This window comes from Telopea speciosissima, chromosome 3 (assembly GCF_018873765.1).
Source record: "Telopea speciosissima isolate NSW1024214 ecotype Mountain lineage chromosome 3, Tspe_v1, whole genome shotgun sequence".
NCBI classification, from domain to species: Eukaryota; Viridiplantae; Streptophyta; class Magnoliopsida; order Proteales; family Proteaceae; genus Telopea; species Telopea speciosissima.
The window spans coordinates 351,567-410,355 of NC_057918.1; the positions used below are offsets into that span (position 1 = coordinate 351,567).

General features: G+C 40.3%; 2 protein-coding genes across 3 annotated transcripts; one reads left to right on the forward strand and one right to left on the reverse strand.

Annotated features, from left to right (window-relative positions):
• Nucleotides 1–378: 378 nt before the first annotated feature.
• LOC122656656 (uncharacterized monothiol glutaredoxin ycf64-like) lies at nucleotides 379–18,833 on the reverse strand. Its single transcript, XM_043851264.1, has 3 exons — nucleotides 18,564–18,833; nucleotides 6,703–6,972; nucleotides 379–450 (listed from the first exon to the last, which is right to left on the reverse strand). Exons 1-3 carry the CDS (start codon nucleotides 18,763–18,765, stop codon nucleotides 395–397), a joined length of 528 nt encoding a protein of 175 aa, XP_043707199.1. The 5' UTR covers nucleotides 18,766–18,833; the 3' UTR covers nucleotides 379–394.
• A 5,154-nt stretch (nucleotides 18,834–23,987) lies between these two features.
• Nucleotides 23,988–56,986, forward strand: LOC122653931 (WASH complex subunit 3-like). 2 transcript variants are annotated; one of them, XM_043847895.1, is made up of 4 exons: nucleotides 23,988–24,165; nucleotides 24,238–24,323; nucleotides 30,103–30,195; nucleotides 56,953–56,986. In XM_043847895.1, exons 1-4 carry the CDS (start codon nucleotides 24,025–24,027, stop codon nucleotides 56,966–56,968), a joined length of 336 nt encoding a protein of 111 aa, XP_043703830.1. In that variant the 5' UTR covers nucleotides 23,988–24,024; the 3' UTR covers nucleotides 56,969–56,986. The 2 variants fall into 2 exon arrangements, with proteins under 2 accessions (XP_043703830.1, XP_043703831.1); XM_043847896.1 differs by having other exon boundaries at nucleotides 30,103–30,192; nucleotides 56,782–56,975.
• Nucleotides 56,987–58,789: the final 1,803 nt, after the last annotated feature.

Genomic DNA, 58,789 nt, shown 5'->3' on the forward strand with positions numbered 1-58,789 from the left:
AAGCAGATGCTGAGCTTTGAATGACGGTTTCAATTAAGGGGGAAGAAGGACGTATGAGTGGAAACCGCGTTAAAAATAGTTAAAGAAAATGAAGAAAATTCAGATGTTATTGATGTCATCAGATTTCCTCTACAAATCTTATTGATGCTTGGAATATTAATAGCTATATAAGCACCGTTTGTATAGATTACTATTTCCCAATTCAGTATGCTCAGCATACGATTCAAATTTTAACAATGCGAACTTAAGTCTTAAAACCCCAAATGAAGAACGAGCATATAACAGGCTCATACAATAGAAATTCTAAATTAACACTGATAAATGGTATCTCCTAGTAAAGTATAATTTCACTACACTGGAAAAAGATAAAGCATTTTGGTTAAATTCATGTTAATCAGGAGCATATTGCCTTCTCCAATAATTCCTGCAACTGTCCGTTCTTATAAGCCTCTGTCGCAGAATAAAAGCAATAATTTAGACAGTTGAAATATTTGTAACAAATCAAAATATAGCTCCAAGAAATACATACACAATTGCATCGTGTTGATAATTCAAAGACTCGATAAACTTAAGAAGCAACAACTACAGAATAGCAAAATAACAGTCATAGACACTGCTTGGAAGCAGGAACGAAGATTTAAAATGATAGTGAAAACACTGATCATGCAGGTAATGAATGTGTTTTTACCAGGGGCAACAATATCAAGTTCGTATGTATCAAAATATCCCTTCATTTTTCTATTGATCACTATGATCATCGATCATAAGGGGCTCGAACCAAACATGAACCTTTCAATTCATTTGGTTCTCACGCTCAGTTTCTTATGGGAGAATAAGTAGCTGCAACAAAGACATAAAACAGGAACTAAGAAGGAAAAACAAGACAACAGAAGTAGCTACAAAGAAAACCATCTCTAAAGAGGGCCTGTGGATCCACATAGCAGTAGCAAAAAGCTTTGAAAAAATAACCAAAAAAAAAAAACACTATGCTGATGCTAAAACTCAAGCTTGGATACAAGCCTCTATATGGTGACTAACTGTAGTCAAGGTAATAAACTGGGGCTGGCTCTTGAGGCATGCTGTTATCAACCCTAGCCCTGTCTAGGCTGTTTTTGGGCTATGGTATCCCGATCCAGCCTAACTTTCTCTGATTTTCAAATTTGTGCAGGCAGTGTTGGATCAGATTGGTTTAATTTACAAGCTATTATATTTCACAACTAGATGCTTTATTTTTTTACACAATGCTTTCATCCTACTACAATAAGCCATAATCAATAATATTTTACAAATGAAACCAAACCAACAACTGATATGATATATCTGCATTAAATTCATAAATGCATTTAACATTTGAACATTATACACGCTATCATACTGGATATACCTATGTATTACATATATGTACAGCATATCAGGACATAAATAGATTTGTTTTTCCTGTAGAGAAAGTTAAACTGTATATTTCATTCAAGGATGTACAATTACAAAAAGGGATAAGATACTAGGATACATAGAACTAAGACAAGAAAAGACAGAATCTCAGTTCAATCCAATGGACCACCAATATACATGAATTAGTATCAGACGTCCTAAAACTCTAGGGACTTAAAGAGAATCAGAACCAGCCTATCCATTGGCATTATGCAGGCAGTGTTGGATCGGATTGGTTTAATTTACAAGCTATTATATTTCACAATCAAATGCTTTATTTTTTGACGCATAATGCTTTCATCCTACTACAATAAGCCATAATCAATAATATTTTACAAATGAAACCAAACAAACAACTGACATGATATATCTGCATTAAATTCATAAATGCATATAACATTTGAACATAATACACGCTATAATACTGGATATACCTACGTATTACATATATGTACAGTATATCAGAACATAAATAGATTTGTTTTCCCTGTAGAGAAAGTTAAACTGTATATTTCATTCAAGGATATACAATTACAAAAAGGGATAAGATACTAGGATACATAGAACTAAGACGAGAAAAGATTCAGAATCTCAGTTCAATCCAATCGACCACCAATATACATGAATTAGTATCAGGCATCCTAAAACTCTAGGGTCATAAAGAGAATCAGAACCAGACTATCCATTGGCATCTTTTGTTTCTCAAAGATCCCAGAATTCCTTTCTTTCCATTAATTCCAGCAGACCACTGCGGGGACAAATTCCAGAGTACCTCTTTTGTTTAGACCAAAGTGCCATCCCACCATTATGCTATCAGATTAGGCTCTTTTCCTTTCTCTCTCTTTTTTTTTTTTTTTTTTTTTTTTGGGAGAGGGGGGGATGCCCAACATTAATTGATTTTTTTGTACAAAGGACCACAAATGAACAAAGTGTCAGGACAGGAAAGAAAATATGAGTTACTGAAACAGAATCATTCTCACAAAAATTGCACCTGTGTTTTATCAGCCACCCTCAGGTTCTAAGATGATCCACAGAGAGAACTTTTCATTTCTAGGTATTTCCATCTTCTAAATGTTTATAACCATTGAGGCTTATCCAGAGGGGCCATTGTTTAGAGCAATGGTAAAAGGTTTGGGCTGCCAGGACATAAACCTGGGTTCGAGTCTTGATGGCAGCCACTTTAAAAAAGGACGTACACAGAGCACGAGGCTACCGTCACTGCGGGGTCTGGGGAGGGTCATAATGTACACAGCCTTACCCCTACTTTCACAGCTGTTTCCAGACTCGAACCTGTGACCTCTTGGTCACAATGGAGCAACCTTACCGTTGTACCAAGGCCCACCCTCTATGATGGCAGCCACTTTGCGCACCAAACAAAAAAAAAAACCAAAGGTTAGGACCGACTCCAAACTCACCCCTCCCAACCCCCGCAATCCACATAGACAGGACCAGCACTGAGTAATGGCCCTTTGTTGAGGCTTATCCGTCCCCTCCACATTTTGAATAAGGAGAGTGATGCAGAATCCAGATTTAAGCTCAAGTATTCCAGGAAAAAGAAGGGCCTGTAGCAGCATGAAAAAGCTGGTCCTTCCTAGGATCTGCAGGTCTTGTTTTGGAGCAGTGTTCTGATTCAATTCTGGCCTTGTGGTTTTAGGTTTCTGGTTCTCCTTAATTTTGGGATTCCATCTATTTTGATGTCATCAGCAAAGTTCCTAGGACCAACTCCACTAGTTGTATTGCCTCCCCAAGGAACAAGCATGCTGTTGTCTCCTGGGGGCTTCCCTCTTCTCTTCTCTCCCCTCCCCGTTGAGGGGTGCTTCCTTTGTATGTAGCATTATTTTTTCCCTTCTGCCCCCTTGAAGGTCTCCCTGTTTTCTCTTTTCCTTTTAGTAATGAATATATTATTCACCCAAAAAAAAAAAAAATAACAAAGATGGACTCCTAGACACACGCCTAGAGGGAAAAGATGTTCTATGATGTTTCTCCAATTCAAGACGTATCTATGAGTTATCTCAGGAGTTTTACAGAGCTGACCTAAAGGGCCACCTGTTGACCCAGTACTTTGCTGATTTTAAGAGGATGTATGAGAAGCTGAATTCCCTACTTCCTATCACATCTGATGTGCAACAAATGCAGAACCAGCAAGAGCAACTCGCAGTCATGGGATTTCTGGGCGGTCTTGGGAAGGAGTTTGATTCTATTCATTCCCAGATACTTGGTGGTGATAAGGTAGCTACACTTTCAAAAACTTTTTCACGAGTTCTACGAGTATCTCGTGAGACTTCTCATGATTCCACTACTGTGGATAGTTCGGCCTTGGCTTCTTACACACCATCCCGTAGTGGGACAAGAATTGGTGGTAGTCATGGCCTTGGGGATGGTTCTAGCAAAGCCCCTTTATCTGGGAAAGCTCCTACTTCAGGTTCAGATTCTTCAGGTATGGGGAAGACCTGTCACCATTGTGGTCTCACTGGACATATTCAACGCTTCTGCTGGAAACTTCATGGCAAACCACCACAGCAACAGTTTGCCAATTTTGTTGCCATTACTGAATCTACTGTTCCATCACTTTCTCCTTCTGAGGGTAAGACTGTGACGATGTCTAATGAAGATTATTCCTGCTTTACGCAGTTCTAGATCTCTCAGTCTTCCCAGCCTTCTACTGCTACCTTTTGTCAAACAAGTAATGCCACTACATGTCTTTTGACTACTCCTCGCCCTTGGATCATTGATTTAGGAGCCTCGGACCACATGACTAGGGTCTCTGGTATATTTCCTTCCTTTCATACATCATCCTCTAATATTACCTTAGCTGATGGTTCTTTGGCTAAAGTAACTGGTACAGACACTGTTCAGGCCACTTCTTCTTTATCCTTATCCTTTGTTCTCTATTTACCTGAGTTCCCTTTTAACCTCATGTCTGTTACTAAGCTTACTAAAACTTATAATTGTTCTGTAACTTTTCTCTCTGATTCTTGTATCTTTCAGGACCTTACGACAAAGAAGACGATTGGTAGAGGTCGTGAGTCAGGGGGTTGTACACTTGTACCTACTTGAAGACACCTTGTCTATGGCATGTTCGAGTTTGACATCTCCGCACCAAGTACATTGACGCTTGGGTCATCCATCATTACAGAGTTTACGGATTTTAGATCCTCACTTTCAGTCTCTTTCTGGTCTAAATTGTGAGTCTTGTCAGTTTGGGAAGTTACATCATGTAAGCTATCCCCCTAGAGTCAGTCCAAGGTCTAATCAACCTTTTGCTTTAGTTTATTCAGATGTATGGGGTCCTTGTCCCATTGTTTCTAAATTGGGATTTCGTTATTTTATTACTTTTGCTGATGACTACTCCAAAGTTACTTGGCTTTACTTAATGAAGAATCGTTCTAAGTTATTTTCTATTTTTTGTGCATTTGTGAATGAAGTTAACACTCAATTTAGTACTCCTTTGTGTGTTTTTTGTAGTGATAATGCTAAGGAATATCTTTCTGCTCCTTTCACTGATTTTATGACTCACCGTGGCATTATACATCAATCTTCCTGTGCCGACACCCCGCAACAAAATGGTGGCGCAGAAAAGAAAAGCAGACATTTGATGGAGGTCACACGGTTTCTTTTATATGAGATGAGGGTGTCCAAACCCTTTTGGGCTGATGCTGTTTTAACAGCCTATTATCTAATCAACCGCACGCCTTCCTCTGTCTTACATGGTGGGGGTACCTCATTTTCTATTGTTTCCTTCTGCTCCCTTATTTGCCTTATCACCACGTGTCTTTGGCAGTGTTTGTTTCATTGGTAATCAATGTCCAGGTATCTCTAAATTGGATCCCAAGGCTCTTAAATGCATTTTTGTGGGTTATTCTAGTACTCAAAAGAGTTATCGATGTTATTCCTTTAAGTTACAAAAGTATTTTTGTTACAACTGATGTTTCCTTCTTTGAGTCTACTCCTTATACGGCTTCTCCTGTTGTTGACTCTACATTGGACGATGATCTTCCTCTTTCTATTGTTCAGTATTCTACTCCACAGGTTTCTCCACCTCCACCACAGTCGCCATCTCCACCACCACCACCTGCTGTTGTGTACTAACGACATCATCGAAAGGTGTGCCCCCTCCCCCCACCTTCGGCTTCAACCTCATCTTCATCACCGACTGATCCTACCCCAGGTAATCCTTCTTTTTATTGGTGATCTCTAAGAGGAGGTGTATATGGAGCAACCTCCTGGGTTTGCTGCTCAGGGGGAGTATGGGATGATGTGTAAGCTAAAGAAATCCTTGTATGGGCTGAAATAGTCACCTAGAGCTTGGTTTGGTCGGTTCACTGAAGTGGTTTTGGAATTTGGACTGACACGTTGTAGTAGTGATCATTCTGTATTTTTCAGGCATTTTGTTGGAGTTAAGGTGAATCCTAATGGCTTGTTAACCCAATGCCATCCATATCTTTTCTCACCACATTTTTCTCCAAGTCATTTTCAATCTACCCCTTGTTTTTTTAGTTCCTCTCATATACACATATGATTGATATTTATTGCATATTTGTAACATATATTACATTCCTATACACAAGAGGCCAGCTTTGAGTGGGCTGGCTGAGCTGAATCCAATGGTACAACACTAACCGAGCCCAGCTCTACCCCAGTCTAGCATTTCCCAACCTTAACCCCATCTGGAGAAAAAATGGGACCGGCTTGATTTAGCCTGGCCCAAGTTACACCCTTTGGTATGACTCAAAATTGTACTTGCTAAAAACAACTGACTCAGCTCCTTCAAAACATTTGAGCCACTTCTAAAAGTAATAAGTTTGACACAATAGCTGCAACCAAAAGCCCATAAAACCCAAGTGCCAATGTCCCATACAGCCATAGTGCACTTACAACCAACCATGAGACTACCACCACAACACAACCAAATTTGATTGGAGATATATTCTGCACTATCTAATGTAGAAAAAACCTTTTGATCACATATTCTACTCATTAAACCTTACATGACAACATAAGCTCCAATCCTAAAGACTGAAATGACTGGCCCCCACAAGGGGGAAGGGAACTCAAATCTAGCCTGTTTCAACTCATCTTCTTATTCTTGCCTTCCTTTGCTCTTGGATCCCATGAATCAAGTTACTGAGTGGTTCTTGCTTGAATCACCCTATAGCCTAAAAAGCTCTAGCTACTGTGTCTTAATGTTCATGCATTGTAATGACTAGCAACACTCGCATTGGTTATCGATAAGCAGTGTTTGTATAACTTGACCTGATGTAAGAAGCTTACCGACAGTAATGTCACAACCGCCAAAGAACTCTCCATCAATGTAAAGTTGAGGAAAGGTAGGCCAGCTAGAGTATTCCTTCAATGCTTGACGCAGTACCTCATTCTCTAGTATATTCAGTGTTTCAAATGGCACATTCAGGGAATTCAGTATTTGTACTACTGTATTTGAAAACCCACATTGTGGAAAGTCCTTGGTTCCTTTCATAAAGAGAACTACTTTGTGTGATTTAACAACTTTATCCAACGTGCACTTCAGCTCAGGAGTCAATGCTGGAAGAGAGAACATACATATCAGTGATTCAAAAAATGACAAGCAAAGCAGTGATAATCAGACAAACATAGATAAAACATTGAGAACCAAAATATGCGTATAAACTTATTGCAGAAATACGAGGCTTCACTACTTAACTCTATTCAACTTATTGCACATATCTTTTAGGTCGACCAGAGCAATTCAGCAATCACTTTTAGTAATCTCTCCCATCATCACCGCCACCACCATCATCAGTATCATTTTTTTCATTACTCATAAGAAAAATATTATATTAGGTTAACAATGCAGGGAGAACCCCATGCACATAGACTTGCAGGGTCATATAGAATTGATACAATTAAAGAAGTATAAAAGATTGAACGAAACCATCTTCTTCTAAGCTCCCCAAAACTAACCCACTTCTGTTAATCCTCATTGCTATTTACAAGTTGTATGCATGGCCTCCATGATTCATTCGATATCTTCGGTTGGAACGTAGATAATTAATTGGCAACTGGTTTTCAACCTCCAATTTATAGGATATAAAGGCATTTTCAGCTTCATCCTTGGGCCTTAGGAGATATATCTTGGTATATCTCGAAAATTCATCTATAAAGGTAATGAAATATCTCTTACCTCCTCTTAATTCATGTGACTTGAAGTCACCTAAGTCACTATGCGCCAAATCTAGAAGTTTACTTTGTCTTTCTACCAACTTGTGAGGCTTCTTAGAGAACTTAACCTCCACACACACTTGACATTTGTCTCAAGTCGATTTAGGATTCCATTTTATGAGACCTAACTTAGAAAGCTTCTTAATGTAAGGTGCACTACAATGTCCTAATCTAGCATGTCATAAACCAAAAAACATAATTTTATAAATAGAAGATGTACTGGGCTTTTCATTCAAGATTTCAGAGATGCTAAGTACAAACAACCCATTTGACAAATACCCCTTCCCACCATACACATCATTTTTCAATACAATTACTTTTTCAGACTCTATTGACAGTTTCAGTCCCGCCTTGTTGAGGAACGATCCCAACACCAAATTCCAACTGATCTCTGGCACATGCAGCACATTCTTGAGCACAAGTGTCTTTCCCAAAGCTAACTTCAAAATGACTTGGCCCTTACCAATGACACATGAGGATTGAGAGCTACCCATGTAAACCATGTCATAGGAGTCAACTGTTGAATAGTTGTAAAATGAATTTCGATCCCCACATATGTGCTTGGTTGCACCCGTGTCAATGATCCACTCATTGGACTTTCGACCAAGTGGACTTCCGTTACTTCTGCTGCAAAGATTTTAGCCACCGTGAGATTCACTTTATCTTTGTTGTTACCTTTCTTTCTTAGTTGTCGGCAATCATGCTTAAAGTGATCCACACACGAAACAGTTTCCTTTCTTCTTGAACTTGTTATCCTTCTTAACATAAAGGTTCCTTTTAAACTGCTCGTTCTTCCCAGACTCAACAAGATTAGCCTTGGATTTTAATACTTTGACTCTCATTATCTTGTCCGTTTCCTGGTTCTCCTCCTTAATTTTCAATTGGATGATTATTTGGTCAAGAGTCCAGTCCTTTCTTTTATGCTTCATGTTTAACTTAAAGTCACTCTAGGACATCAGCAACTTCTCTAATAGAGAACCTATCAGAAAATCATCTAGAAGCACCATCCCTTCCTTTGCTAATTTAGCAACAAGGACTTGAAACATGTCAATTTGAGTGGAGACGTTTATATCATCCTTCATGACAAAATCTATAAAATTTGCCACAACATATTTCATACTACAAACATGTCAATTTGAGTGGAGACATTTATATCATCCTTCATGACAAAATCCATAAAATTTGCCACAACATGTTTCATACTACCATCGTCTTCCAATGCATACTTCTTCTCAAATGCAGCTTATATCATGCATGCATAATCATACGGAGCATACACATTCTGTAACTCATTTTTCAACGAGTTCATAATTTTGTTCTTACATTGGTAGTCTGCATTTAACCATGTAGTCTACCAATGTAAGAACAAAATTACGGGGCATACACATTCTATAACTCAAATGTTACCATTGTTCTCCATGGTAGGAACAATGGTAACATTTGAGCGTTTTGGGTAGCCATACTCTTAATATCTTAATGACTACAACTTAAGAAATCTAGTAAGTAATATAAAAATTGAGATATAAAGTTAACTGATGGATTCAATACTTCACTTGAAAAGACTAGGAACGGAATAAGAGTTTTGTCAGCAATCTTCGGTTCACGAATACTTGTACGCTTCTGTCACAACACTTCAACAATGTTAGACTGATGAAAGGGCTGAGGCATGCCACCAGTCATTCTCCTTAAGATCGCCGTTGCCCCCTATTGATACGAACCAGGTTCTTACAAATCAATCTCCAAGATACAACAACCCAAGTAGACTTACCAATAATTGTTGTACTTAACTATTGGCCACGTTGGGATACAGAGTTGTGCTCAATAGAACAAAAGAAAGCAAAAGGGTAAAGCAACCACGTGATCAAAAAAGAGAGAGCAACAACGTATTTCAAAAGTATTTTTGGGTGAATGGAAAATAAATTAACAGAAAAAGCAGAGTACAAAAACAAAGCCCATAGGCATGGCAATATTAGGACCCCTATAATGTAGTAGATTTGAGTTGCTCAAACTATAAACCAAAATAGAAACTACTTCAAAGGGTGACTCAATTTCGGGTTTAAAACCAGGGAAAAGGCTAATTTAGGTTTAGGGTTTTATGGAATTTAGGGTAGGGAGGTTAGGGTTAATGTTAGGTTATGATTCACCAACTTCGGTGATGTAATAAACTGAATTCAGCAAACCAATGAGGTGTAAAAACAGAATCCGCAGCAAGGTTTTGGAGAAAATAGGTTAGATTTAGGGTTAGGGTTTAAGAGGGGAAAATTGGGGTTGCTAGGGTTTGGCTGAGCAGAACCAGCCCAAACTTGGATCAAGTTTCCCAATAGGGCAGGAGAACACTCAATCAAAATTTGAAAGTTGTTTTTCTACAATTTTGAAAGGGTAAAGAAGAGCCCCACAAATCCCTTTTCATTATAAGGCCTAAAGGCCAGCTTTCCTAATCAGACTAGGAGTGGAAAATCCCCCTAGCCAACTTACTAACAAAAAACTTCCTCTCTAAAAACCATGGAGAGGAGTGAACCCAAATTTAAAAACATAAAAAAGACATAATAAAAATCTACTAAAATCACTTAAATTGAACCACTGGTTTAACCAGAATGGACCCGGTTCAATTTTAAAACACAAATACATCAAAATAAACCAAGTATGGTACTAAAAACAATAAACTAAAAGACTAAACAGCTACTGAGAATTCTTCTTCTTATTATTATTATTACGGATGTAAAAGTCTTCAGATCTGCATCACCCTAACAACTAATAAATTGATGATACATCAAAAACCAAGGGTAGGGAAAACAATGAATGAAAGGATGACCCATCAAAAGCCGGGGAAAGGGGAAACATCAATATAAGATGGTACATCAAAAAGCCGGGGTTGGGGGAGAAATAAAAGAGAGTTCCCAACTGATAACGAGATGCCTATTTCTCACTGTATCTGGGCTCGCAACCACACATATATGATATATTATATCATGTTTGAATCATATTTATGCAGGGTCCAGCCAGATACTATCTTTAGGACGATTCCAGAGAATAATTTTTTCTTTTAATTTAATAGAGGTGATACAACTTCCGAGAAAAAGCTTGAATGATAGATTGCCAACCATTTACCGGCGTAAGCAGTAGTTCCTCCAAGTAAAAAGTTTAATAAAATTTTTGTTGATATTTGAGAAATATCAATGCAATGAATTGTGACATTAATTAATTGCTTTTTTTGAATTGCCTCCCATCAGAATGAGATTCATTTGATTGATATATGTATTGTACCAATACGACATAAATTCAAAAAATTTCATTGAATCGTATGATTAAGAGATTCGATTCGCGCCTCAAACCGACAAATTCTTATCTTAGAGAAAATAGAAAAAAAATGGATTACTTTACTTGATCCAATCCCAGATTTACAAGTCCTACAAATATTATATCTTATCGTTTTTTTTTAATCGATCAAAAAAAAAAGGAAACCTCCTATCATTTATGAATTTCTTGGCTTAGCGTGAGATAAAGATAGGTATATCTTAATAATGAATTAAATGAGAGCTAAGAATGGGAAGAAGCATATTTCTAATCTCAAAAGAAATAGCTTTCCCGATCTATTCTATAGTACGTGACGTGGAGGTCCATCTTCTCTTATTCCTTTCCCACCAAATATGGTAAATTGCAACGTAAAAGGTAAGCTTACCAATAATGTCTGAGATTGACTTGCCACTGAAAAATTTTTTTAAATCCATCTCCATTCTCTCTGAAAAGGAAGGATAATTATTTGATGAGGCCAACACTTGCTAAGGATCCTTTTCCAAACAGATCTAGAAAAAGGATAGGAAAAGAATAGGTGTACAACTTTCTCTTGAGAATTCCAACAAAGACAACAATTAGGTATGAAAAGATTTCTCTTGAGAATAAACACCTGGATAAGAAGAGATTGGGTCAAAGTACGCCAAGCAGTAAAACTCTGTCTATGAATATTTGAACTGAACCAGACAATGTTGTGCCAAGGGACTTCCATATTTTGATCTAATCAAATACCAGGCAGAGGCAAAGGTGAATTTCTCTGAAGAATTTGCATGCCATAGGACTAAATCACCACTCCATCTTGGGCCTTAACAAGGTGTCCAAGAGGAAAAGTATTTCAAAAGTTGCCTCTAATAGCCAAATTAGTCCTTTATTTATAAAGGGAAGGTGTCCTCATACTTGTCCAAAACACCCCAAGAGAAATTGTTGGTCAAATGGAGTATGTTGTGATTGTTGGCAACGTATTTGGTCATATTAGTGTTGTGGCAGTAGCTATCGGTGGTTTGGTAGAGCTGGAATGGTCAAACGGGCTTCAACACAGTGTCAAGGGCAGTTTGGTCATTTGGCAGAGTTACAGCGGCATCCGAGCATGGACGATGACTATCGGCAGTATATTGGGTCCCTAAGAAGTGTTTGGCGAAGGCCCGAAGAAGCAGGTGAAGGTTTCATACATCAAAAGTTGTGATTTCATAGATCGCGCAGTGGGGTCCATTTTGAAGCTATTTTTGGAAGTTTTAATGGCAGAATTGGGTAAAACACTCTTCACAAGAAATGTAGCTCGTCGAATCTTGGTTACAACGCAATTTGTTTCACTTCTTTTCGATGTCAGACGAGGAAGTTATGGACCCTTGTCGTTGCACGAAAATGGAGCGAATCTAGAGAAGGATGTTTTCTCTTATACTAAGCCAAATTTTTGTCTTAAATTTAATGACCATTCTGTAGACAGTCGTTGTCCTTTAATGAGCACTGTTCCAGAATCTCCTCGAGCGTTGGATCAGCATCTTGCATCAAATTTGGTTCATTAAAAAAAAAGGAAAAATAAAAAGGAGGAAAGAAAGGAAATAACTGATTCCGAGTGGAGTGTGACGTCGGCATGACATCACCCCCATTTCTAACGAAGGTAGAGAATGTGAAAATCTCTGCCGCATGTCCCTGTTGCATATGGTTTTGTCACGAAGAATCCAGTTAATTACGACTCTGCCCCTGGTTACCAATTTTGGAGCATCCATCTTTGGAAGGGCGTATTTTGGCCATCTGAAGTCCAAATTGGACGAATTTTTTTTTAAAACTACGCGCTTTTTCAAGAGCTATCCATCGAAACCACTTTCAGAGGCAGAAAACGCAGAGAAAATGGTATTATGCACGAAATACAATAATTGATCGATCTGTGAAGCTGCAATGAACATTGAGATGTGTGCATCAACTCTCGAAGGGGTACTGCAGTAGATTGATTGCTGGAATACATAGGAGAGAGGTATTCTTTTATTCTACAAGTCCTATTTTTTTTAGGGTTTGCTTATGTGAAAAAAAAAACCCCAGTTTTGTTCATGTATTGGGAAAGGGCTTGTAATTGATTTTCAATTTAACATTGTAATACCAATCAAGTTGGGGCTTGACTGGCTTTGGGGATGTAGCCCTAGACTCTGTAGGAACATAGTCTGAAGGAGGTGTTGTTGCACCTGGATCATTGCAGCGATCATTATTTGAGTAATATATTGAGCAATATACGAAACCCTGGGTAGGGTTTTGCTCTGTGGACGTAGGCAGTTTGGTTGAACCACGTAATTTTGGTGTCTTGTCTGCTTTACTTTCCATTGCATATATTGGAGTGCGTTTGATCTGCAGAGTGGGGTGCATTGTCTGGTAGACCTGGCCACACACTGGTTGCGAGGTGGACGTGCATGTGTATTGTGGGATTGGTAATTACGGGATTGCCCCGGCCAATCAGGTTTGCTTGAAGTCTTCTCCATCGATGTCAACACAGGGTTGGAATTTATGGATTATTTTTAAAGAACACTCATTCACCCCCCTCTCAATGTCAACTTGGGATCTATAGTGGTATCAAAGCCACGTTTCCAAGGAGATAACAATTGTGGGTAAGACACTGAGAATTGACAGTAGTGGCAATTACCAGTGAGGGAAAAAGCATGTATGGGAAGATTCCGAGTTTTTACACCTCCAATTACAGCTTTTGGAAAATTCGGATGGAGGCATACTTGAAATCACAGGGATATCATGTGTGGAAGATTGTGCAAACAGATTACATCATTCCTACAGAGGATATTACAGATGTGGCCGAGTTGAAAAAGTATGAACAGGAGAATAAAGCCAGAAGTGCATTGTTGAGTGCATTGACAGACCAATAATTGGCAAGAATGTCTAGATATGAAACAGCTAAACAGGTCTGGGACAAACTGAAGGCATCCATGAGGGGAACTTAAAGAGGCTAAGCTCCAGCATTTCAGAAATCAATTTGAAAGTTTGAAGATGTTGCCAGAGGAGACTGTTAAAGCCTTCATGATTAGAGTTAATGAAATAATAAACTCAATTAGAGGATTGGGAGAACTCAAGGACTCAGTAGTGGTTAAGAAGATTTTAAGGTCCTTGCCAGAAATGTATAATCCAAAGGTTTCAGCCATTGAAGAATCTAAGGACCTACAATGAGTTTAGATGAACTACATGGAACCTTAACTGCATATGAGTTGAGAATGGTCAAACCCAAGACTAATGAAAAAGAAGCAGCCTTTAAAGCTTTCAAGAAGTTGAAGGTGAAAAAGGAGAGTGAGTCTGAGGACTAAGATGATGAGTTGATTGCCTATCTGGCAAGAAAGTTTAAAAATCAAAAGGGCAAATACAAGGGAAAACTCCCTCTCAAATGCTTCAACTGTGGAGGCATTGATCACTTTGCTTCAAAATGTCCTGAGAAAGGAAAGACAAATGATTCAGACGATGAGACTCAAAAGGAAAGCAAGTTCAAGAAGGGGAAGAAAAATTTCATCCCCAGAAAAAGCAACTTCAAGAAGAAGAGCTTGATTTCCAAAAGATGTGATACTTCTTCAGATGAATCATCAGAGGATGAAGATTCAGATGATGAATCATTTGAGACATTGTTTATGGTTTTAGCAAATAATAATCAGAACAAGACAGTTGAAAAAACTGATGAAGAGGAAGAGTCTGAGGGTGAATATGACCTTGAAGCTGAATTATACTTTGCATTAAAAGAACTTGAAGTGGAGAGAAAGAAGAGCAAGAAGTCTGAAAATCAGCTTGAAGAGCAAAATGAACTGATCAGTCAACTAAAGCTTACCATTGCGGAGACATAGAAGATAACTTATGATATTAATAGCACTATATCCTTGAAGATAGAAGCATGCACAAATTGGAGGAACAAATTGTTATGTTGAGGACAGAGATTGAGAAGCTATAGAAGAATGATGATTCAACTCCTACAACCCCATCGGTTACTATATTGAAGAGAAAAGGCAAGGAAGTGAGCACACAGGTGATTGAGACAGACAATCATCATCTGATAAAGGACAAAGTAATATACTTGATGAGATCCTTAGCTTTCAAAGGTAAGCATAGCTGAAGTTTGGTCTTGGTTTTGAAGGAAGTTCATTTGGAAGTGAGAGGACTAAAGGAAAGGACACTGCAGGGAATCCTGTGAGATTCGTCAGTGAGAAACTAAGGAACTCTAATGTTGAAAAGTCTACTAAGAAGAAAGTTGACAGAGATGGATTCACCACAGTCAGTCATCAGAAGGCCAAGAACTTTGGGAGATATTCTAGACAGGGACAGAGCTACTTTAATGGTTACTGCTATGGGTGTAATGTTTATGGGCACAGGTTGGCAGAATGCAGAAGACAAGTCAAGCCTACAGATTTCACAAGCAGGAACAAATATGCTCCACTTAAAAAGGAGAATGTGGAATGCTACAGGTGTTACACAGGTTGGGACACAAGGCAAGGAACTGCAAAACCATACTTTCCTCACAAAGGCAATCTAGAAGAACCCTCCAAAGAAGCAAGGTAAAAAACAGACAGTGGATGTTGAAGAGAAAAGAAGGAAACAAATCACAATGGCAGAGAAAGAAGTCTTGGTTAAGAAAAAGAAGAAAGGGGACAGTGACAATTCTCTTATTGTTCAAACAGCTTTCCAAGCACACAGTAAACCATCACCGTGGATTCTTGACAGTGGATGCTCTACTCATGTGACAGGTTATAAAGATAAATTTCTATATTTTGGAACATAGTGAAAAAAGCTCGGTTAGATTTGGAAATAATGATGGCATTAGAGTTGAAGGAAAAGGCACAATCAGATTATACAATGGACAAATTTGTTCCAATAATGCCTTGTATGTTAGTGAACTGAAACACAACATCTTAACTGTCAGTCAGATATGTGATAGTAGCAATGAAGTTCTATTTACCAAAGATGGGTGTGTGATCAAAAAGAAAAAGAATGGGAAGATTGTGGCACAAGGATCAAGGACAACTCGTAATCTCTATGCACTTTCTGAAGGTCTTGAAAAGGTGCATGATAAGCAAGCAAGAGGTACTTCCTGACGACAACGTTGAAGCAATCAAAGACAAACCTGAAGTTGTCACTCCACCAGCACAATAGATGATGGTACATGTGCAAGGGGTGTAGGGGGAGCGTCGGCACCCTTTGTACTTGTTGTCAAAGGGGAGAAAAGCGCATCACATAGTCAGAATGACTTTGTGAAGTAAGTTGTTGCCAACAATTCCAAAGGAAGAGATTGCTAGTCAAATGGAGTGTGTTGTGATTGTTGGCAAAGTATTTGGTCATATTGGTGTTGTGGCAGTAGCTATTGGTGGTTTGGTAGAGCTAGAAAGGTCAAACGGGCTTCTACACAGTGTCAAGGGCAATTTGGTCATTTGGCAGAGTTATAGCGAAATCCGAGCATGGACGATGACTATTGGCAGTATATTGGGTCCCTAAGAAATGTTTGGCAAAGGCCCGAAGCAGCAGGTGAAGGTTTCGTACATCAAAAGTTGTGATTTCATAGGATCGCACAGTGGGGTCCACTTTGAAGCTATTTTTGGAAGTCTTAATGGCAAAACTAGGTGAAGCAATCTTCACAACAAATGAAGCTCGTCAAATCTTGGTTACAACGCAATTTGTTTCACCACTTTTCGATATCAGACGAGGAAGTTATGGACCTGTGTCGTTGCACGAAAATGGAGCGAATCTAGAGAAGGACATTTTCTCTTATACTTAGCCAAATTTTTTTGCTTAAATTTAATGACCATTCTGCTGACGGTCGTTGTCCTTTAATGAGCATTGTTCCAAAAAATTTCCTCGAGCGTCGGATCAGCATCTTGCATCAGATTTGGTTCATTAAAAAAAAGGAAAAAGAAAAAGGAGGAGAGAAAGGAAATAAATGATTCCTAGTGGAGTATGACGTCAACATGACATCACCCCCATTTCTAACGAAGCCAGAGAATGTGAAAATCTCTGACGTGTGTCCCTATTGCATATGGTTTTGTCACGAAGAATCTAGTTAATTACGAATCTGCCCCTGATTACCAGTTTTGGAGCATCCATCTTTGGAAGGGCGTATCTTGGCCATCTAGAGTCCAAATTGGACGAATTTTTTTTTGAAACTGCGTGTTTTTCGAGAGCTATCCATTGGAGCCACTTTCAAAGGCAGAAAATACAGAGAAAACAATGTTATGCACGGAATACACTAATTGATCGATCTGTGAAGCTGCAACGAACATTGGGATGTGTGCATCGACTCTCGAAGGGGTACTACAGTAGATTGATCACTGGGATACATAGGAGAGAGGTATTCTTTTATTCTACAAGTCCTATTTTTTTTTAGGGTTTGCTTATGTGAAAAAAAAAACCCTAGTTTTGTTCATGTACTGGGGAAGGGCTTGTAATTGATTTTCAATTTAACATTGTAATACCAATCAAGTTGGGGCTTGATTAGCTTTGGGGTTGTAGCCCTAGATTCTGTAGGAACATAGTCAGAAGGAGGTGTTGTTGCACCTGGATCGCTGCAGCGATCATTATTTGAGTAATATATTCAGCAATATACGAAACCCTGGGTAGGATATTCCTCCGTGAACGTAGGCAGTTTGGCTGAACCACATAATTTTGGTGTCTTGTCTGCGTTACTTTCCATTGCATATATTGGAGTGTGTTTGATTTGCAAAATGGGGTGCATTGTCTGGCAGAACTGGCCACACAGTGGTTGCGAGGTAGACGTACATGTGTATTGTGGGATTGGTAATTACGGGATTGCCCCAGCCAATCAGGATTGCTTGAAGACTTCTCTATCGACGTCAACACAGGGTTGGAATTTATGGATTATTTTTTAAGAACACTGATTCACCCCCCTCTCAGTGTCAACCTGGGATCAACAGAGGTGACTATTGCCAATATTTTTTATAAACCGCCTAGGCAAGCCAGTCGACCAGCTCCTCCCAAAGGGCATATCAAATAGGAAACGTTGCTCTCCGGATAAGCCTAGGCAAGCCAGCTTTCCTTCTTGTGTTTGAATCCATGTAGCCGACCCCATTAAGTTGGGATAAGGCTGAGTTTGTTGTTGTTCTCCGGAAACATCGACCGGGAGACAGAACATATGCATGTTAAGGAAAACATGCAAGTAGACCATGTGGGGATTGAAATCAAAACCAAGCTGGAGCAGTTTTGAACCTTTAAATCCATTTTGAAAACCTTTAAAATACAACACTATCTAATAGAATCTCGTTATTTAAACCATGCATAGGATCTCACGGACTACAATTACTGTGTTTCTTCCACGACTCTGAATCTACCGAAGTGACATCAACCAAGAGGCGCCATCCAACTCTAGGCACTGTAGCTATTGTGGTGGTGATGGTGGAGACGGTGGCAGAAAATTTAAGCGGAAATATTTTACTATTGGCTCATCAAAAGAAAAAAATAACAATCGAAGGATTCCAGTCCAATACACATGAAAAACACAATACAGAACTAGAATCGTTTCCTATTGGCTCATCAAAAGAAAAAAATAACAATCGAAGGATTCCTATCCAATACACATGAAAAACACAATACAGAACTAGAATCGAAACACATAAGAGACATGAAAAAAGAAGACTGAAAATGAAAAGAAGATAACAAATACGCACCAGAGAAGCAGCGCACGGAGGCGGCGATTCGCTTGGGCCGGACTCCAATCTCGGAATATCTGTGGAGGGACGGGACGCGCATAGAGGAGTGAGGATGGTTGGTCCATGGCAAAGGGCGAGAGACAGTTGCCACTTTGCAACTCTGAAACACGAATGAGGATTTGAAAGGTGGAATCGCCTGGGAAAGCGCAGAAGCCCACATCTTACCCCCTCACACTGGACCTCGAGTCGTGCCTCTTTTGTCACTGATTCACGATGGCCTCAAATTTCTCTCTCAATTCTCTGCCCCCCTCTCTCTCTTCCCTTTCCCATCGTTCCGGTCCTCCCATTAAATGATATCCCATTGTAGCAAGCTGGCGGAGTAACGTGTTAGACATCTTTTTTTGTGAGAAAATTACTTGGACACCCCTGTACTATGGCCATTTTACTTACAATCACCAATATTTTAACCAATTACTTGACACCCCCTGAAACCTTGACGGTGTTAGTCTGTTGTTAGTGTTTAAATGAAAATATCCATTTTACCTTTATGAGTTATTCATCTGAAATTTATGAAGTTAAATGACCAACTTACCCTCCTTTTTTTATGAAATTTCTTCATCTCGTGAGAACACCAAATCTTTCAAGGATCCTTTTGTTGGAGGCTCAATCAATCTGAAATTCCAAGCAGAGCTGCGGTAACACTCTGGCCTTTCAAGATCATCCAATCGCAGACCCAGATTTCAGGGAACATGCTGATAAAGTTTGGCTGAAACAAGTTGGGCGAAAATCTGAGAACCAGATTTGAGTGGTTGTTGGGTTGATTGTCGTTGTGATCGTTGGCTTTCTTTCATGTTCTATCTTTTTCTCTTATAAAATCGAAGTTGAGGGTAAGGATGCTGTAATATCTCCGAAATCGCATCTGGAGGAGAGCAATTATGCAGAGAGGATTAGCGTTAAGAAATGGATGGACCAGACCTTGTCTTTTCCCCTGGTTCTACGCCTGCTGAAATGTTGAAACTTGAAACAGGAAACCCTTCTCTCACCTTGTTCCTCTTGAGAATTTGGACTTTGGAGTGAGGGTCGCCTTTGCTTGATCACCTGATCGATCGGCTTCTATTAATGGAGTTGGTCCTTTATTCCTACCCAAATTCTAATCCAACCAATGCGTCTAATCTTCCCTGGCAAGACATGTTTCGATCTGCTTCAGTTCATAAACCCGACCCTACCCCTTCTTCTCAGTCCATACCTAATTCCGACTCACAAGACAAGGCTGGATTTTTAGAACCCACATGCACTAGAAAAACCAGAAGATATTTAACAACCCTAAACAAAAGAAAATTCCTATCCACAACCTAAAACTTCAAACCTAGATTTCACACCAAACATATTCAGTAGAACCCAACAAGAAATCAAAAAACCCCCAATGAAGGTAACCAACATGCATCTGATGTTTCTTTCCCTTTTACAAACAAACAGGAGAGATTTCTAAACTTTTAGATCTCACGAACTCTTGTCGGCCTAGATTCAGAAATTAAAACACAAAAAAAAAGAAGAGAAATTGCATGTTTTATTACTCTTGCCCTTCGTCGGTATTCCATGGGCACTGAACAGTCGTGTTGCAGATGTAGTAGGGGGTTGGGGCAGTGGGGAAGAAGAAGAATGGGGTAAATCTGTCACTTCAATACCTTTAAAGGTAGTTTAGGCATTTACAAAATATTTACCCATGGTAACGATGACTGACTAATGGACAGGGCTACTTGAAAGAAATGATAAACTACAAGAGGTGTTCAAATAATTATTTATAAAATTAGGGAGAATAAATAATTAGGCCATAGTACAGGGGTGTCCAAGTAGTTCTCCCTTTTTTATTTATGGGTTTTTTACAATTACCACCCCAAAATCTTTACTATCTACTATTACCCCCTAAAAACTTTCAAACAACTGTTACCCCCCTCTGATGAATACTAATCACTAATTGACCCCCACCGTTACATTTTCGTAACGGTGGGGGTTAGTCGTGACAATGTGCCGTTGTCACGAATTTTCTAGGACCAAAATACCCTTTTGGGGGTGATAATTGAAAGAAAAAAAAAAACCCCATCACCGTCCTTCTCCTCCTCCTCCTTGTTCTTCTTCTTCCTCCTTTGCAACCCCAAAATGTGGCTGCCATCAAACCAAAAGCAAAAACCTTGGATGGAATGAAACCACGCCGTGAAGTCTCTTCTTTCTCTCTCTCTCTCTGGTGAGGGGGATATGAGTAAAATAAATCTCCTTCCCTTCAGCTGGGTTCTTCCAAAGCAAGCTTAAGAGTCTGATTTTGCAGTGATTCCTTGTATATTCTCTGGTGGAATTCATCCCAGTTTTCCCTTATTGGTTATTGTGTTGCCTGAAACACTCATTAATAATCTGAGAGACATCACAATTAAGAAATAGTAGCAAAATTTAATCACCCACCACGTTAATGGATCCAGCTATTATTAGCATGAAGAGGAGAAAAGAGAGAGGAGCAGAATCCCATAATATATGCTAGCTCGCTTATCTCTGTCCCTTTCAATGTCTTTCGATGCATCCATTAATGGAGACCTGAAAGCATTATCCACTACCCAACAGCATTTTAGAATAAGTTCCCTTTCATGTCTCATCTTCCCCCCTTAATTATTTCACACCATATCGCCATTACAGGAATATCTGTTGCTCCAAAAGTCCAAATCCATCGATCATCCATTTTTTACTTTGAATGACAAAAGCTTCCTTCACCCTTCCTTCACTCCCCGAATCCCAGAATCTTTCATCGAATAATCTTATCTTTCTAATTATGTATTTTTCTAACTTTTAAATTTAAAAGTGAAAGATTAAATGGCGCACATTGGTGGGGTATCTGATTCAAATTGAATAGATTATTATCCTTCCTAAAAATGGGGGAATAATTCATGAAAAAGTAAAATTGAAATCAAAAGGCAAAAATTGATAATAAACAAACAAAATACGAAAATCCTTTCCTTCTCTTTTACGATATTAACACTGTACAAGTGTACATCCATCCATGGCGTCACGAAGAAATCATAAAGTAAAGAAAGGGATATAGGGGGAAATAAATAAAAGGAGGGTTTGCTCATTGGTGGGAGGATTTTAAATGTTCTTTTTCTCAAGCAGCAATCAGAACAGTGGTAATTTAGGATTTTTATGTTCATAACAAGTTTAGGGTTTACGATTCAAAATTTTTTCAGGAGAAGCTTGCGGGATCAGATGTTTACTGATGATCCTTTTATAGGTGGAGAGACTTCGCGGTGTGGTTTCATTCCATCCAAGGTTTTTGATTTTGGTTTGATGGCAGCCACATTTTGGGGTTGCAGAGGAGGAAGAAGAAGAAGAAGAAGAAGGAGAAGAAGGAGAAGGAGGAGGAGGAGGAGGAGGACTGTGATGGGATTTTTTTTTTTTTGGTTTTTACAATTACCACCCAAAAGGGGCATTTTGGTCTTAGAAAATTCGTGACAACGACACACTATTACGACTAACCCTCACCGTTACGGAAATGTAACAATGGGGGTCAGTTAGTGATTAGTATTCATCAGAGGGGGATAACAGTTGTTTGAAAGTTTTTGGGGGGAGGATAATAGTAGATAGTAAAGATTTTGGGGTGATAATTGTAAAAAACCCTTTATTTATTTATGATAGTAACTTGTTGGACTTGTTTTACTAATTTAACTTTGTTTACCCAAAACAAAAAGGATTCTATTGTTTAACAAAGACCAATATTGTTGGGAAAATTACCTGATTAGTTACTGTTTGGTTTGTGTTTACAAAACTATCCATTTACTATTTGAGTTTACAAAATTAACAAACATTGTTACACCCTCAATAATGCATTTTTTGACAGTTTTACCCCTCCACATCCCCTTCTTGAGTTCTTGATCACCGTGTCCATTGTGATCCTCCAGCCCCACCATCCCAGATCATCTTTGCCGCCCACCGCTGACCTGAACCCTCGCAACAACCTCCACCAGCAACCTCTCCATAGCATTGTTCCTCCATCGGCAAACCCTCCAACACCCTCGCAATTCACTCCCATTATCTTCCTTGTCTGAACCTTCCTCCGACCTCCGAGACACGGTGATCGGAAAGGAATTTACTCTCCTCGATGACTCTTACTTCGGGGACGGTGTTGTGGGCCTTACCAGGAAGACAAAGGAGGACCGACCAAAACCTCACATAGCTCCCCAGAAAAATAATGGCTGGAGATTCACTATCTTTCGAAGCCGACGATACCTCAGCATCGCGTTCGCTTTTTCTGCTTTGACGTTGCCCACATCGAATAAATCCATTGATAGTGAAACCGAAAGATCAAAGTGGTTTCTAGTCTTGTAATTTAAAGAGAACAAATGTGAGAACCCGAAAAATCCTGGGACTGTAGTCAAGTCAAGGCATTGATTATCTGAGATTTGATGGTTATTTTTCTCCACTAGATGTCTTCAACCTCCAAAAGCGTTTCTCGCAACTAATATTTGATTGAGCTAAGTGAGCTTCTACACGACAAACGCAAACTTTTGAGCTTCTTCTTTAGTTTGTTTCCGCACTGATTACAGGGAAATTTTAGTTAAACCTGTACAAACAATGGGTGTTTCTGTTTTCCATCTATGCAATTATTTGTCTTATAGCACTTCAATGTGGTAGCATTTGAGAGAGATAGAGAGAGAGTTCCAAGGGGTTGGGCGGGTTTGCAAAAGAAGAAGATAAGGGGTGGGTTGGGTTGCAGCAGGGCCGAGGTAGGGATGGGTTTGGTGGTAGTAGCTAGGGATGGGTGGGAGCGTGTCGGCGCATGGTCATTGTGGGAGAGGGTAGCAGGAAGAAGGTGGTTCAGAGCGGGTGGTCTCATCGAAAAAGATTAAGTGGCGAGGTGGGGTAAAATTGTCAAAAAAAAAAATAATATTTAGTGAGAGTGCAACACTATTTTGGGTAGTTTTGCAAATGGAAAATTACATGAGAAATTTCATTTACAAAGCTGTCCACCTTATGTTTGAGTTAACAAAAATAGATAAAAACAAGTTAAGGTTTACAAAATTAGACAAAATAATGTCTCTCCCTCCCACACTTAACAAAGGGAAAAAAAAGAGATTTTTTTGGAGGAAACTGCCGGGGAAGGAAGGAAAGTCACTATTTTGTCTAGTTTTGTAAAACTAAACTTGTTTTTGTTTATTTTTGTTAACTTAAACATAGGAGGGACAGTTTTGTATTTGCAAACTTAAACCCAAAACAATGTATTTTTGTTAACTAAAATAATAAGGTAATTTTCCCAAAAAGGCACCTGTATGCTTCAAATGGCAATCCGGCCCTTCATTTCCGGTCGAAGGGCCTGTCCTGTTTTATCGACTCAAGAGTCAAGAGTCCCAACTCTCAAGACCGAATTGGGATCAAAGAAAGGTTTGGCGGAGCGGAGAGGATCCGTTACCCGGCCGATGAGACCGTGCTTCTCGCGGAAACGATGATGCCGTGGACAACGGCGCCCAGAAACACTCCTACCTTTCCTGCCATCGACGAGTTTCACAATTTGCGACAGCAACAACAAACTCAGCAGAAAGAGGAAGCTGTTCTTTCCGTTTCCGATCAAAGGACTCTCTATCTGGTCATTTTTATGTGTTTTTGTGTGTTTGTATCCGCCCCAAATTTGCTTTGCAGCGTCTGATAAAATTTATTTCAGGTCAACATCTTCATAGTGGATACAACTCGTTTTCTCAACCATTTTTATGCCCTGTGTGAGGAAAAGTTCGTCGACGTACACAGGTATGGGTTGCAACTCGCTAGGTGACACTCCACATCTCTGTCCTCGGCAAGGACACCGGCCGGTCCGGCCCCTCTATCGGTTCTGAAAAGTTAACACAAAAACCATTTTTTTAATTTGAAGTTTTTCCGCTGTCAATGCCCTTCCGTTAGTACTTGTTGAAGGTATGTTTTCTCCTTCCGCAACAATGCATCTTTGATAAACCTCTCTAACTGGGTAACAGTCTAGCGCCCCACTGTTGCTTGGAGACCAAGGTTAAAAAGACGGAATCGGATCCGATATTCCTATATAGATTAGATTGGGATCAGTCCCAAGAACCCTAGATACAGGCATCAGATAAAGAAAAAAACAGCGATTCTAGGGTTTTTAGGCGTGAATCAGCCGGTATCAAATCCGTTTAGAATTGGGATCTGTCATGGCAGATTCCGATCTGAATTGGCCGATTCATTGATCCGATTCCGAATCTTGAAACCATGTTGGGACTGTGGACTCTCTCATGTTGCAAGTGTGACCATCAAATCAACACGGTTTAAAATGTTATCAGATATTTTGATGTGTCTATGAAATCCAAAATAAAGTGTTTATTTTAATTAATTTGTATTTACTATTATATGGGCGCGATTGTGTCTAGAGGTATGTCCTTAGAATGTTCACGACTAGGGACAGAGTTACGTTCTTTGTTTGCATGGTTGCCGCATTGTGTGTTTTTTGTGAATGAAGATTCTAGACATAGATGTGGGTACACTTTAGTGTGTGAATAAGATTTGATCATTCGAGAGCCCGACATGGTCTATTGTCGAATGGTTAGTATGAATGGGTTATTATGATAGTTGTGTGGTCCCCAGATCTGAGAGGTCTTTATTGTTGCAGACCGACACAGTGTACTTTAGTGTACATAAGGTTGATGCGGGGATGCTTACATACGACTGGCTATACATCAATATGCTAGGTCTACTGTGTCTACCTGTGGATGAAAGTGACGCTTAATAAGGAATCCACTTCCCGTGCAGGGAGAATATCTTGAGAGAGAATCCTAAACTTGATTGGACAGAAATTTTGAGTTCGGTGGTTTGTATAGTGTTTCCAAAAGAACTTATAAAATTATTATTATTTTTTATTAATTAATATATTTTATAAACGATTTATCGCAGTGCTTTGTTATCCAATCAGTGATCATCATAGTTCGAGAACTCGCGAGATCTCGCCGAGTTTCTCGGTTTTTGGAAAAGCCGAGACGAGACTGCTTACGAGTCTCAAAAGTGCAATATCTCGGATCTCGGTTGGATCTCGGTTTTGACCCATTATCTTAACCCACCTACCACTTAAATACCTTACCTAATTGGACAAAACTCGACATATCTCGACACCGAGATCTCGCGGTGATCTCGCTGAGATCTCGGATCTTGGGTCCAGATCTCGGGTTGACCCAAAGTTGAGGCTTCGAGTTGAAAAAAAAAAAAGCACAAATTCGGCGAGATCTCGACTCGTCTTGGTTTTTCCAAGAGTTGAGTTGGTACCGAGACCCGAGTTTTAGTACCTTGGTGATCATGATACTTTATACTAGTTATTCAATGGACTAGGGTGGTGACATTAATTTAATTCCATGCCCCGAGGTCTATTGTGAGATATTGTAAAGTGGAGGTACTTACACGTAATGTATTACATCAATTATGATTTTTGTGGTTATTACTATTGGGCAACTGACTCGATATTTGGGTTTTTGTTGCCATTGTTGGCAACATTAGCAGCATTTGGCAGTGGCTCAGGGTGGCAAACAGTGTTTTGATGCATTTGGAAAGGTTAGTCCGTGACCAGGCAGGGCTAAGGTTTTATATGTTAATGTATGTCAGTTGGCAAGGCGATGTGACAATGATATGATAGTGGTACAGGTAATGTACCTGAGATGGTAGCCATGGTATCAATGTGCAAGCGAGCATGGTATTCTGATGCATATGTGATTCATGTTGCCATGCATGGATATGGTCATATAGATGGCATGATGTGATGGCCATGTGTATGATGTGGATGTAATGGTCAAGGTATGGAGGATGCATGTGAGATGATGATGTAACATGAGATGTATAGTGCATGCATGATGAAATGGTTTGCATGTGACAAGTATCATTACGTAGTGTGCATGGACATGAGATGATGACATGGCATGTGGTTCACACTTAGGAAGACTTGCACGGTGTGATATGGCAAGAATGGTTGAGGTGGATAGATGGCAAGGGTCACACAGCTAGGTGGCAAGGCATTGGCCAGCAGCAGAGGCCACAACCATGCACACACTGGTAGCAAGGTAGCAATAGCCACCCAGCCACGTGCATAGACCAAGAGGTCCATGGCCTTGGCAGCGTGGAGAGGGCACACGCCATGAGCGCCAGCGTCAGTCACAGCCAGCCGCATGCTGAGGGCATGCACACAAACCACGCGTGCAGGGAATGAATCTCTATGGTACACATGAGGGAAGGGTTGCATGCCTTGTGGTTTTAAAAAAATTATCCAAACGTTGAGGTGAGGCTAAAGTGTTCGACGGATTGTCCATGAAGAATCTCCAATTGGGTTTATCTCGGTAAGATTGATGACCTCAGGGAGTTGAACATAAGGAATAATGCATCTAGAATGTTTCGGTTCATTAGCTGACAGCTTTATGGCGTGCAAGGTACTTGTTCTATGGAAACTAAAAGTCCTGCGGTGCAGCTTGTTATTAGTTAGGAGCATAGAAGTTCATATGCCGCAACACACCAAATCCCAAGTCAGTTTTCTCAGCTAATACGCACATGCAGAATTGAGACTTTAATGATTCCTTTTAGGGCAATCCGGGCTGTTGTTTACTGTTCTAATCCAGTGGCCATAAACCACGCTTCCCGGTAGACCTGTATGGTCCTCACATAGGTACTACGTAGGAGCATGGTACACATCAGGTTGATATCTTTTTATTGGCCGAAAGAGCTCCTAAAATTACAGCCTCCATCCATGAATATGTTTGATCAAATGGTCTCAGTTTTGACCGCATTTTAGAGGGAAATCCAACGGTTGATATCTCAGCTGATCAACTGTGGGCATTGGGCAACCCTAAGCATTATATAAAAGGATAGATCTGCCCCCCCTTGGTTTAATACCTATCTATTTCTAAAAGTTCAGAATTCGAGGGAGAACATCACTCTTAACAGTTTTGAAGCTCTGAAATCTGGTTTTCATGGTTTTTTTTGCCTAATTGGGTCATTGGTGTTACATGCTTTGGTATATGGAATTTACTGGAGTTGATATTTTAGCACCGAAGCATCGCCGACCACCAAGGTTACCCAGGGAGAGGTAGCCTCATTATTTCAAGTCTCTTTTATTTGTTGCAGGTAGTTGATTGATGTATGCTTGCCAAGTGTTTGTACAATTGGGGAGAATATTAAAGAGATTAAGAGATTGTATTTGTACATGGTTGGATGAAATTTGGATTCGGTGTCATGTTTTGTAAAGTATTTGCAAAAGGGTTTAAAAGATATTAATGAATATTAATATTTATTTTATAAATAAATGTTTTGAAAAGGTTTTAAGATCTAATCAATGTTTCAGATCCTCTTTACATGGAATTACGACTTACTATAGTGGTGATAGTAATTATTTCCATGCCCTAAGGTCTGTTATGTCATATTGTGAAGTGGAGAGACTGGATTGTAATTAGCTATTACTGTGGGAGATATAGGAGTTGTACTTAATTTAGGTGTAGTTATTGATAAATATCTTTAATTGAGAATTAAAGATATTATCCAAAAGCATCTTTGGTAGTTATCCCAATGGGATCATACCTCTTCCTAATTTGATTTTTTAGTAGTATTATCCATAATTATAATGGGAGAGAATAGAAGTTTAATCCAATTAAGAAGCCCAATTTGGGTTTCCAATAAATAAAAAGGTAGGGGGAGGGCTGGTCTCCGTTTAGTCTAGCCCCTCTCCCTCTTCCAATTTCCCTTTCCTATCTCTCTCTCTCTCTCTCTCTCTCTCTCTCTATTCTACTACTTCCTTGCCTGCTGTTTAGGATTTTCTCTCCATTGACTGCTGTTCTTCTCTCTCAGTAGTGTGTTAGGGTTATGAACCCTACGAGTGAGGAAGAAAGTTGTTTTCTTCGAAGAACATGCAAGAGTTGCTACGAGGTTGCTGAATTCCCTGCATTGCTAGATTTTGGAATGGTTAAGTTCCCTAGGAGGTTCTGCGATTGTGGTTCTTAAGGTAACTGTTCTCCCTCTTCTATGGTATTTAAAAAAGTTTTGAATATCTTATACCTACATGAGGCTTGATGCGTAGTTTTAATGATATTACAAAAGTTGAATTTATTTTTCCTCTGCGTTCCCAATCAACTCTTTCATCTCAGTGAGTCTAAAGACTCTAAACCAAGTTATTGATCCAGTCATCCAGCTTCCAGCCTCCTTATCTTCAAGCAGAAGTATTTCGTTCCGTAGGACTTGTTTTCCTCCTCATCATTAGATGAAGAGCCAAAGGAGTCAATATATTAATAAATAAATATCGGATCTATCAAAATAGGCAGGGGAATTTGTTGGAAATATTCATGTCTTAAATACCATAGGATCACCAATTAGTTTGGTGATGATTGGCATCTCATAAATCCTTTACCTGTACACAGACATGGCATCTTCTTGTCTTATTACCTTTTCCATGAGATATGTTAAACTCTTGTCTACCATCCTTGCACCCTCATCTTAGATGCTCTTGGCTAACAGTTTCTCAGTCATCTTCCAGCCAGATGTTAAGTGCCACTTCCGCAGCTTGGACTTTGGAGATAGTGTTTGTCTTCTCTGACTTTTGGAAAACAGTAAACTCTTGTCTACCGGCCTTACACCCTAATCTCAGATGCTCTTGGCGAACAGTTTCTCAACCATCTTCCACGCTGATGTTAACTGCCAGTCTGCCACTTGCGCAGCTTGGACTTTGGTAGATTGTGTTTGCCTTCTCTGACGTTTGAAAAGCAGTTTCTTATGGAAAAGTTAGAATTGAATCCAGGAACGGATGGTTTGATCCACCCAATGAACGATGGTACGGTAGAAGTCGCCAGACTGGCTTTCTCTGGACATCATTCCCTTCTGAGGATGGATGAACGGATGGATCAACCAACAAATTTGCAGATAGATCATCGGGTGAGACCGGCGATCTAACCATGTCAGGCAGTGGTCAAGCCCTTCCCCTCATTTCTGTCTCACTCGACATACCAAGCGGAAATTCGAGTTGAGTATCAAATGTGGGCACCTCGACTGAAGTGGGTAGGGAATAACAACTGGTATTGAATCACAAAATGGATGGGGAGTTATAAATTTGATCAAATTTTAGTTTGAGAGATAGTGAGGATGGTCGTAGATCAGGAAAACGAAACGAAGAAAGCAAGCAAGTCCTTCTTCGCTGAAGGATTTGCTTGGTTCTTTGATGGTTAGGGGTTTGTAAAGAATTTTATAGCTTGCTATGAGCATTGAACCCGAGCCTTCCGGAGGTATTCCCTCAAAACAAAAACTACTTCCCAAAAAGCTGAGACGATTCTACTTGGTAGTTTTGAATTTTAATGCAAATTATGCAACAGCTTACATGGTCTTCCATACATTTGCCCACTGCAAATTATGCAACAGCTTACATGGTGTCCCATACATTTGCCCTGTTTGACATTGTTGCACTTGCCTATACCTAGCTGCCAGGATTTTCCCCCCAATGCAACTGCTTTCATCTTTTTGACTGAATTTGCTTGATGGTTTAATCTGTTTTCTTTGATGATTTATTTAGGAGAATACTGAGGCTAGATTCCTCCCTTACACTGCTGGAGGAACAGTTGAGGAGTAGTTATAGAGTTGAAGAAACTGAAGGACATTGTGTTAGGTAAGAACTTGGTGGACCTTTATGAACCTGTGTCTAATCATTTTTTCCTCAATAGTTCCTGTGAGGCTGCAACCTAGTATGTCAATCTGGCCTGCCTTTTGAATTATTCCATTTCACATGGTGCTTTCTCTTTTGTTTGCTTCTAACTGTAATCAATAATATGTCATGTCTTTTACATGAATCTATTACCTTTCAGAAATTTTTTTGGGGTTGTGTTGAACATGAGTGGAAATTCACTCTATTTTTCTTATATCTCTATGTTTTTGCTAGTTTTTAATATTATGTGTTGTATTAGATGAATCCATTTCCTTCCATGTAGTTTTGTTGGGCATGTTTAATTTTTTTTACAAAATTTAATTACTTTTTTAAATCTTTATTTTTTCTTGTCATTAAATGGCTGCAGCACTTTAGATTTAGTTTTCCCCTCTTTAATCTTGTCCACGTGTATGTTAAAGGTAATTTAGTGTGAAGTTCTATGGCAAAATTATGACTATTCTGACTTCTCCCTGTGAGCTCTCTTCAACTGGAGTTTGGAATCGAACAAATAATCAAATTGCATTTCTTTCTTTGATGACTTTTCAAAGGCATTGGTTAAGACATGGGATGATATGAAGAAACGTCTGTAAATCGCACAGGGGAATACCTCACTGATGGATACACTAGCTAGCTCTGAACAATTGAGTGCCAATATACGGTAGCGTAATTCATCTGATAACCTACTAGTGAGTAGGATCTTTATCGCCTCCAGTTCCCTGCCCGGCCTAGTTCCCCAGTGCCTCTAACAAGGGGGGGTGTAATGACCACCCTACCCCTGCCCGGGTGGAGTCCACCTTCCTTATTAGAGGCACTGGGGAATTGGGACGGGCAGGGAACTGGAGGAGATAATTTTCCGAGTAATGACTAGTCTGCTTGCTTGTGCTCTCTTTGGTATAGTTTAAATTTATGTTTATCTAACACGTAAACATAAATAGAGGCATTTGATATGATTTATGATCTCTATTTTTCATTAATATAAATCAATACACCAATAAATTCATAAAGAGGTGAGGAAGTGTTTATTACTTATTGGCATAAAATAGTTACAGTTGTTTATATGTTAGATGTCTAATGAACATGTGCTAAATTGGTTATTAAGGGTAAAATGGTAAAAACATTTTTTTAAAAATTTTTATAACAAAAGCCTTCCTTTTGCATCTCCCTACCCCTTGCAACCCCAAATCATAGTTTGAGAACTTGCTCATTTTGTTGGGAGGCCGAGTCGAGTTGGTATACGAGTTCTCAAATTACATTTTCTCGGTCGAGATCTCGGGTTGACCTAGATCTCGACCCATCTACTTCTTTAAAAGTCATCTAACTCGACAAAACTCGATATTTCTTGATCGAGTTCTGTCCAAAAGCTATTTTCTTCTCCATTTGAAGGCTGTGATTCATTTTACCTCTAGATTTCAAGTTGTAACTTGCGTGAGCGTCAATCGTGGCATTCATCTCACCCTCATCATGATTATAATTATGGCCAGGAAAGTACCGGTTCCGAATATAGTGGCTATGGTCAATTTGGGCAGCCAACACTTGAGTTCGACAATCAAAGCACTGGGTCAGGTTTTGGGCCCATATTCCCAGTCCCAAACCAGCCACACCCCTACATGCCTCAATATGACAGTAGCAGTGGATCTCACGCCTTATGGCAACCATCTCACGCAGTCACGCCTCATGGTAACAGCTATACCCTAGGATAGGGGACTTGACATATGTTGATGACAACTCTTATATGCTTGCTGTGGAGCACTATATGGAACAGTGCAGCAACACTATGTCATGGGAAGACTATGTGGCACTATTGGGGATTGAATACTTGATTCAAACTCAGTTTATGTGATGATAGTTGTAACTTGTAACATTGTTAAACAGTTTGATGTATCACTTTAATATTTCTAATGCTTATTTAAGTTGTTTAGCTATTAATTGAATGTTTTGCTTGCTTTCTATTACTAAATTATTTGTAGAGTAGGGTATTTTAGTACGTCGTCACCTACCAACTTAAGGTCTGAAGTAAAACTCTTATTTGGACTTTGGTTTTGCAAAGTCTGATAATGTCATTGTGTTTAAATGGCCTAAAATAGGCTGAATACCAAGTTTCAAACCCAAACTAGGTTTAAAACCCACCGAGTTGAGGTTTCGAGTTGAAAAAAAAAATGCACCAACTCGTTTCCCAGGGTTGAGTTGGGGTCGAGTTCCGAGTTTTAGTACCTTGCCCCAAATAAGATTATATTATGTATTATATAATCTATATTATATGTTATGTAATATATAATTTATGTTCTTTAAGTATTTCTAACTTCGAATTTTCTGGATTTCTATCCAGATAAGAATTTTTTAAAACTAGTCTAATTTTATAGGATGTCTCTTAAAAGTGAAAGTGGAATTAATCCTTTGTTTTTTCGTTTCCATTCACTCAGATCTCTTCTGTTTCATCTATTTTGTCCGGATCCTCCTTTTCTTCCGAACAAAGGGAAGGGTAAGGGTCTTCTTTTGTGGATCCCTCTTGTTCCTGTTTTGTCTCCTTCGTTTTGGAAGGTCTTTGTATTTATACATTCATTTCTTCCTCACTTTGCGCTCTTTCTTCCGTTTCTTTCTTTCTTAGTAATATTATATATATAAAACAAAACCCTTCCTTTTTATATTATGTATTATGTATATAATATATTATTATATTCTATGAAATTTTCTTATATAATATAATATATTATCATATCCTATAATATATAATATAATATAATATAATATAATATAATATAATATATATAATGTAATTGGTTTCTCAGATATGTAATAGAAAGTTTTCAATTTATTAGTCCCTGATTCAATCTTCCCTTACGAAGGAACAAACATCCATAAGTTCTTCTTTGTGTTTGTGAGGATAATGCCAAAATATCAAGTTAGCACATTCGTCTTTATGTTGATCGTTATAGGCCTCTTGAATTTTCTCTTGTCCTATTTTATTTGTGTGTAACGCGAATTTACTACTATTTTTATTTTATTTATAATATTAGTATTTATTATTGATAGGAATTCTCTTGTTAAGACCCTAAAAACCTCAGATTTATACTAGAACCACGGTGATTCAATAAAGCCCCCAAGCTACGCCCAAAGGTTCTCTGAGTAAGAACCATTTGATCATCACTTATTCAACGAATAGATGTAATGAATGAAAATCCAGAAAAACATTTGTGCTTCGGTCAAAATAAGCATAAGCAAGATTTTGGAAGAAAAAAATCCTTCAATTTTAAATTTATAACTCGTTGAAAATTGAAAATTTTTTGGAGTTTGGTCGCGAGGTTTGAATAGTAGGTAAGAATCATAGTTCAAATATTTCTTGATCTATTCCATATATTCCGTGTTCTAGATACTCAAATTAATATCTGACGAGGTAGAATCATCTTTCTTGACAGACCCATTCTCTATACTATTAATAGGATTAATTATAACAAGTCACACACTCATATTCTGGAAATACAAAAGCAAAGGAATTCCGCGATCAAACTACCAGAGGCCTAAAAATCCGAGTCCTAAGTGATTCTTTTTGGATTGAAAGGCTAAGATTTCATGGTTCTTATGGACCTAACTCATTGAAATTCCATCTACTAAAACGGAAGAATTATAAATCTCCAAAATAATACATAGGAATATCGCAAAATAGAGCCATTGCGACACCCATCAAAGGGGTAGTTCCCCACCTAGGAGCTACTTTACCATATTCTGAATTCAATGGTTAACTCCCCTAGACCTGTTTGCTTTGGAATATATATATTATATAATATTAGTTGTCATGGCGTGTAGCCGACCCAAGGCGTTTGAGAGGGGCAAAAGTCAAAGCGACACCAATTAAGTGGCCAAGGGTGCCTGGACGCCTAGGCAACACCTTGACAACTATGTATATAATATAAAAGCAAGGATTTTGTTATTTGTAATATTATATTATATGGCATACCTAACCTTTTTTCCATTATATAATCTATTATGTCTAATAGTAACCAAATGATTATTGTTTATAGCCCATAACCTATTATCATAATTAATTACTCATAAATAGGTCATAAATTTAAATATAGACTATACCAAAGAGAGCCTTAGCCAAAAGAGGGGTGAGAGAGTTAGGTCCTGTTTTACAACAATTCGGAAGTGATTCTGCTGATTTATTGTTCTGTAGGAACACTTTAAAAGTGGAATTGCATTTGGCAATTCTGGGTTGATTTTGTGTTCCCATGGAACGAACCGGTCCACAAATTGCTTTGAGAACAATAATGCAGAATCAAAAAATTTGTTGATTTTGTGTTTTGGGAACAAATCTGAGCCTAGCATTCAAGCCTGACATTCCCTCTGCATCTCTCACACCCAATCCCTCCCCCACCCCCACCCGCACCCCCACCCGCCCTCTGCAATCCCTTATTTCCGCTCTATGCAAGCATGCTAAAAAGGGGGAGTGAATGAATGAAAAAAGACAGAACGTCGAAAACTCTGCAGATTGGTGGTTGGTCTTTCTTCACTTATTCTTAAAGGGCATACCAATGCACGAGGCTCTCGCCACTGCAGGGTCTGGGGAGGGTCATAATGTACGCAGTTTTACCCTGCTTTTGTAGAGAGGTTGTTTTCAGACTTGAACCCTTGACCACTTGGTTACAATGGAGCAACCTTTACCGTTATTCTGGGGATTGATTATTTATATAGTATTTAGGGGTTCCATTATTTGCAGAAGAAGATTTGGAATTAGCTATCATCAACAACGACGATATTTTCTTGCGAGATCCTCAACCAACTTTTACTCCCTATTTTCCCTCCCACCTACCCCCATGCTGCTGGGCCCCACTTCGGTCGGCTGTGTCGACTCCACCACTTTGCCACGTGGACCCTCTCTTCTTGGGCCTCACACTCAACCACCTATTCCTTGTTTGTCCACGTGTACAATAATGTCCTCCCCATCCCCATCTTATTGGGAACCCCCCCACCAATGGCCTCCCATCAATCCATTGTACAATCCATCTCCCCTTCTAACCGGAGAAGCCACTGGAAGCCCATATCCATGCTTCATCTGTCCGTTTACCTCAGCCCATCATCCCCCACTTAGATTATGACTAGGGTTTATTTCCTGTTTTAAGTATGATTACTGAGTAAATAAATAGAGCTTGGCGAACCACAATAAATTCATTCAATCTATCGTGGCTCTTCTGACTGATTATTAGTTTACATACTGTCACACCAACAATTCCACCACAAGATGCAAAATAGCAGCAAACATGCAATTTCAGTCCTGTTCTGTATCTTTTTGTTAAATAGAGCTTCGCAAACCCCTTCTATCCCTTAATGGACATTGAAGGATCTATACTATCCCTCTCTTTCCTTTTGTTGAAATAGACATTAGCAACCTTCAGTTTCATTGCTGTTCTATTCACCGATCTAGCGGCCTTCGGATGCTCTCTCAAACTTGGCCTAAAACTGACCTATAATCCCGTCTTGCCAGATGGGATCTGGCGGCCTTCGTTGTTGATCTGGACTCACCGGTTGGGGCAAATCCGGATCTGGTTGTCTTATACAGCCCGACCTCTGCTCATTCAAACTGACATAACTTCTTCCTTTGAACTCGAAACGATACGGTTCCAATTGCTTTGGAAAATAGACTTAGTCAAAGGGCTACATTTCATAAGAAGACACATTTGACCCAAATGGAGTGTAGGGTTCTCAAAATTGGATTTAACCTAACTGATTTACATCTACAACTGTATTCAGCTACTGTAATATGTCTGAAGATTACACCATAACTTTCTCGTCTTAACTTTGTTTGACCTGATTCTTTTTCCACAATACAAGTAACTCAATTATCAACATATTTCTTGTTTTAGGCCTCCCCAAACGCTGACTCAAAGGTCCCTTAAAAATCACGTGAAGTCAACAATTCACCTAAAACAATATGATTTCTACTCTTTTATCTTCGCTATGGGACACCCGTAGGGTCCACACTCAATGTAAGGTCATTCTAACTTTACTAAATACTTGTAAATAGTGAAAACAATCACATTTACCTTTATGTTCAAAATTCTTCTATTGGGCTAACTCGCACTGAATTCCGTTCAAAAAGAACCCGCTTACACCTGATAACAATAAAACTTAATATTATATACTTTTCTTGGGACGGGGTATTACAAACAAACTGCCTGGAAAACAATCCTAAAACAGGGTACCACATGGAGTATATGTGAGCAGTAAAATCATAGGATCAGCAAGGCTGATCTGCTTCAAAATAAGTGTTGAATAATGTACACCAGAATACCGTGGGGGTATTCTGGTAATTTTGGGTTTTATATTTTGTGTTTTTATGTATTGTCGACTCTCTTAGTAGAGTCGGCTATAGTAGGGACAATTCTGTCCATCAGCTTGTAATTCCTTTTTTTATGAATACAAGGGCTTGCTTGATCAATGAGATCAGTCAAGCATTCCATAATTTTCTGTTTTGTGAACATGGCATCAGAGCCAACTTCTCTGATTTAGGTTTTCAAAACCCTCTCCCCCTTCCATCGTTTTTTCCTCCACCCTCTTCCACTCGATCTTCTCTTTCTCCTTTTTTTTCCCTTGGTTCTCTTCATCCACTAGGGTAGCACTATTGAGGTGATTATATGATCTAGATGCTGCCCTCAATCCAACCTCTTCAATAGATGGTTTAATCACAAAGTCAGTTTGATAGCTGCTGGCCTGTTCTGCGATTTTTTTTGGAGTTCTCCCCTTCTTGAAGATCAAGCTCTTTTTTGTCCTTGAGGCTGATTTTCACTATTGGAGATCCATCTTAGCAGTATTTGACAGCAATTATCACTGCTGTTTCACATCAATTAAAGACAATACCCATTATCGATCTCATCTCAGGGTTTTTTAAAACCCTGACTCTTATCAATTTTGGGTTTTTTATTTTTTGCCTTGGCTGATATTTGAAGATCACTTTCACACTGCTTCAAGGAACACTCGACCTTGCTGGTGTGCCTTTCTCTTGAAGTTTTTGAAGATTTCCAGTATTTCTCATCCTTGGATTGACTTCTGCCCATATCGATCAGGGTTTTCTGGTTCTGGTTCTTGTCTGGCTGCATCGACAACTTGATATTTGGTTGCTCTCACATCGGTATGGATGAGTCTGACATTACATCTGCTACTTCTGGTTTTGAAGGCCAAAACAAGCCTGAATATCTTCCTTATGCTTCAGCCATTAAGCTTAATGGGACAAATTATCTGATGTGGTCCCGTTCTACTTACTTAACTATTGCTGGCCGTGGCATTACTGGGCATATTCTTGGCACTTCTACTGCACCATCTGAACCTGATCCTCTTCAGGACCGATGGCTTTCTAATGATGCCATGGTAATGTCCTCTTTATTGCATTCTATGCACTCAGATTTGTCCGGAGGTTATTTTCTACTGGACACTGCACATCAGATTTGGGCTGCAGCGAAGGAGACATACGGACAGATTGGGAATGATGCTCAGGTGTATGAAATAAGAAAGAAAGTCCATGACACTACTCAAAAAGAGCTCTCTGTTTCTCAGTACTATGCTATCCTGAAAAGCTTGTGGCAGCAATTGGATTATTACTCTGCTTTTCAGCCTACCACTCCTATGGATATTGCTGCTTATAAGAAACATGTGGACAAAATTCGAGTTTATGACTTCCTGGCAGGTCTGAACATTGAGTATGATCCTATTCTTGTGCAAGTTCTTAGTAGGGTTTCCTTCCCTACACTGGAGCAGTCCTATGCCTTGGTCCTCATAGAGGAAACTCATTGTGCTGCTATGCTTCATTATTCTCCTGTTGATAGGTCTGCTTACTAGCTGGTTCCAGCCTTGTTCCTACTACTGAGGCTTCTCCTATTGCTACTACTTCCACCAAGGAACCTGTTAAGTGTGAACACTACAAATAAACCTTATCACACTACATGGGAAGCCTGTTGACTTTGAAGCCAAACATGGTCGTGGTAAAACTAAAAACAAGGTTAATCACATTGAAAGTGTAGCTATATCCCCCATTGCTGAAAATGGTCTCTCCCATGAAGAATTACAGTCTTTCAGGCGTATGTTATAGACTTCCGCTGCCTCTACTGCATATCTTCCGGCCAGTTATTCTACTCCATCAGGTTCCCACTTTGCCCATTTAGGTATTTTATTTGCTGGTCATTGTGCATCGGTTGTCTCCACTCCATGGATCATTGACTCCGGTGCCACTGATCACATGACAGGTTCTTTTAGCCTTTTTCATAAATATTCCCCTACTTCTGGCAAGGATAAAGTAAAAGCGGCTGATGGCTCCCTCTCATCGGTTTCAGGAAAAGGATCCATTATCCATTAGCTGCTCTCCTTCTCTTACCTTGTCTTATTTTTTACATATTCCCAATTAAACTACTAATTTTCTTTCTAATAGTAGTCTTATTAAAGATTTGAATTGCAAAGTGACTTTGTTTTCCAGCTCATTGTGTTTTTTAGGAACTGGACTCGGGGAAGACGATTGGATCGGGTAAAGTGCATGGTGGATTGTACTTGCTTGATGCTGGACATCTTCCTCCAAGAGCATTACCTTCTCAACTATGTCAGCCTTCCTCTTTTTCCTCTGAGTTACACCATTGGCATTCTAGATTAGGACACTCCCCTTAGGAACTTTATTTTTATTTTCAGCATTGGTTAACAATTGTAATAAGGAAGAATTTTATGTGAGGCTTGTGTCTTGGCCAAACAGACACGTTCAAATTATCTTATTTCTAATAAAAGATGTTCTTCCCTATTTTACTTGGTTCATACTGATGTGTGGGGTCCTAGTCACAAAGTTTCTATTTCTGGTTATCAGTGGTTTGTCACCTTTATAGACTGTTGTTTTAGAAACACTTGGGTCTACCTGATGCACAATAAAAATGAAGTTTTTTCCTGCTTTCAGCATTTTCATAAGATGGTTCAGACCCAATTTAATGCCTCTCAAAATCTTGAGAAGTGACAATGGGACAGAGTATATGGAAGGTCAGTTCCAAAAATACCTCTGCACATGGGATTTTACATCAGACCAGCTGTGTTGATACTCCAGCCCAAAATGGTGTGGCTGAGAGGAAAAACCGCCATCTCTTGGAGGTGGCTAGAGCACTTATGTTTGCTCGAAATGTTCCATCCTTTTATTGGGGGGATGCTGTCCTCAGCCTATTTAGTTAATAGGCTGCTTACTCGGGTTCTTGGCTCCAAGTCCCCAGTTGAGCTGTTACATGGCTCGTCTCTCTTTATTGTTTCTCCTCAAGTGTTTGGCTGTGGTTGTTATGCTAGGGATACTATCCCCTGGCAAACTTGAGCCCCGTGGTCTCCGCTGTATTTTCTTAGGTTACTCTGCAACCCAAAAGGGGTACAAGTTCTATTATCCTCCTGCCCGACGTACTCTGGTAAGTATGGATGTTGTCTTTCATGAGAGTCCCTCCTATTATTCTTCCCCACCTCTTCAGGGGGGAGAGCTCTAGTGAAGATGTGTTGACCATAGACCCCCCCTTTGGTATGTGCATGATGTGTCTGCTCTTGTTCTTATTCCTGTTTCTCCCTCTTCTTCAGGGGGAGATGTTCCTATACAGGGGGAGATCACTGAAATTTCTGCTCAGGGGCAGATTACTCCAGTCCAGAAAACCATTGGTGAATTTCAGCGGAGGATTGATGAATCTAATTTGAAGGTCTATACAAAGAGCAGAACCAGACATAAGCAACTTCAATCCACTACAACACAAGTACCCATCCAGTTGCCAATCCTGGATCTAGAACCTACTTCTCCACCTGGTAATACTTCTTCTCTTGACCTACCTATTGCTGTTCGCAAAGGTGTTAGAGCTTGTACTCGACACCCTATATCTCATGTTGTTTCTTATGATTCACTTTCTCCATCTTTTCATGCTTTTGTTTATTCTCTTTCTTCTGTTCGTATTTCTCAAAATTGAAAGGAAGCTTTATCAGATGGAAAGTGGAAAGCAACAATGATGGAAGAAATGGAAGCCTTGAAGAAAAACGACACATGAGAGCTTGTGGTTTTTTCGCCAAGGAAAAGGCCTGTTGGATGCAAATGGGTGTTTGTAGTGAAATAGAAGGTGGATGGCACTGTGGATAGATATAAGGCACGACTCATGGCAAAAGGGTTTACTCAGACATATGGGATTGATTACCAGGAGACTTTTGCCCCCTGTTGCAAAGTTGAATAGTGTTTGAGTTTTGCTATCTTGTGCAGTCAATCTTGGATGGGACTTACAATAGTTGGATGTGAAGAATGCTTTTCTCAATAGAGAACTTGATGAGGAGGTATATATGGATATTCCACCAGGGTTCTCTTATGACAAAAACCAAGGCAGAATGTGTAGATTAAAGCGTGTACTTTATGGGCTGAAGCAGTCACCTTGAGCATGGTTTGGCCGGTTTCACAAGGCCATTATAAGCCGAGTAATGCTGATCACACTTTTTTATAAAGAGGGTTGGTGAAAAAAATCATTGTTCTTATAGTTTATGTTGATGATATTGTGGTCATTGGCAATGATGGTTATGAGATCAGCCGTTTGAAGACCTCTCTTTGACAGGTTTTTTAGATCTAGGATCTAGGAAAGCTACGGTATTTTCTTGGAGTTGAAGTTGCTAGATCTTCTAAGGGCATCATTCTCTCCTATAGGAAGTATGTCCTTAATTTATTAATAAAAACTGGTTTGTTAGGATGTCACTCTTCAGATACTCTTATGGATGCTAATGTTCGTCTTAAAGAAACGGAGGGTGAACCTGTTGATAAAGGCCGGTACCAAAGGCTAGTGGGGAATTTGATTTAACTCTCACATACACGTCTAGACATTGCTATTGCTGTGAGTACTGTAAGTCAATTCATGTATGATTCCTACTCTTCCCATATGGAGGCTGTTTTTCGTATCCTTCACTACTTAAATTCAGCTCCACGGAAAGGCATTCTCCTGTCTCCTCATGATCACCTACGGATAGAGGCATACACTGATGCTGATTGGGCTGGTTCTCCGGACCGCAAGTCTATTTTTGGGTATTTTTCTTTTGTAGGTGGCAATCTTATCACTTGGCTAGCAATAAGCAGAATGTGGTGGCTCGTTCTAGTGCTAAAACAGAATTTCGTGCTATGGCACAAGGCATTTGTGAGTTGCTCTGGCTGAAGGGTTTGTCACAAAACCTTGGTGTCCCTATCTGTCTCCCTATGGTGTTGTACTCATGGTTTAAAGTATCGATCGATACGATATGATACAGACCAATACGTATCGGTATCGGTCGCCGATACGTCTCTTTTTTTTAAAAAAAATGAACTGTCTCGAATTGTATCGACCAATACGAGCCGATACGATACGATACGACCGATACGTATCGATACCATCAATATGTCCAGTAAGGGGTTCTATGGGTGGTTTAATATGTATTGATATGTATCGATACGTATCGGCCGATACGACTCGATACATACCGATACATTACCGATACAATCGATACATTCCATAAAAAAGCCGTTTTCACTCACAGACTCGATACAACTCCTAATCTAATGAAAAAATGAAGGAAAACTCTCAACCAAGAGTCTAAAATCTTGCATTTAATCTTGGTTTTTCACACTTCTAAACTAAAAAACGAATTAAGGAGTGCTACAACATCATCCTTTGCATCATCTAATACTTTTCATGGCTATAGATGATGATAACATGTAAGAAACCTCATCTTTTATAACAATTTCAATTTAATGCAATTGTTTGGTTATACATTATTCACCATTTTAGGTTTTATGCATGACACTTGTTATATATTGCTTATTTATATTGTTTTTTGTTCCAAAAGTGTATTTCCATGTGTATTTTGATTATTTCTATGCGTATCTGTATTGTTTGATATGTATCTCCGAAACGATACGATACGATACAATACGATACGATGCGATACGTTACGTTACGTTACGTCTCTTACAATCACCCGACCGATACGATACCTGATACTGATACTTTAAACCTTGGTTTTACTATGACAACAAGGTTGCAATCAGCCTTGCACATAATCCGGTACAGCATGATCGTACCAAACTATTGTTCGTTCGGGTGCTGAAGTTGAATATCGGGCAATGACACATACAACAGCTGAGTTGATGTGGGCAAAATCATTGATCCAAGAGTTGGGATTTCCTATCACTCAACCTATGAAGATGTTTTGTGATAATCAAGCCGATATCTATATTACAAGTAATTCAGTGTTTCATGGGAGGACTAAGCATATTGAGGTTGATTGTCACTTTGTTCGGGATGCTGTTATGAAGAAGTTGATTTCTACTCCATTTGTAGTCCCAATTTACAAAAATAAAGATGTTATCCATAGTTGCAATAACTATAGAAGCATAAAGCTAATGAGTCACACTATGAAACTTTGGGAGAAGGTTATTGAAGCCCGTTTGAGAAGAGAGACTCATATCTCGGTGAACTAGTTTGGCTTCATGCCAGGTAGATCTACAGCAGAAGCTATCTAATTATTGAGGAGGCTCCTGGAAAGGTATAGAGATAGCATTAAGGATCTCCATATGGTCTTCATTGACCTGGAAAAGCCTATGACCTAGTCCCTAGAGATTTAATCCAACATACTCTGGTGAAGAGAGGAGTGTCGAGTAAATATGTGCAGGTAATTAAAGATATGTATGAGAGCGTGGTGACTAGTGTAAGATCTGTGGGAGGTCAGGGCAAGGAATTCCCAATTATGATTGGGTTACATCAGGGATCCGCCTTAAGCCCTTATTTATTTGCACTTATCATGGACGAACTAACCAAGAGCATTTAAGACGAGGTCTCGTGGTACATGCTCTTCGTCGATGATATCGTTCTGGTGTATGAGGCAAAATAAGGAATTAACGCTAAGTTAGAGCTATGAAGATCAACTTTGGAAACAAGAGGCCTAAAAATTAGTAGAATGACTATGGAGTATATGACGTGTAATTTTAGTCACACTATGATGGATACTGCTATGATGTGAATTAAGGAAAGAGAGATACCGCAAAGTGACTATTTTAGATATCTGGGGTCTGTCATAATTAAAGAAGGTGACATAGAGGATGATGTTTCACAAAGAATTAAAGTGGGATGGATGAAGTGGAGAGGTGTGTCCGGAGTGTTGTGTGACCGATGTATTCCTTTAAAGCTTAAAGGAAAGTTCTATAGGACTGTTGTTCGACCGATCGTGATGTATGGGGCAGAATGTTGGGCTGTTAAGAAGTGTCGTATTGCTAAGCTTTGTGTAGCAGAGATGAGGATGTTAAGATGGATGTGTGGAAAAACAAGGAAGGATAAAGTACGAAATGAACATATTAGATTGGACTTGGGAGTAGCCCCGATCAATTACAAACTACGAGAGAGTTGTTTAATGTGGTATGGTTATATTCAACCGAGGCCTAGGGAAGCCCCAATAAGGAGGAGTGATATGATTTTGATTGAAGGAGCTAAAAGAGCTAGGGGCATACCTAAAATTACCATAGGATAAGTGGTGAGGAAGGACATGCATAGGCTAAGGCTTGTTCCAAGTATGACCTCGGATAGAGCCTATTGGAGGGCAAAGATCCATGTCGCCATAGTTTAAAATCTCGCTATGATGGCCAAAATATCCGAAATTTACCGAAATATCGCTGAAATATGGTATTTTTCTGTCATATTTTGGCACTCCATCTCGGTGGGTTTTTGGCCATATCAAGGCCTAATACTTCATGTACACCTTTAATTAAGCTAAATAAACACTTTTAAACCTTCATATTGCAAAAAAAAATGAACTCAAAGTGGTGTTTTGGGTTTGCACCCTTGATTGATAGTATAAGGTCGCCGACCCTGATGTATAAATAGTTAAATACACATTGATTAGGTACTAAAAGACATATAAGAAATTTAAACAAAGTAATGAAACAAAAATTACTTATAAGTCATAAGTCATAACTCATAAACTCCATAATAGTCAATAGGTCAATATTCAATAGTCAATACTCATTACTCAATAGTCAATACATAAAGTCACAAGTTCACTCACAAGAGTGCAAGACTCACATGAAATATCACGAATTATCGCCGAAATATCACGAAATATCATCGAAATATGAACTTTTTCCATTTCGCTTGCCATTTCGTCTCGGTACTGTCGAGATTTCTGAAATATCCCGATATATCGGCGATATTTCGCGAAATCTTGAACCATGCATGTCGCAGACCTCATTTAGCTGAGATTTTCCTGACGGGCTGGGCTATGCCTCTTTCCTCTTACTCTCTTTCATCTTTCATCATTCATTTTTCTATTTATTTCCCATCTTTCATTTGTAGGAACAATAACATCAGATTCAGCAACTGCAGGCATCAAACTCTTGAATATTGATGTCTGGCAGTAATGAACTTCATAATCAGTAGTATATCGATCAAGGAAGCCCTAGTTTAATTCCAATCTATAATAAACTAGGGCACATTGAGGTAGTTAGGCAGCAGAGGGGCGGCACCCAGGAATTGAGAGAACCTTTTGATCAGATTGTCAAAAAAGGGATTGAAAGAAACTTGATTACTAGTATTCTTTCTTTGACATCATCCCAATGATACCTCCTGAGTCACAACTGCTTGAATAAGACCTGAATCATGGCTGGTCTTCTCAAACTCCTTCTGCGGGGCAGGTAGTAACTTACTCTCACTACCTGTCCCCTTTTGATTTGTACACATAGTCTGGCGTTTGTGCATTTCTGAGTAGGTTAAGAGGGTTAAGAATAATCTGCTGTCCCTTGTTTTGGAACATACATTGGTTCTTCCTTCCTTGGATGGTCACATCATTATCATATAACCAGGGTCTTCCCAACAACACATTTGTCATCTTCATTGGGATGATGTTGTACCATACCTCTTCTGAATAGTGATTAAGTTGCAAAGGAACATAGCATGTCGTATTTACCTCTAACTTGTTACCATTCAGCAGAGAGACTTTGTAAGGGAGTGGATGCTTTTCAAACTTCAAAATTGCCTTCTTCACAAAGCCTTTAGAAACCACATTAACAAATCTGCCACTATCAACAATAACCTGGGCAATGCGTTCTCTAGCTCGCATACGAGTATAGAAGATGTAACTACGTCGCCAATCTTCACCTTTAGTTTCAGCCATCAATATTCGAGCAACAACATGAACATCTCAGGTATCTTCATAATCATCACCCAAGTCTTCATAGTAACTAGTCTCGTCATCATAATCATCTGAGGGATAAGCAGATAAACCTTGTTCATCATTATCAACAGGGGTTTCATCTTCTTTTTCAGCCACATTGACATGCCTATGCTTTTGTGGGCAATCCTTGGCATAGTGTCCCGTTTCATTACAGTGGAAACACCTGCGGGCGTTACTACTAACCAAGGGAGCTTTACCCTTATTGTCAACACGTGGGGGGGGGGGGCTGTAGGATGAGAAGAACTACCAATAGAAAACCCTGATCGTGTAGGACCAGCAGTAGAGTTTCCAGGTCGTGTATAATCAGTAGTAGGAGGTTTGGATACTGGAAAAGATTTCTTAGTGTCAACAGCGGAGGAGCCAAACCGTCTACTTGCAGCCAATGACCCTTCTGCTTTCAGTGCCTTCTCAAAACAATCCCAGACATCTCTGTCATCAGCTACTCTGATAGCCCTGGTAATATTAGTCCTCAATCCCAGTCGAAACCGAGATAACATCTGTATGCTACTCTCTCTAGTGCTAGTACGAGAAGAAAGAGCATCAAATTTCTGCATATACTTAGATACAGCATGGTCCCTTGACGTAGGGAGTTGAATTGATCCTGTAATTAAGCTTTGAAATGTCTGGGCAAATACTTCTCCCTCAAATCATACCGCATATCAGCCCACGTAGTAGGGACCTTTATCCCCTGAGGTTTGCTGACCGGTACGGTTGTGCGGTTCCTCTCATAGGGGGTTGAAATGACCATTCCACCGCTTGACCGAACACACTGCCCGGGTGGGGTCCGCCCCCTTTTATTAGAGGCACTAGGGAACCGTACCGAGGCAGGGGAACCGCAGGTGATAAAAATTCACGTAGTAGGTGCACGATCTTCAAGTTCCATGCTTCTTTCTGTAGTTCGCCACTATTCTTAGGCGGGGCCAATCAGTGTGGTATGTGCCAATTTCATCTTCCTATCTTCAGGCAAGTCATACTAGTCAATAATCATCAAAGGCAGCAAACTAGTCGTAAAATACCTGAGGGTCATGGTTCCCATCGAATTCCTTTAACTCGAGCTTTACCTTCTGTGTCTCATAGCATTGATTAGGAACTTCATCTGTAGTGAAGTAAGATCTCAAGTATTCTTCAAAACTAGACCTACGAGGGTCTTCTTTGTTTCTGTCCCTGTCAAGGTTTAAAATCTCGTTTCGTTTCGGTCTGACCGGTTAAAATATAGTATTTATTCTGCAAGGTTTTGGTAGGTCATTTCAGTGGGTTTGAGGCTAAGTTAAGTCCTGAAACTTCATTGAAACTCTATTTTAGGCTATATAAACACATGTAAATGTTCAAATTTAAAAAATAGTCACCCAAAGTGGTGTTTTGGATTTGCACCATTGATTTGCAGTATATGGTCGAATCCTAATGTATAACTTAGTTCATTACACATACACATTGTTTAAGACTTTTAAGTACCAGAGGACATAATAACTAATAAGCAATTTAAACAAGTAAATTCACTTGGAAACATAAATTCAGTGACTCATAAGGCATAATATTAAGTACAATAAATCAATAACATCAATATCCCAAATTCCCAATACAAGTTAAGTAATCAGCAAGTGCTCAAATGTCTATTAATAATAATTACTCCGTTGTCCAGGATTGACCCCACTCATAATTCGATGGAGCCAACGTGCATTGTTCTCCGACTGACATATAGATCGGCCTCCGGTGTCATATATATATATATATATATATATATATATTAATTTCATCACAAACAAACATGTATTGATCATGCTTTTTTTTTTTTTAGAGAAAATGGTTTTACCTGAATTAGGGCTTCACAGATGTGCTAAGAAGGTTCAATCCTGTGTTCTCCAAGTGCTTCCGGCGTAGATGTGGCGAAGATTCGAAAGCCGGTTTAAAAATCACCAAAGAGAAGTGAAGGAGGAAGAAATGGGTTAAAGAAAATGAAAAAAAGCAAGTGAAATGACCGAAATTTCAGTCGAGTTATTTTAATTTTTCATTTCGAAGTGGTGTTTCGTTTCGGTCAGACCGAGATACTCAAGATTCTCGAAATCTCAACTGAGTTTTATTGAGTTTTTGTACATGGGCCCCTGTCTTCCCTGTGCCCATCTCTGTCATACCTGCGCCTGTCTCTGTGATCTCTGGATCAATCTCTGTAATCCCTAGATCTGTCTCAGTGATTTCCAGCTCTGCCCAGGGTTCTTTGCACCTTCGAATTGACTTGATACCTGTCCTCTTCTAGGGGATTGTTTTTTTTGGGTGAATAAGAAATTCATTACCAAGAAGGAAAAAGAATTACAGTGCCCTCAAAGGGGAGCAACAAAACAAAAAATGAGGAAGACCCCTAGCCTCAGCTTTGCGGGCAGGGGGGAACAAGGGAGACAGAAGAGAGGCCCCAGGAGACAACAATAAGCCTGTTCCTTGGAGTGTCAGGGCAAAAGGAAGGAGGGGCTGACGATAACTTTGCCAAAATATCAAAAGAAATGGAATCCCAAATCTAATGGTAAGATCTAGAGTTGGAGGTCCATTTCTGAATATTACGCTCCATCCAAATGTGATTCAAGGTAGCACAAAAAGCAAGTTTCCCAACAGTATCACATAAAGAGTACCCTGCAAAGGTCATGTCCATCCAAATCCTTTCCCTGGAGAAAGGAAGAATTCTTCTAGGGGTTGGCAAACATTTAAGCAAGATGCCTTTCCAGATTGCTGCTGCAGTGGGGCACTCAAAGAAGAGGTGATCCGTGTCCTCCATATTGTTCCAGCAGAGGCAACAAGAGGGGGAGACCGGGATGTGGCGATGCCGGAGAAAAGCTTGAGTTGGGAGACAATTGTTGAAGATCCTCCAAACAGTAAAGCAGTGCCTAGGGATGTGGTGCTTGAACCAAAGCAACTTTCTCCAAGTGGCTATAGGACCCTTGTGCCGAATGATGTCCCAGGCAGATTTGGAGGAGATCGGAGGATTGTTTGCCAGCCAGTTAACACAATCTTGGTTGTCAAAAGATCTCCTGGTGATGGAGGAGTGGTCATTCCAGATGGTGGCAAGGTCCTGAGAGGAAGTAGGAGGGGGGGGGCAGCTGGACTGATGAAGGATGTCAGCCACCACGGAGAGCCTGTGGAGGCCAGATGCATAAATGGTCCGAGGAGTAACCAGAGGGAGGAGGACCCCCTTCGGGTGCCAATGATCCATCCAAAGATAGGAAGAGAGACCATCCCCAATCTGAGATTTGATGACATGTTTGACCAGGTGACGGGAACCTAAAATTTTGCGCCAAATCCAAGAAGAATTAGCCGAGAGGGAGGCTGTCCAAATGGAATCATGCCGGAGGTACCCCGAGTATATCCAGTCCACCTAGATGCTCTTTTGCTTAGAAGCAATCTTCCAGATTAACTTGCAAATACCTGCTAAGTTGACTTCTTTGATTCTTCTGATGCCTAAGCCTTCAATCTTTGGCAGACACACCGCAGCCCAAGGAAGAGGGTGGAGAAATCTGGAAGTATCATTACCCTTCCAAAGGAAAGAAGCTAGCAAAGATTCCAAGGACTTTATAGTAGCTTGAGGCAACCCATAGATTCCAGACCAGTAGATATAAGAAGATTCCAGGACTGATCTGATAAGAACCAACCTCCCTGCAAAGAGAGAAGCTTGCCTTTCCATAACTGAAGCCTTTTGCGAATGAGATCAAGCATTGGGGTGCAGTGATGAGCTGAAAGCCTGGCAGGAATCAAAGGAAGTCCCAAATACTTAACAGGCAAGTGACCTTCTTGAAATCCAGATCTGGCAAGTAAAGGAATTTTGTCCATCTCAGAAACCCCTGCAAAAAATATGAGAGGCTTTGAAGGGTTGATGCGAAGGCCCGATATCTCTTGGAAGCGCTGTAGGCAAAGCATAATAGTCTCTAGAGAGGCGATGGAAGCCTTTGAGAAGATCATTAGGTCATCCGCAAAGGCCAAGTGAGAGATTGAGAGCTTTACACTTAGGCATAGGCGCAATCAGCTGTTGGTCAGTGCAGATTTGGATATTCCTGGAGAGAGCTTCCAGAGCCAAAGTGAACAGATAGGGAGACAGAGGACAACCTTGTCTAATTCCCACAGAGGCATCGAAGAAACCTGCCGGGCTGCCATTAACAAGCACTGAAAACTTTGGGGAAGAGATGCAAGCCTGAATCCAGTTGACAAAGATACAAGGAAACCCCATCTTGGACATCACCTGACTGATGAAGTCCCATCTTAAAGAATCAAAGGCTTTGTGAATGTCTGTCTTTAAGAGAATAGCAGGGGAGTGACTTTTCCTCTCAAAGCCTTTGACAATGTCATGACAAATGAGGATGTTGTCAGAGATGTGTCTTCTAGGAATGAAGGCTGATTGGTTGTCACTGACAAGGATATCCACCACACTTTTGAGCCGCCTTGCAAGGATCTTAGCAATAAATTTGTACAGAAGGTTGCAGAGAGCAATGGGCCTGAAATTATTCATTGCAGATGCACCATCCTCTTTAGGGATGAGATAGAGAAATGTGTGATTGATGCCTTTGACTTGATAAGGGTTGTAGAAGAAACTGACTATAGCAGCAATAAGATCTGGCTTGATGATGTCCCAGGCAGCTAACAAGAACCCCATGCTGAAACCATCCGGGCTAGGGGCACCCGACACCTTGAGAGAGTGGATGGCAGCCACAATCTCATCTTCATTAGGAATGGAGCCCAAAGAGTCATGGATGGCCGGGGGGATAAATTTGTTAAGAAGGCCATTCAGGAAGGGGGGAGAGGCCAGTTGAGAGGTGGTGAAGAGACCCTTGAAGTGCTGAACAGCTAGATCTTTGATACCTTTGACAGTGGAGACAATAGAACTATCATGGGCTGTAAGCTGAACAATGGAGTTTGCATTAACTTTAGCCTTTAGAGATCTGTGAAAATAAGCAGTATTAGAGTCCCCCAGATCAAGCCACTTGATTCTAGATTTCTGCTTCAAAAAGCTCTCTTCACGAGCTAGCAAGGAAGAGAGCTCAAGAGGAGTAGCTTTTTCTTCTTCAGCTAGGACACCATTGCAATGATCCGATTGCAGCCGAATCTGAATAGAGCCAAGTCTGTCCTTGCAATCCAAAATCTGTTGAGATATGTTGCCAAAAGTGGAGGCATTCCAGTCCTTGAGAGCTATCTTGACATTTTTGAGTTTTTTGGAAAAAGCAATGAGAGGGGAAGAGAAAGTATTGACTGGTTTTTCCCAAGCTTGAAGAACTGTGGGTAAAAAGGAGGGGTGAGAAGCCCACATGTCAAAGTATTTAAATGGTTTTGGGCCAAATGAAGGGAAGGGCTGAATGGCAAGGGAAATGGGGGAGTGGTCTGAAATGTCCGGACTGTCAAAGTTGGCATGAGAAGGAGGAAAGGCTGAAAGCCATTCCTCATTAACCAAAACTCTGTCAAGTTTACAAGAGATCCTATTATGACCAGCTTAGATCATTTACACCCATGTCCTCAATACAGTCATTGAAACAGTTGATTGCTTCTAAATCCAAGTGATCACCTTCCTTCTTTTCATGACTGAATCTGATCACATTAAAATCACCTCCCAAGCCCCATGGGTGATGACCAAGCTGGCTAGCAATGCTAAGGAGGTCTGACCACAGGGGAGTTCTCAAAGCATGACTGTTGTGGGCATAAACCACAGTGAAGAAGGAGAAATGACCCAGGCAGTCAGAGAAAGAAAGATGGACAAATTGAGAGGAAGAAGACAGGAAAGACATAGAGATTTTTGAAGGGTTCCAAAGAATCCAGATTCTACCATGTGGGTGATGGGTGTAATTAGAGAGGAAAGACCAGCCAGGAGCAAGAGATTGCAGAATTTTGGCATGGTTGGGTTCTTTGATATGGGTTTCAAGGAGGCAGCAGAAGTTTGCTCGAGACTGACGCAACTTAGAACGAACAAAGGCTTGCTTAGCAGGGGAGTTCAAGCCCCTAGTGTTCTAGATGAAGCCTTGGATCATTTGGAAAGGGGAGGAAGAGGCAACAATGGCTCACAGAGCCTGGATAGGACAGATCTCGAGTGAGTTTCACTTCTGTGGCGACGCCGATAGGAGCAGTGGAGGGGAGAAACAGGAGTGATTAACGGCCTTGCAGGGTAAGGAGAAAGGTTTGAAATGTCGGGTGAAGGAGATGGAGTTCCAGACGGGTTGGGATTTGCGGGTCGTAAAGTGACCCGCGAACCCGAGAGAATAGCCATGGAGGGGTAAGGATCACTTAAGTTGGCGGGGTGAAGCCCAGGGTCAGAGAGGTTTGAGCCCATAGAGGGGAAAGGACCAGGGGGGACCACCAGGGGTTCAAAGGAGCCAGAAGTTGAGGGGCCCACAGAAGGGGGGGCATAAAGGAGACATCATTGACAGAGGCAAAGGAGTTTCATCAGTGCCAAGAGACGAAGGCGCAGGCAAAGGGCCAGTCACAGGAGCAGTGCGATTTTCCAAGGCTGATGACAACGGACCTGCAGCAGGGCCTGGAGGGCCAGAAGAGCCAGGAAAGGAAGGATCAGAGGGGGAATCCAGCAATATCCTCGATCTGCTTCTGGGGAGAACATCAAAATGGAGAATTTCGGGGCACGAGATAGGGCCAGGGTCAATTGCCTCATCGTCGTCAGCGGCAAGGACATTAAACCTGTTCAGGTCAGAGGCGAAAGCCTGTTGGCTCTGTAGATGCAGCTGGCCGTTCACATTCCGGCGAGGCTTCCGGTGTCGCATTTTGTTCCTGGTTCTTCCCCGGGAAGGCGATCAGAAACTGCTAGCAGTCGGTTGGGATCTTTGCTCCGCTCTGATGGAGCCAGGGGGGCTGGTTCAGAGGCCCTCCAGCAATGGCAGAGGAAAGGGGTTCAGGCAACACACCTAGGACAGAAGCAGGGGCATTCGACACTCCATCAAAGCCTCCTTCGACCGAAAAAGTAGGGTCGTTCGGCGCACCTACGACAGAAGCAGGGGCATTCTTCTCGCCATCGCCAGCAGCAGGAGCTAGTTTGCAGAGTTGAGAGCCGTAGCCAAAAGTCTTGCAGACCTCACAATGGGGAGGCTTCCATTCATAATGGAGCTCCTGTTCAAAAGAGAACTCTTCTCCCTCCTTAACCGTGGTAAAGGAAGTGGTTCAGCAGCGGAGACTTCAATGCAAATTTGAGCGTAGGCTAATTTGTCTTTTCGTCTGGTTCTCACGTCTGAGAAGAGAGGGGTGCCTAGGACTGAGCCAACCAAACTGAGTCCATCAGTGCACCAGTAGTGCAGGGGGAGCCCCGACAGAGTATCCCAGAGGGGGATGGAGGTAGGGTCAACTCGTCGGAGATGGAGATGACGGTGCCATTGACGCAGGAAAATAGGTTTTTTACCAACAAGCCAGGGTCCACCCTCAAGAGCACGGGTCTTGTCAGATTCAGCAGAGAATTTGAAGATAAAGAAGCCGTTGACCAGAAGAAAGGAGTCCATGGAGCCCTGTGTCCTCCATTGTTTAGAGAGGGACAGCTTCATAGTGTGGAATAGTGGTCTGGAACCAAGGAAGTGCCCCAAGATAGTTCTCCCAAAGCTTTGCTTCCGAGGCAAGAAGGTCAGGTGAGCAGAGAGCAACTTTGGAGGAGCCAACAGAGGCAGGTGCAACAAAATGCAAAGGAAGGCCCTCAGGCAGAGAACCAGACCTCGGAGCAAGCAGAGAGCTCCAAGAAGCAGGCTGGGGGGTTGCGGGAAGAGCAGGAGGAGGGGGAGAAGACATGGAGGAAGTAGACGGCATGAGAGGGTGAGGTTAGGGGATCAAGGCAGTAGGTTTGGCCGGAGCCGGAGGGGGAGCATCATCTCTGCTTCTAGGGGATTGTTGCTGTGCCTAAGAGGGGTATTCCTCTTTCCTTCCAATCGTAACACTTTGTCATTACAAACCTTCTGCTCAGCCTGTATAGCTTTCTGATTAGCAGATAGCTTTAGAAGCATCTCCATTATGGCAGCCATAGGGTCGGGTGGGGGTGGTAGTACTGGATTGCCATGTTCATCCATTGCTCTGATACCACTTAATGTAGTCCTAGATAGGTAGGAGACCTACTAGGAGCCAGACAACCAGGACCTGTTAAGCTGCTGGTTCGATGGGGGTAGAATTGAAGTTTTAGGTCAATTTTAGGGATAGGGTTAGGGTAATGGGGATGTATCTTATATGGTAAAGCTAGGCAGGTGTAGTGGAGTCTAATGAACTAGGTTTTATAGGTTTTGAATGGGAAGAAGTAGGTTAGATGGATTAGGGCAGCAACTAGGGTTAGGTTTTTGGGTTTTTGAAAAGGGGGAAGTGAAGGAATCTAGGGTTTAGAGGTGGAATTATGGCAAGGGCTTCAGGTCGAGTTCTCTAGGGGTAGAGAGGGTCACTCGGCCAAGGTATGGAGGTCTGATGATGGCTGGATGTGGCTGGGCTGTAATTTAGGGTTTTGGGTTTTAATGGGAGTTGAGGGGAATTAGGGTTTAAATGATGGGATGGGCCTGAGGTTAGGATCGAGTGGAGGGGATGATGTGAGGGTACTGTAGTTAAAATTTGGATGAAATTGTGCTGGACAGAATATAGAAGGCTCAGGGTTTAATGGATCGATAGGTTTTAATGGTAGATGATAATGGGGATCTATGGGGCTGGGTTTAGAGGATTAGGAGAAGGGGAATGGCTAATAAGGGGCTGGGTTTAGAGGATTAGGAGAAGAAGGGGAATGGCTAATAATATTAACCACTTACTTGGAGTTGTAGGTCTTCAATGGCAGCAGCTTGAAGACAAGTATCAGGTCCTCCCGATCTACAAAATGTAAGGAGTCAATTGGAGATCGACCAGTCCCTTCACCTTGATATGACTCATAAGGCAACACTCAATAGAGCAAGGCAACAAGCAAGAGATTGATTTTTGAATTCTGAATTATGGGGGAGCCTCCCACAATTTGTTTTATTTATAACATGGCCGATGGCCTAATTCCTATTCAGCCTAGGAGTTTGATCACTAGGCTGATTCCTAATACACAAGTCACTCCCTCTTTAGAAATCGTGGAGGGATGTGGGGACTAAAAAAAACAACTTAAAATAAGAGAATATTCCTTAAAAGCTATTAAAGTATAAAATCACTTAAATTGGACCATGGTTTGAACCGGTTCAATTTAAGTTTCCAAAATAGACAGTAAAGAAAAATAAACTAAGTATGAAAACTATAAACTAAGGCTCCAAACACTTGGCCCTACTCCTAGGGCTTCTTCTTCTTCTTGTTCTTGCAGATGTTGGCCCTTGGATCTGCATCACACACGTTCAATAATTATAGCTCCTTTACTAATTGTGTTGTAATTCCTTTCTACCTGTAGTACTAAAATCTCATGTTCATATCAATGCATTCATTGATGTCCACCACAAGAACGCAATGTCATCAGGACATTGTTCTAGACCATCTAAATAGCCAACCTGCAATATATCAACTACTTGATAAAGATGCTATTACCTGAATTTGTTTCCTCTTCAGTTCCCTATTGACAATATTATGTTCTGTTTTTCCCTCGTTTTGTCAGTATTTATAAGTTCCCCATTCTATTGGTAGTCATGCTAGATATCCTTGGAAATGTTTTGATGCCTGATAATAATGCAAGTTTAAAATATGATATAACTTGTGGTGAACCTGAAATGCTAATACAAGATGGCTAGTGGAATAGTCGATAGGCCATCCAACATTTCTTGGTTGGATTGGCCACCTGCCATGTGGGAGATTAGGTGGGATCAAGAAAATCATCATATTGGATGAACTCTTAAATGGTGAGTTTCAGTCCATGAGCCTGCTATGGAATTTTATCTGTGGTTGATGCAAATGGTCTCTTATCTATTTATACAATAGTTGGAATCTTGAGCATATCATTCATTCTTTTTTGGCTGAAATTTCCGAATTAGGTTTTGGCTAGTAAAGTTTGTCGAGTCTCTCACCCAGATCTAGAATTCTCCCATCAGGCTTTGAATTACTGTCACGTTATAGGTTGTTTGTGTTTCAAATTTGGTTGACTTAATAATATTGACTAATTCCAAACATCACACCCATTGAGAGACTAGTACAGACAGGATCACAGAAATAAGGAATAATATAGACCAGAAATAGGAGAAAAATTGTAACACTGGACTGAGATATCAGAACAAGCTAGAGACCTAGTTGAGTGGTTTATTCTAGTTCAGAATAGACCTGCAAAACTGGGTGGGATTTTGATAACAGATCAAAGAGTTATAGGAAAACTAATAGCAGAACTAGAACAAAGATATCAATCAGAATTCTTCAGCAGGTTGATTCAAACAGATTAAGGAATTTCAAATTAAAGATTAGAAGCAATAACAAACAAAATTATGAATCTGATGTGCAGAGTAAGAGAGGAGAGAGGGAACAAGAGATTTAGGAAGAAAGAGAAGAAGAATATAAATAATATGATGAGCAGCTTTGTCAACTGGGTGTAAGACTAAACTAGAAGAAAAATAGGAGAGCAGTCGGCCAGATCTGGAACAGTCCAGTCATGCATGCATTGTAGCACAGCAACAAAACACTTACTCTCAAAATTTTATTACTCAAAACATGTCCAATTGATTGGAGATACACATACAACAAAACCTTTAAATTTTTTTAAACTCTCATAAAAGGACTCCTAATCACTCTCGCACACTGACTTGACTTAATAGACATTAGACTCACAACATAATTGTGTAGCTAATAAGTATCATAATCTAATTCAAGCACTTACCCTAGCTGCTGATCTCACATGCTATCTTCACCCCCACTTTATGGGCTTATAAGTTAGATCCATTCCAATGAAACCCAAGAAAATAAAAGGCCCAACCTATAACATAACCATCCAAAGCTTGTTTTTAGCACATTGGACTGTCACTAACACCTTGTGGACCTCCCAAGCTTGTGCCTAGGTCTGCATAAATAGTCTAATGCAACAGCATCAGTTGTCCTCATCATCGTCTATCCAAGTAAAAGATCTGTACCAATTTGATACCTTCATATGTTATTACAAGGGTTTAAACAAGTATGAAAAGTTTGAGTGTGGCGAATTACAACTCGACACATGATAGCCATACAATTGAGAAGGACCACGAAAATTGGCAGGTGGTCTATCAAGGGATCCCAACCTATCCAGTGGTCAACCTGACAAATAACAGATCCAAGTGCTTGAAACATATGACCTAGGACTTGGGGTTGAATCCTGCCCTCACTGGTGCTTTCTTACCCCCCCTCCCAATGAAAAAGTAGTGTGATTCATGGAAGTATTTTCTCTTGTTTAGAGGTTTTAGCCTCTTTCTCAGATTTTGGCTAATTTTGTGAATTTTTTTGGCTAAAATGTGACAAACAAAAATGAATGATCAGTGACTTTCACCATGACCAAGACATCACTGCCTAGGTGGTTCTCACTGACTTCTGAAATCTACTAATCTCCTCCGTGGCTCTCTCCCTTGTTTTTCCAGACAAGTTTATTTCTTCAAGTGCTTACCAAAGAATCCATGGTGTGTGCAGTGTTACTCAAGACTGAAATAAATTTCAGTGTCTTCAAACCCAGAGTGTCCAGGCTCAACCAACTCTTCAATGATGCAGTCCAAGGAGAAGATCTCTTTTTTTTCAACCTAGATCTACTAGCGTAAAAAGTTGTTTCCATTTGAGTCTGATAGGTGAACTGGCAAAAAAAGGGGGGTGTGTAGGGTTGGAGATGCGTCTTTTTGTCTTCAGCAAAATATAGGATAATAAGGATTGTTGTATTTGAGTTTGTATGAATTTTTATTACCAATCAGGTCAGGGGTAATTTTGTAATTTTATTTATTGAAGTTAATCAATTCAAATTCAATAAGGAGGATATTTGTAGAAATTTCCTCCACCTATTGTTTGGTTGTACCGATAAAATATACTATTCATTCCATCATTGATGCCATCCGCTAGCTTACAGTTGGACTGTTCGTTGTCCCTACTTTCCGAGGGGTAGAGAAGCCAGGTATGATCATTTTTATTTTTAGTGCTTTTTCCACATAGTGAGACGCAATACTAGAGAGAACCTGTCCTAAAAGTAGTTATGGGAGGGTGGCCTACGCCTGTACTCCCACGTGTTTATCTCTCTCCCCATTAAACAAGGGGCTAGAGGTGTCTTTTCAAATGCGGAGGAGGGAGATGGACTCATGGGAGTGCAGGCCTAGGCCACACTTCCAGACAGTTCTTTTTTCCCTGATTTATTTCTTGCTTTTCCTTTCTCGCATAATGAGTGAAAGCAACCAAACATAGCATACACCCAACAGGAGGGAGCCTAGCCTAATTTATACTCTGCTAAACATCACAAGAACGCTCACACAAAATGGTTACCTCTGCTGTGGATGAATCGCCCAACCAATTTCATGAGCAGAAAAAGTGTCTTGAGTTTTTTATTTTTTGGCCAAAGTATATCTTGATGGACATATCTAGAGACTTTTCTGGATGAGCATGGCAATTTTTCCAAGTGGTATAGTGATTTGGCCATTCTAACCACTAGATGTATAACAGTATAGGAAATGATCTGGAATGGCTAGGGAATGGTCTGGAATGGACCACAACTAAGATTTCAGGCTCCGAATATATCATTACCCTCTAGTCTACACTCTCTGTTGATGGTATTTAAATTTGGAGAGGGATAGGCACACTGCGCGCAGCAGGCAGCATCAATTTGGGGCAGGATGGGGGAGTCATTACAAAGGGTTTTTTTTTTTTTTGGGGGGGGGGGGGGGAAGAGAGAAACACAACATACTCTAACTTGCAGTACGTGGGTGGTGGTGTACACCCTTTTCCCATAATTTTTTAATGAGTAAATATCATTCTTCTCCCCTGGGTTTTGAATAATGATAATGCCTTCCCCTACTTTTGAAAGATTCTATCAACAGTACCATTGGTTAATTTACAAATGTTTTAAAACCCCATAATACTCTTAATGTAATTTTATTTTAATTTTGCCTTCTTCGATCCCAAAATCCCACCCTTTTGTGTGTTCTCCCCCCCCAAACCGGATCAAGCTCAGAAATTTCACTGCTGGAAATGTCAAACATGCACAGAGGTTTGTATTTCAGGAGCCTAAATGGGTGAGGTATCTAACGTTTAATATGCTGAGCCATTATGGTTCAGAATTTTACTGTAGGGTGATTGTTCTGGAAGTGTATGGAGTGGATGCTGGAGGAATGGATCTCGGTTCAAGATAAACAATTTCAATCTAAGGAAATGGTGCCTGAGAAGGCACCAGTGGCCCCACAGCCAGAGCCCAGTGAACATGATGATATCTCTGTGGGGATCATATATCAGAAGCCGATGAATCTGGAACGGAAAGCTCCATTGTGAAACGTGA

Excerpts from the sequence above, each read along its gene's own strand:
- LOC122656656 (XM_043851264.1), bottom strand. The coding sequence starts at position 18,765 with ATGTGGGCTTCTGCGCTTTCCCAGGCGATTCCACCTTTCAAATCCTCA. Across the intron at positions 6,973-18,563 it reads CTCCGTGCGCTGCTTCTCTG|CATTGACTCCTGAGCTGAAG; the intron begins GTGCGTATTTGT and ends TCTCTCTTCCAG. Across the intron at positions 451-6,702 it reads CGGTTGTGACATTACTGTCG|AGGCTTATAAGAACGGACAG; the intron begins GTAAGCTTCTTA and ends ATTCTGCGACAG.
- LOC122653931 (XM_043847895.1), top strand. The coding sequence starts at position 24,025 with ATGATGCCGTGGACAACGGCGCCCAGAAACACTCCTACCTTTCCTGCC. Across the intron at positions 24,166-24,237 it reads ATCAAAGGACTCTCTATCTG|CAGGTCAACATCTTCATAGT; the intron begins GTCATTTTTATG and ends TAAAATTTATTT. Across the intron at positions 24,324-30,102 it reads AAGTTCGTCGACGTACACAG|GAGAATACTGAGGCTAGATT; the intron begins GTATGGGTTGCA and ends TGATTTATTTAG.